The 72,089-nt window shown below is 36.8% G+C and overlaps 1 protein-coding gene across 1 annotated transcript; it reads right to left on the minus strand.

Annotated features, from left to right (window-relative positions):
• Positions 1–12,597: 12,597 nt before the first annotated feature.
• LOC143624299 (glucan endo-1,3-beta-glucosidase 11-like) lies at positions 12,598–27,664 on the minus strand. The gene is made up of 4 exons (XM_077095002.1): positions 27,418–27,664; positions 26,909–27,312; positions 24,552–25,253; positions 12,598–12,786 (listed from the first exon to the last, which is right to left on the minus strand). Exons 1-4 carry the CDS (start codon positions 27,461–27,463, stop codon positions 12,706–12,708), a joined length of 1,233 nt encoding a protein of 410 aa, XP_076951117.1. The 5' UTR covers positions 27,464–27,664; the 3' UTR covers positions 12,598–12,705.
• Positions 27,665–72,089: the final 44,425 nt, after the last annotated feature.

Here is a 72,089-nt window from a genome sequence, read left to right on the forward strand (position 1 = left end):
GTGTTGCCAAACAGTGATGAACTCCATATCGTGCTAAGACCTTGTCCATTAAAACGTTACAGAAGTGAGTCCTTCTGTCGATGATTAAGGCTTTTGGAGTACCGAATCGTGAAAATAACTTTTTCAAAAACCGTACAACTACTCGAGCATCATTAGTGGGAAGAGCTTGTGCTTCTACCCATTTAGATACGTAGTCGACTACTACAAGAATGTACTTGTTTTTGAATGAGTTAGGAAATGGGCCCATGAAATCTATTCCCCATACATCAAAGACTTCACAAATTTAAATGCCTTTTTGAGCCATCTCGTTTTTGGCTGAGATGTTTCCGGCTCTTTGACAAGCATCGTATGCTTGTATCAAAGCATGTGTGTCTTTATATATGGTGGGCCAGAAGAATCCTTCATCAAACACTTTCCTGACCGTAGTGGCGATACTGTGGTGTCCGCCAGTTAGTCCTTCATGGCAGTGTTTGAGAATGTTTAAGGCTTCTTTTCTAGAAACACACCTACAAACAACTTGATCGGCTCCTATTCTAAACAAGTATGGATCTTCCCAGAAATAGAACTTAAGGTCTAAAAAGAATTTCTTCCGATGTTGACGAGTAAGCCCTTTTCTTAACATTCTACAAGCTAAATAGTTTGCGAAATTGGCAAACCAAGGACTTTCATCTTCCTCTTGCATGACTGCTTGGATATGCATGAGAACTTTATGTAGAAAAGTATCATTGATAATTTCCGCATGATGTCCTTCTGAAGCTGGGTATTCTAAGCGAGAGAGATGGTCAGCAACTACATTTTCTGCTCCTTTCTTATCCTTGACTTCTATATTAAATTCTTGGAGAAGTAGAATCCATCGGATGAGTCTAGGTTTGGCATCTTGTTTGTTGAAGAGGTATCGAATGGCTGCATGATCGGTGTAAACTATGGTTTTGGAAAGAACGAGGTACGATCTAAATTTTACAAAGGCGAAAACTACTGCTAGTAACTCTTTTTCTGTTGTAGTGTAATTTTCCTGTGCATCATAGAGAGTTTTACTAGCATAGTATATTGGGTGAAAATGCTTTTCTTTGCGTTGTCCGAGTACGGCTCCAACTGCAAAGTCACTTGCATCGCATATGATCTCGAATGGAAGGGTCTAATCGGGTGTAGTCATGATTGGTGCGTTGACAAGCTTGTTTTTTAATTTATTGAATGATTCAACACATTCTTCAGAGAAGATGAATGGTGTGTCTTTCTCCAGAAGTTTGGTCATAGGTCTAGAAATTTTGGAAAAGTCTTTTATGAAGCGGCGGTAGATCCTGCGTGATCCAGAAAACTTCGAATTGCTTTGACTGAAGTTGATGTTGGAAGTTTAGAGATGGTTTCTATTTTTGCCCTATCAACTTCTAGTCCTTCTTGGGAGATCTTATGCCCGAGAAAAATGCCCTCTTTGACCATAAAGTGGCATATTTCTCAGTTAAGTACTAAATTCACTTCTTCACACCTAGTCAACATTTTGTCTAGGTTTTTCAGATAATGATCGAAGGAGTCTCCAAAGACTGAGAAGTCGTCCATGAAAACTTCCATAGAGTGTTCGATCATTTCATGAAAAATGGCCACCACGCAACATTGGAAGGTGGCTGGAGCATTACATAGCCCAAATGGCATTCTTCGGTAGGCGAAGGTTCCATATGGGCATGTAAAAGTGGTTTTCTCTTGATCTTCAGAAGCTATGGGAATTTGAAAGTATCTGGAGAATCCATCAAGAAAACAGTAGAACATTTTTCCAGATAGACGTTCAAGCATTTGATCGATAAAAGGGAGTGGAAAATGATCTTTTCTTGTGGCGTCATTAAGCTTCCGGTAGTCAATGCAAACTCTCCAGCCTGTGATGGTCCTCATTGGTATCAGCTCGTCCTTCTAGTTCATGACATCTGTCATTCCTCCTTTCTTGGGTACTACTTGAACTGGACTAACCCAAGGTGAATCCAAGATTGGGTATATTAATCCGGCATCAAGGAGTTTGATTACTTCTTTCTTCACTACATCTTGCCTGTTGGGATTGAGACGTCTTTGATGTTGGGACAAGGGCTTGTATTCTTCCTCCATTAGAATTTTTTGAGTACAAAAGGAAGGACTGATGCCCTTGATATCCATGATCTTCCATGCGATGGCCTTCTTATGGTTTTTGAGAACCTTAAGAAGTTCGTCTTTCTCTTCTTTAGAAAGGTGAGATGAAATAATTATTGGAAGTTAAGAGTCTTTTTCGAGGAAGGCATATTCGAGATGGTTTGGAAGTTCTTTAAACTCTAAGGCTGGTGGTTCTTCAATTGATGTTTTTGACTTTTCATTAATTTCAGTTATCTCATATACTACTTCTGATGTTTCTTGATTTTTGTCATTAGTATTGAGATTTTCATTTTTTAAAACGAGCTTGGTGTCTATGTCGGTTAAGATTTATGTATCTAGTGGGTTAGTGAGGGAGGAATCTCGCATATAGCAACTCACGATAGAATCGATGATGTCGACATAATATAATGTGTCATCGTGATGTTGCGGATATTGCGGAGATTTTCCTATATCAAAAGTAATTGCCTCATCATTGACCCTGAAAGTGAGTTTCTCGGTGCAAACATCAATAATAGCCTTTGTAGTGAATAATAGCCTTTGTTGTGGTTAAGAAGGGTCTTCCTAAAATTAGAGGTACACTTTTGTCTTCCTCCATGTCTAGAATTACTTAATCTACTGAAAAACAAATTTGTCAATTTTGACAAGCATGTTTTCAATAATGCCCCGAGGGTATTTAACGGATCGGTCAGCTAATTGAATGCTCATACGGGTGGGTTTTGGTTCTCATTTCCCTAGTTTTTCAAAAACCACATAAGGCATTAAATTTATACTAGCTCCTAGGTCGGCCAGGGCATTGCTAACAGACAAATTTCCTATGAGATGAGGAATTGTAAAGCTCTTTGGATCGGTCATGTTTGTTGGCAGCATGTTTTGGAGGACTGCTGAACATTCTTCACTCAGGGTGACATGTGATAGCTCCTCCAGCTTCCTCTTGTTTGTCAGCACTTCTTTGAGAAACTTGGCATATTTCGGCATTTGAGTGATGGCTTCGATAAAAGGGATGTTAATGTGAAGTTGTTTGAAGAGTTCTAAAAACTTCCCGTACTGAGCTTCCAATCTTTCCTGCTTCAACCGTCCAGGGTATGGAATAGGTGGAATATAAGTTCGGACTGGCTCCTTGGGTTGTACGGTGCCCGTTGGGACCAGTCTTTCCTGCGCTTTATCAAGGGATTCCTTTTCCGTAACTGGTTCTGAAGTTGGTGATGCAACAGTGGTTGTACCGCTTTTGAGTGTAACAGTATTGGTTGTCGCATTCGGGTTGGTGATTGTGTTGCTTGGAAGAGCGTCGGGTGGTCTTTCAGATAGTTGTCGGGAAATTTGTCCGATCTGAGTTTCTAGATTATGTAGTGATGTTTGCTGACTTTTTAGGTCAGCTTCATGTTTTAACAGTACTCCGCTGATATCAACAGCTCTTAAGTCGGCCTTCTTTTCTGCTTCATTTTTCTTGGTTATGATTTGAATTAGCATTTCTTCAATTTGTGAGTACCTTGGATTTTGATGGCTACTGGAACTTTGATCTTGAAATTGTGGTTTAGGCTGGAAGGGTTGATTCATCGGTCTTTTTTCGAATCCGGGTAGGGGTTGAGTGTTACCTCCGTCCTTCCAACTGAAGTTCGGCTGGTTTCGCCATCCTGGATTGTAGTTGTTACTGAAAGCGTTGTTCTGACCATGAAATTGAACTGAATTTTCCACCATAAGAATGGTGCTTGATTTGATTTCGAAATGTTCGGTGATATCGGGTGGAGCCACTCCATTGTCGTAGCCTTTGAGAGTTGGCTTAGCATATTGACTCATGTTCGGCTCATTGTTCTGGTCCACCATCATTTCTTCGGTTTGATTTTCTCCTAATGTGGTGGCATCTACTAACTCGTCTTTGATTGTTCGGCGGTTTCTGCAGTCTATTATGTGTTTGTCTACGAAAGAGTCGTTTCGGTTCAGAAATTGGAGAAACAAGCTCAGGTCCGAATGTAGATGACATCCATCAAATTTAAATTATTTAAATTAAACTAAAGGTTAGTTAAAGTTAAACTACGAGTTAGGCTAAACTATTCTAAACTAAACTAAGTTCTAAGTTACTTAAGCTAAAGTTAGGTAAACAAAGGTTAAAATTAGGCTAGCCATAAAATTATTAATTCTAATATAGTAATAAGTGAAAGAAAATAAAATAAAAGCTAAAAATTTGTACAATTATAAACAATGATTAAATTAAAACTTGGAACATTTTTAAAAACGTACCGTGTCCCCGGAAACGGCGCTAAAAACTTGATGTGTGTTGTGTGTGGTAGTAAATTTATAAGAGAATGGAAGATTTAGCTTTGCACAAAATCGTGTTTTAAATTATAAAAGTGATTTCTACTAAAACTAAACACACACAAAATAGGAAAGTGTACATATCGTATATGTAGAATAGTATTGGTAAGAACCAAGTATCGATCCGTGGACACAAATGTTTCTAATAATGAATCTTCGTTTTACTTTAATCAGAGATGATAATCATTCTGGGGTTAATTTTTGAACTTTTTATAAAATATAAATACGTATATATAATATATAGGTGACAAGAAGAGAAGTTCAAAACGAATAGTTCAATTATATGAAGGATACCATCTAAGATCAAGAATCCACTCCATTTATCCTTGATGATTATAAAGTAAACATGTGATAGACTTGTCGTAATAGTATATGATAGAATAGACCCTCATTTCTAAGTGTGCATATCCTATGACATAAAAAAAAGTAGCATGCTCATTTTAAAGTCAACCCTTTCCTAATGTTATGCTACCACGAGAATGTCAATTTAAGTTGGCAAGTAGTTTAGTAAAGTAGAAAGATTAGGATTGACTTCGATTTCTCAAATACCAATTCTAACAACTTTGGGTGGTTATAGTTTAGTCACACAACCTCCCCTTTGTTGATTTAAGTAGGTTATAATTACACATTCCGTTAGCATATGATTTCTTTAACTAGCATGATAACCTAAGCAATCATATTAACGATGTTATTTCAGAATTACCAAAACTAGATAAATAGATCATAACTTATATCTCATCGTTTCTAAGTGCAATATAAGGATCCATGTTTCGATAAATTATCAAAGTATTCTATCTTTCAAGAACATGAATCGATCATGAATGATTGTCAATCACCAACTTTGAATTGTTGAATTAAGATAGTGAAACATTTCTCATCAAAAGATAATTGCAAAATAACCATGTACTTTACTAAAATAAATCACATGTTTTATATAATCATCAAGTAAAACAAAGCTTCTTCATAGATTTTACATGGTAAAGGAGTTTAGCTCATAATGAGCATTGTTATGAACATAAAAAGAGATGATAATAACAAACACATGATTAAATAGAACAGTCTAACCAAATGTGGATGAATCTCCCTTCTTAATGATGATGATGGATTATGATTATGTTGATGATGATGGTAACCTCCAAGCCTTCAACTCCTCACAAGATCTTCAATATGAGTGTAATGTGGGTGTTTTTATAAAAGAAACCCGTTTAGAGATATTCTTCAAGCACACTTATCAAATGACACAAGAGCCTCTATTTATAGGCTGTCTGGAGGAAAAAGCACGGCCCTGTGCTTTATTAAGCACCGCCCCATGTCTACGTGTCCCAGTTGCATGTTGTCAGATCGTACATGATGACTCACCACAGGGGTGTGCTTTCAGAGGCACGCCCCCGTGCTTTTATTGGCATGTGCTTAAATTTTTTTTTTTCTCTTTATCTGGAGGTGGCCACGGGGCGAGGCACGGCCCCGTGCTTTTATCAACATGTGTTAAAATTCTTGTAGAATTTTGTCTGTTCTAATTTCCTGAAGCATGGGGGCGTGTTTCTTTTTTTTATTGTGTTTTATTCTGTTTTTCTTCGTCTTTTCGCTTGTTTCTTCGTTTGAGGCTTGGGTTTTCCTGAAATTACATTTTATTAAGATAAGTAGCCTTCTGTACTATGTTATTTGATAGAAGTTGCAGTTTCTAGAGATTATTTGATGCTTAAAAGATGTATAATTTTATATACATCAACCAACAACCCGGGTAATTTCCAACCTCATTTCAATAATGGCATTTTTAATAATATTATTGTCGGAAATGGAACAACCATTCTGGTCCATGGTCAAGGCAATCAAAACCTACCACCACCATACCCTCCCCTAAAATTAAACAATGTCTTGTATGCCCCTAAACTAATTAAAAACCTTATTTTTTTTCGCCGTTTTACCATTGATAATTGGGTCTCCATTGAATTTGATCCATTTGGTTTTCTTGTGAAGGATTTTAGACCCGGATCCCTATCCTTCGATGCAACAACAACGGTGATCTTTATCTACTACTTCCACTGGAGTCTACTCAGTTTACTTCACCTTCAACTTTTACTGCTATCTCCTATCAACTTTGGCATCAACGGCTCGGTCATCCCGGCCCGAATTTGTTATCGTCTTTAAAACATTCCAATGTTATCTCGTTTAATAAATTGAATAAAACGCTTTGTCAGTCTTGTGTTCATGGAAAAAGTGTAAAATTGCCATTTTATGCCTTCTAATACATGCACGTTTTTACCTTTTGATATAATTCATAACGACCTTTGGACATCTCATGTTGTAAGCACCGCGGGACACCGTTATTACATATTATTTTTGGATGACTTAACAAATTTCTTGTGGACCTATCCTCTTGCTAAAAAAATATCAAGTTTTCTCTATCTTTTCTACCTTTTCAAAACAAATGGAAACTCAATTCGAAAAAAAAGTAAAAACCTTTCAATGTGATAACGAAACCAAATATATCAATGAATCCTTCAAACAATTTTTCAACCAACATGGTATGATATTTCGTTTATCATGTCCCCATACATTATCTCAAAATGGAAATACGGAACATAAAATCCACTCCATTAATAATATCATACGAACCCTTCTTGCCTATGCTTCCCTTTCTCCCACCTTTTGGCATCATGCCTTCGAGATGGCCACATATTTGTTCAATATTTTACCTAGTAAACCACACAATTTTAAAACACCCACCGAGCTCCTCTAAAAATGGTATCCTACCTATGACCACCTCCGAGTCTTCGGCTCTCTTTGTTATCCGCTTCGCCCCTCAACTCTTACCCACAAACTAACTCCTCGCTCCAACCCATGTGTTTTTCTTGGATACCCCACTCACCACCGTGGGTACAAATGCCTAGACCTTATCTCACATCAAATAACGATCTCTCACCATGTCGTCTTTGACGAAACAATTTTTCCGTTGGCAAACTCTCCCCCACCTACATCATCATATACCTTCCTTGACACCCCACCTCACCCACACCTATGGTCCAATGTCGAATTGTACCTCCTTACCCCCACTCCCACAGCCCAACCCTTAATACCACCCTTGGCCCCATCTTCACAGACTCCTAGCATCACAACCTCCACAATCCAAACTCAATCTCCAACAAATACTATAAATAATACTTTCCCACAGCCCCCTATCTTAAATACTCCAACCCACACTCAACAATCACCACTGACTCTTCACTCCACATCCACTTTACCCACCTCATCAAACACCACATATCCTACACAACCTCAACAACCCCAACAACCACCTCTCCAACCATCTAATACTCGAACCATGCGAACTCGAGGCATGGACGGAATCCTTAAGCCCGAAAATATATTTAACCTTTTGGCTAACGCCATTATAAAAAATCCCGCCCTTGCCTTGTCCACACCGTAATGGCGGAATGCCATGACCGATGAATTTAATGCCCTAATTAATAATGAGACTTAGGAATTTGTTCCACGTCACCCCCAAATGAATATTGTGCGTAGTATGTGGTTTTTTAAGCATAAGTTTAAATCATATGGCACCCTAGAGCGGTATAAAGCTCGACTAGTTTGTGATGGTCGTTCCCAACAGGTTGGCATTAATTGCGTGGAAACATTTAGTCTGGTAGTTAAATCGTCAATGATACGTACAGTTTTATCTATAGCATTATCACGTTCTTGGCCCGTTCATCAATTAGACGTTACAAACGCATTTTTACATGGCAAGTTAAACGAAACCTTATACATGTACCACCCTATGGGATTTCGACACAAAGACTATCCGGATCACATTTGCTTACTTAAAAAATCGTTGTATAGGCTCAAACAAGCACCATGTGCTTGGTATCAACGATTCACGGATCATGTCCTACATTTGGGTTTCAAACAGATTCAGTGTGATAACTCTCTCTTCATATTAAATCACGGTCAAGACTCTGCATCCCTGCTACTATATGTTGACGACATCCTTCTCACCACCTCATCCATAGGTCTTCGCCAACACCTCAAGTCTTCTTTGGCAGTTGAATTCGCAATGAAAGATTTGGGGCCTCTAAGCTATTTTCTTAGTATTTCGCTCACTCGGACCGGTGATAGTCTGTTTCTTTCCCAACAAAATTACGCTCGTGATATTATTCATCGAGTCGGTATGGACTCTTGCAAACCCGCGACTACACCTGTTAACGCAAATGAGGAACTCGGCATATGTTCTGGCACGCCGTTTGCCGACCCAACACTTTACCGTAGCATGGCTGATTGCAATACTTGACATTCACCAAGCCAGATATCAGTTATGCGGTTCAACAAGTATGTATGTACATGCATGCTCCTATGACGGATCACTAGGACGCCCTTAAACGGATCATTCGATATATTAAAGGGACTATAAATCTTGGTCTCATGTTAGGCAGTCATGCAAACCCGGCTCTTCTCGATTACACTGATGCCGACTGGGCGGGTTATCCGGACACTCGTCGAAGCACATCCGGTTATTGTGTGTACTATGGCTCCAACTTAATTTCATGGTCATCTAAGCGCCAACCGACAATATCTTGTTCTAGTGCTGAGGCAGAATATCGTGGCGTTGTGAATGTTGTTGCTGAAATATGTTGGTTACGAAAACTTCTTTTAGAGCTTCATCGACCACTCATACGAGCCACTATTGTTTATTGTGACAAGTCAGTGCCATGTACTTATCTAGAAACCCGGTGCAGCATCAGCGGATGAAACATATCGAGCTCGACATTCACTTTGTTCATGAACAGGTTCAACGAGGCCAGGTCCGGGTCCTTCATGTTCCCTCCTCATATCAGATTGCAGACATCTTCACAAAGGGTCTTCCGCGTGCATTATTTGAAGATTTTCGGTCCAGTCTTAGTCTTCGTTCCCCTCCGGCTAAGACTAGGGGAGTAATAGAATATTATATTTAGTCAATATATACGCCATGTAATTAGCATTGATAGCAATATTATCTCTAAATTAGGAGATTTCCTTGTATTGACATATATGGGATATTGTGAATAATGAGATCATCGATCATTCTATACCAACTCTATCATCCTCCATGAGGCAGGACTTCTATTCTCGATGTCATTTTCTATCTTCAAATCGACTTTGTTATTTTGGTTCAGTTTGGCAAAATCAATGGCTATTGTTTAGTAGTTGTTCGTCCTGATCCGGTTGTGAAAAAGATGATGACCTACGTTTTCGCTGTGGTCTTTCCGGCTCTTCAACATAAACCCCTTGTCTTGGTTAGGGTATTGTGCATCCATTGAAGTTGCGTATGCTCTTGAGTTGGATGTCTTCGATATTTTTGTTCGGATGGCTACTCACATCCATTAGAGGTATGACATGCCATTTCAATTTGTCTTCAAGCGATAGTTGTATTTGTTGCATTGAGAAAGACTTGTTTATGAATGTTAAAATGGATGATGTAATGGTTTAATTTCAGTAAATGAACACTCATGGAGAACTTTAAATATATTGATTGTATGATATTTTGTTTGGGTATGACATGCCATTTCAATTTATATGACCCGACCTGAACGACCGAACGAACCGAAATTTTTTTATATATAAATGAGTAGCGATCCAAAAAATTTCCGACCACTGAGAAAAATTTTTGAGTCCGTCAATGGACACCTGCCCGTCTAAGAAAGAAAACATTGATCTAGTCAGAAGTTGTGTGATACAATGGTCTCTCACTTATGAAACATCGTGTATCATCAATAAAATGTATACTTTGTTGATGAACTTAATGCATACGTGAATCTGCATTGCGAATGCCTCATAATTTCCACGTGTCTGACACTATTTAATACATGAAGTTTAGACAAATTAGAAAACCCATTATTTAAGACACAACCTTTAGAGAGTCAATACGAACCAGTTGTATATTTTTTACTAATGACGATAATCCAATCTTATTGGAGCTCTGGGCAATCCTAAGGTCCGTCGACCACCCGGCCCTCCCTTATAGCCGGCCCTCTTTTGTTCTTACATAAAGTGAAAACATGTTTGCTTGCGCGAAGTATTGTATTGCCATTTCCAAAACTTATACACAAAGAAAATACTTGGCACGCGAATTTAATTCATGTATATATACTGAAAGTCAGCTAATTGTAACAAAATAGATCTTTGATAACGAGCGAGTCAAAAGACACTAATCATATGCGTGTGAAATTGTTTCACTTGCATTAATGTAGGCAATTTTATAAATAAGTTATACTATGCGAGTAAAAATAGATACATATCCTTGTAAGGTCACACTAATTATTTAATTAAATTGTCTAATTAAATTGTCATAGAAGTATGATATATTTAAGAAATATCTTATATGTTCATTTTCTTATATTATTGTACCATTAAATCTTAACATGGATGTCCCTTGGTGTTTTGTGGTGAGAGGTTGTGATGAAAAAAAGAATGACAGTGTTTTTGTTGATTTTAAGTTTACAAAGAATAAAAATATGGACATAGGAGAGGTGTAGTCTCTTCGGGGTGCTACTACCTAGATATTTGGTTAATCTTTTGTTTTATAATGTGTTCCTTAGACCTGTTTTGAACAACTGAAACTCGTTGATATTGTTCTTAATGTTAATACTTTTAAAACTTTTGTTGTCTATGATACTTGAACCTTATACCTCCCAAACTTTTTTAACATAGTGTATTTAAAGGATATGTCTTTGATCATGGACCTCTAACCCATTGGTTAAACCCGTTGACAGTGAGACACCATTTTTTATATGAGAATTGAAATGATAAAAAGATGTGAGAATTGAATTAAGTGGTTGCTCCACTATCATGGAAAGTCTTTTTCATACTTGAATAGGAGTAAATGGGCCTGCTACAGACGAATCCACTTGATTGCCACATAGATAATGGACAGCTCACGACATCTCAAATAATGTCCACCAGTGAATTGTCCTTGCTCTTTAGTATATAGGAGTTAAGGCCTATAATTGGATATTTGGATATATCAAACTATCAAAGTAGATCAATGAGTTGGGCCTAACTCAAGAACTTAGTATTTTATTTAACAATAAACATCTCATATGTTATTGTTAATTTAGACTAGGGCTTCTTGAATTTACAACGTAACTGTATGACATGAAAATACATCATTTTCTTTCTTAACGATTCTTATTAATATTAAATCCACTTAATACCTCATTGTAGGAATAGAACCCTTATTTCTTAGGATATATGGAAATTAATAATGTTACTCTTATTAATGCCTCATTGTGGGGATGGAACCCTCATTGAGGTTAGTTTAGATTTTTTTTAGAGGATTTATATTTGTGGTCAAGTAATATATGTATGGTGTTTGTCTGTTCAAAATTGAGGTAGTTAGTTTAAATCCTTGTAAGGACAAAGTTAAGGGTATTTTAGGTGGAAAAATTTGTTTAAAAAAGGGATTTAGTTTAATATTCTGTTAACATGGCAAGTTTGCCTTTTTCTTAATAAACTGTAAGGGTATTTTTATGTTAAATCTTAAAGGGCCGGGTTGAATTTTATATAAAAACTAAAAAAGAAAATAAACAACGGATATCGTATTTTGAGCATAGATTTTTGTATGCATTTGTGTTTTTTAAGGCTAAGTGTAATGGGCGAATTTGGGGAGAGAACCCCCCCCCCCCCCCGGCGATAAACTATTTGTAGCCCCTACACCCAAAAACAAATTCTCATCCCTTGCTGACTGGGCGTCACATTTCGCAATTTGCCCCAATTTGTAACCCCCCACTACGCATAGCCTAAGTGTATATTTAATATTTATAGCTTTTGAGTATAATAACAACTAAGTCAAACGGGAGGTGTACATATCAATACACGAGCATGCATGACTCGTGTTTGGATTCATATATCTGATATGATATTTGTATTTGATTCAATCTGTTAACTATGAACATGATCCGCAAAATAGTCGCAACCAACTAGTTTACTTAGAGAAAACAAAGGTTAATAATAAAACAATGTAAAAGCACAATGGTAGATTCTTGAAGTCATCTGCAAGGCATCATGTCCTTTTTATCTTTGTGTACAAGTTTGTAGTTGTATTGAAACTCCCAATAGAAAGCAATCAACATCGATGCTGCCTTTTAAACACATTGAACATGTTGATGCGCATATTATATCATACACAGATCTAATTAAAGAATTTCCAACCAAATTACAAGAACACCACCACATTTTCCTCAAATAGAATATGTCTATGTTCAATCTCTCTTCCTCTCAGTCTTATAATTCAGTTCATACCATAACTTACCCCCATCAAATATCAAAGGCAATTGCCATCAAGATTAACATCATACCCGTGCTCAATCTTCTCCGACTACTCCGAACTATTTCATCCTGAAAATAATACATTGATATTAGATTCACTCATACAACTCAAATTTAAACCCCATCATAGAGAGAGTTTGGTGGCAATACAGTTTTATTTGCTGTGGGTGGGAGTGGTCGAGAAATCCATCGTCTCATATGGAGATGGTGGAATGGGAACGCCTATTTAATACGTTAATTACGGTTGGGTGGAGTAACTCGAATGATTCTTGGAGGTGGTTAGGGGATCATTCAGGAGTTTATTCAGTCAAGTCGGTTAGAAAGAAATTAATGGAGGACAGGGCGGGTGTGGGGTGTAATGTGGTGAGATGGAGCAGATGGGCTCCTATCAAATGCAACATTTTCGCTTGGCGAGCGGTCTTAAATAGGATTCCTACCTTCGAGATGCTTATCAAAAGAAACATTAATGTAGAGTCTACTCTATGTTTGTTATGCGGTTCCAGAGAAGACACTATCGACCATATTTTATCAGGTTGTTTAGTTTCATCTTTAGTGTGGCAAAAAATAAGTGTGTGGCGTAGGATCCCCCAAATCTTTGCCTTCTCATCTAAAGATATTATGGAGATTCACTCTTCTATGGATTTGGGTAAGAGAGAAAAAGAGATTCTTCATGGCATTATTATTATCGGTCTTGGAGGATTTGGAAAGCTAGAAATCTTAAACTTTTTGAAGACATTGAGGTTAAGATTGAGGACATAATGCGAGATATTAAAGCTTTAAGTTTTCTTTGGTTAAAAAATAGATCAAAGATAGGGGATTTGCTTTGGGATAATTGGTGCAGGAATGCGTTAATGTAATTTTGATTTTTTAGGGCGCTGCAGTGCTTCTCCGTTTCTCTGTGGAGAGGCCTGTAGTCTGTTTCCCTTTTTGTTGTTCTTTGTTTTCGTTCAATGAAGTTTATCTTTCAAAAAAAAAAAAAAAAAAAAAAAAAAAAAAAAAAAAAACCTCAAATTTAAACACCCTTTTATGGCAATTACTCAATTTTAAGACAAAATGGCAAAACACGTCCTTTATGTTTGGATGTTTTTTCAATGGTAGTCCTTTAGCAAACTTAATGTCAGAGAACATACTTGATGTTTCAAATCCCTATCACGTTACGTCCTTTAGCACTAACCTCGTTAAATTTTCTCGTTAAATCTGGTAATATGCATTAAGGATGAGGCTAATTTTGTAAATTCACATATTAATTTAATAATTGAATAAAACAATTAATATATTTACAAATAAATACTCTCTCTCTCTCCGTTCTTTCTCTATCTCATAATCTCTTACTTTATTTCTTTATTGCAGTTCACCCACCACCATCACCAAACCTTGTTTTAGATCTGAATTTTGAATCGGGTCTAAATCATCACCGTTTTGTTTGAGATCCGGGCAAAGAGTTTGACCGAGATCTGAGTTTGACAAGCAGAACTAAACTTTGTTTGAGATCTTGTTTCAGATTTGTAAAGCTGAGAGTCTGCTAATGGTTTGGCCGGAATGTGGACGCGAAAGCCAACTCCGGGAAGCCGGAGAGCAGTGACACGTGACCCATCTTCACTGCATGTGACACCAGTCAAGTGATTACACACAGTGGTTGAGAGGGAATCCCAATTTAGAGACCTGGAGTGTGCAAGATTGTTTATTAAATCCGACAATGCCCTTTTGTCATCTTCAAGAACAACAGCTTTTACTCCAATCTAGAGTAAACCCATCAAGAAAATCTTGAAAATCATTATTTTTTATCATAATCAAGTTTTGATTTTTTTTTTTTTTTGAACTGAAGCTACAAATTACATTTTAAGATTCACAAATACAGCTTAAAAACAAAGACCCATATGATAAAAATTAGTTTTCCAATTTCTTCAATCAAGATTTTCCCGTTTGTGGTGATGATGGATAGAAGTTGACTGTGGATGATGGCAAAGAGCGTGAGAGTAAGAGAGAGAAAGAGAGAAAGGAGAGAGAGAGTATTTATTTGTAAATATATTAATTGTTTTATTCAATTATTAAATAAATATGTGAATTTACAAAATTAGCCTCATCCTTAATGCATATTACCAGATTTAACGAGAAAAGTTAATGGGGTTAGCGCCAAAGGACGTAATGTGATAGGGATTTGAAACATCAAGTATGTTCTCTGACATTAAGTTTGCTAAAGGATTACCATTGAAAAAACATTCAAACATAAATGACGTGTTTTACCATTTTGTCCAATTTTATTTATTATAACTGTTTAAAAATAGGGTTTACCTATGTGACATTTAAACAATTATATTATATTATAATTGCAATTTCAGGATTTTTGTCCAAGTTATTTTCTTTTTTTAGTTTTTATTAATTGTTTTCTTTTTCGATTTTGTTTACTTTTTTTCTTTGTGTTTTGTTTTTTTATTAGAATATTGGTTTTTAACACTCTCAAATTTTATAAGTTGGCTGATACTACTCTCAACTCTCAATTTGTTACCTCATCATTCCTAACTTTCACCTTATTTATTTCTAACACTCTCGAATCAAACGACCCTTACTCTGTTAGTTTTCTTGCTGACGTGCCATTTTTTTATTCTTTTCTTAATCCATTATACCGAACCCACTTTTCCTCTACCTCATCAACTCTCCCCCTCTACCACCCACCACTGTCATAATGTGATGACTTGCATCACCACAGCTTCCTCACAACCAATATCTCTTCTCAAGATGAAACTAGAATCATAATTTAATTCCCCTCTGGACACTGAAAAAATCTTTGCATCGAGAAACTCCCCCTCGACTTTGCAACCAGGGCTTCAATTAATAGCTGGAAGCAGAGGAGTTGATTTGCTTGTAGGTAATCGTAGATCTCGTTTTTCCGGAAACAGAGAAGTTGACTTCATCCATTGTATCTCTCTCGGTCGATATCTTTCCTTTGGTTGCAATTCATCGTATATCTCGTTTGTGCGGTGTTGAAAACCTAGATCTTGTGGAGACACTTGTGGTAGAAACCGATAGAAAGAGAAAATGCGCTAAGGTGAAGCCGCTGGAGATGATGTCGAGGTTCAGGTTGGGGTTCATAATGATCATCGGAACTACATATTGTTGGCGGTTCATGGAGTGGAGGCGGTGATTCCATGGTGGTGGTGAATGGTGATTTAAGTTGTGGATATATATATATATATATATATATATATATATATATATATATATATATATAGAGAGAGAGAGAGAGATTGGATAGAAAAGAGATTATATTTTGCATTTATTTTAAGTTTTTAAATTTTTAATAATGAAGTTGTGGTGTGAGGCCAAACTTTTATATAAAAATGTCACAAATGCATGCCACATTAACAAAAAATTGTCCTTAGCAAAAAAAACACTATCGAGGTGTAACATCCCCAAAATTTCGATCTAAATTTGACAACTTATGAAAGTTGAAGGATCAAAAATAATATATAGACAAGTCATGAGAAAATATAAAATAAGGAAATATAAGAAAAATAAGGAAATAAAATATTTCCTAAGTTAAAGTTTTCTACATAAAGAAAATAATAAAAGGAAACTCATCCCACATAGAAGGATGTAAGAAAGTGTAAGCACTTTACTTGGGTATAAACAAGGAAGATGGAATTCATCCCACATGGAAAGTGGTAAAGAATGGAAGCTCTTTATAATAGATAGAATTTCCATACTTATATTCTTTTATGCATAAAATGCACCAAGCGGTCCTAGCGGAGGGTGCGCAGCACGCGCACGCGCTCGGGCTTGGGCTCGGACGACGCCGAGGCCGATGGCGACGGCGACGGCGAAGGGCGTTGGGCGCAATGTGGCGCTTTGATGACGCACTTTTCGCATCGCCGCGAGCCTCTTGAGAGCCGCCTTAGTATTTTTGGATAACGAGAATTAGACCTAGACATGACAAGCTATAAAAGACCAAGAACCAAAAATGAAAAATGGTATTCAGGGACCCATCGCGATACGCGATGAGTCCAAGGACACGGTCATCGCGTATCGCGATGACCCGTGATGACTCAGGGACACGTGTCACAACCAGGTGACAAGTGGCAGCAGGACAGGACACGTGGCATGATCTCAGAAAGGTGGGCGGCGCGATACGCGACGACGTTGACAAAAGGGGCCCATCGCGTATCGCGATGGGACCAAAAATCAGCTATAAATAGGAGGAGCTACGGCTCATTTCCCTGACACACTCCCACTCTCTCTCTCTCTCTCTAAGTTACTTTCTCTCTCTAGCATTACACTTTCTCTCTCTCTACCACGTTTTACGTGACAAGCACCGTTTTGCGTGCCGCCGACCCGACAATCATCACCTCGTAATCCGTGTCAAACACCCGGTGTTTTCCTCAAAGTGCGTGACAACTAAAAGTAACCCGACATTCCGCCTCGAAGTACGTGCACGACCTGATGACACCAGAACATCGCCTCGATTTGCGTGCCAAGGATGGTTGATCAAGAACGCCTCGATAAACGTGCATTTAGAATTGAAGTGTTGCCCGTATAAACTTAGGAATATCTAACCCCGAATACTCGTGAAATGTAGGGGTTCTGCCTAAGTTATTATTTTATTATAAATGGCTTATACCATAGTCGGAGATATAGTTGAACTTTGATTACAGTTTAATATTCTATAACTTTTCTTAAGCAAAGGTTATAGTCAAAATATCGTTTCTTGTTGATTAAGAAACGTAAGCAAGTATATATAAAGAGTATAATTAAAATAGTATTTCTTTATTATTAAGAAATATAATATAGTTAATGTTTCTTCTTGAAGAAGAAACTCAGTATAGACGTTTCGTCCTGAAGAAGAAACATAGTATATGATTGGTAAATAAACAAGGGGACTAAATGTCCAAATGTTTTATAAAAACAAATGTTTTTATCAAGGTTAAAGCTATACAAAACGGACTAAAGGTCTGAAGCTAGATCGATGATCTAGTTATTTATACAAAAGGTTATTCTCGTACCATAGGTCCGAGGTAACAAGTCAAGAAGCAGAAAACAGGAATCAGTATCAGAAACTGATTATAAACAGAAAAGGTGAATACGCCCCAAACCTTTTACAAACTCTTTTAGAGTCAGAATGTTTGCATAAGATTTACGAATCCTTAAAACTTTGTGTTACCATAATAAGAAACGGACACTCTGATTAAGAGTATACATGTGTCTGGATCCATTCATACATGGTGACTCGCCATTTTCCCGAGGCCATGCAAATCATCAACATGTCTCCGGAAGCTTTATGAGAAATGATTTGTGTATATAATTAATTGTACAAGGTACTTAGGGTAATTTGAACCCAATATAGTTGGGTGCCTAATGAGTAGTCACAAAGGTATTATTGTTGATTTCACAAAGGTATTGAAAATATTTTAAGAGTCAGCGTCATTCAGCAGCTGTGTGCTGACGTATTTTCTAACCATTTTTACAGGAAAATAGAAAGGTTAGAACAGACAAACAAGAAGGAATAGAAGATTGGAGTTATAGTCATTATATGTTATCTGGTGGCTCGGATATTTTATTTTAAAATATTATAAAGAGTTATGTTTTCTAAAAGAAATATATTTGAAAATATCGAAAGGGTATTTAAACCCAAGTTTTCATTATAATAATATTTAAAAGATTTCCGCTGAAAAGAACGTTTTTCTCAAACATTCTTTGTTAAAATTAAATGGATATTTTAATCCAACATTTTATAAATGAATATTTTATATTAAAAGACTTCCGCTAAATCAAACCGCAACTCTGATATATTTACAAAACAGATACCAACTATTGGTCACACGTCTAGACCCTAAGTCGGGGTGTGACAGGTTGGTATCAGAGCCATCAATCTTAGCGAATTAGGTATTTAATTATACCTAGGCTTTGATTAAGGATAAGTTTTGGAAAACTTATATTACAAATATCGATTCAAATAAACTAGATAGTTGAAAAGTATCAATAAATCATTCAAAACTGATACGGATAAGAAATAAATAATACAAATAAGATAGAGCGTCTTCCTATCCCTAAATTTAACCTCGCGCAGATGTCTGATTGTCAATCTAGTCAAGTATCATGTTAGCCTCGATCTGGTAAAGGTAAAGGATTTATGGGAATGTCTTTTCTCCCAATTCCTATATCTAGCGATGAAAGTACATGCCAAACAAAAATGGAGGAAGATTCAGATTCATTCGATTCTAACATTCCGCTAGCTCAGATCATTCCAAATCGGAATACGTAGGGAGACGTATCAAGTAGATCTAAGAAACCAATGATGTCAAGGGAAAAAGAAGTAATGACTTATCCGGAAGAATATCCTCACAGACAGGAATATTTAAGTTTTCCGGCAACTCAAGATCCTTACTTTGCTCACACTCAAAATGAAGAAACAATGAAGGAAATGGAAGTGGAAGAAAAAGAAATGGAGGCTAGCAAAAACATCAAGAAAGATAGCAAGATTAAGAAATTTGTTATTCGTTGGAAGAAATAAAACCTTAGTAATTATAGAGAGTATAATTGTAACAAATAATATGCACTATTGTAACTATAATAAGATGAATAAAAGATATGTTTTGAATTCTTCGAATATTAGACTTATCTTTTAAAATTTTATTGTAGTATGTCAAGAGAGGAAAGTGCAAACTCTCACAACAGTCCTCCCAAGAAATCGGGAAATGAAGAAAACATTAAAGATAAAGATAATGAAATTCCCGCCCAATATATGGAAGGAATTCAAAAGATGATTAATGAAGCTATCAAAGACATTTCTATAAATCAAAGTCAACCAAAATCCAACAAGCAAAATAAAAGTAAATCTGTGCATTCAAGAAAGGAAGAGGCTCATGGCAGCTCTACATCTGATAATAATTCAAGGAATAAGAAACAAAAGAAACGTAAGATCCAAAAAGGATGCAACTTTAAGAACTTTAAAGTTTACAACCCTAAAGAATTTCATGGAGACTCAGATGATATAGCCGCTATGAGATGGCTAGAAGAGCAAAAATCAATCGTCACCATAAGCAAATGCACCGGTGAGGAAGCTATTCAGTATTCTTCACAAATGTTCAAGGGAGAAGCTCTTGAATGGTGGAATACCCTGATTCAAAACAAGGGTCGAGAAACAATGTATAACTTAAGTTGGGAAACATTCAAAGGTCTTATATTAAAGAAATTTTGCCCAACTCATGATATGGATCGAATTCAAACCAAGTTATGGAATCACAAGGTTATTGGCACAAATCTTAGGGAATATAACAATAAATTCCTAGAATATTGCCGATTGGTTCCACATTTGGTAACGCCAGAATATAATAAAGTAAATCGCTATATATATGGATTACAAGAGAAATAAGAAGACATGGTACGATCCAATATGCCAGAAACAGTTGATTCGGCTATGGAATTGGCCGGATACCTAATCAACTATGATAAGAAATCAAGAGGAGGAAAAGAAGAAAGATAAAGAAATTAAGAAAGCTAAAGATTTCGAGAAGTTAGAAAAAGAATAAAGTACTCCCAAGTCAACATGCAAGACTTGTGGAAAAAAACATACTGGAAAGTGTCGACTAGAAAATACAAACAATTATGCATACTGCAAGAGAACAGGACACATAATAGAAGAATGTCGAAAGAAGTTAGGAGTATGTTTTACATGTGGAGAAACGGGACACTTTAAGAACGAATGCCCAAAAAGAAAAGCTAATCAAGATTAAGGAATGACAAGATCATAACAAAGAAATGTTAGATAGTTTAGTTAATTTTTGGTACATTTAATGTAACTCGTTATCAAACGAGAAGTTTTGTAAATCAAAGAATGGTATTTAATTCCCTATGTTATAAATAAAATATTAGCATATAGATCGTGTTAATACACAAAAATGCTTATATTCATTACCTCTAAATGATAGTCAGAGGTTCAACCGTTGAGATAATGTATCATCTAGGAAGATGATTAAAAAGAAAGGATACGTCAAACATTAGAAAATGTTTAAATATACGAGGACAAGTATATTAAGGAATTTCCGATCAATCACAAGATATTCAAGGAATCCAACTGATAGATCTACCAACTAAGGTTGATCAAAAAGTAAAAAAAAACAGAATTCAAGAAATACAGTTGCTAAGAATAGCAAATGAAATTAAGTCAAAATACAAAAGTCCCGTTAGAATATACGGAACATCATTGATCAAGAACAAGGATAGAACGGATTCAATAGACTGAATCAAAACAACAATGTAGTTAACATCAGTAAATGTTTAGAATACAAACGGTAAGGTAAATAGTTAAACACAACTGATCACTGTGTTTATCAATTTATATTTACTAATGATATTCTGAACCATTGACTAGTTACATCAATCAAGGATGTAAGTTAACCACAAAACAGAAACCTCAACAACTCTATGTTCAGGTTATAACAACAAGAATCAGATTAGATAGAATCTAATCAACAATTGAAAAGTAAGAACCATTCACTCTTAAGACAATGAATCTCAAGGACGAGATTCATTTCAAGGTGGGGAGGATGTAACATCCCCAAAATTTTGATTCAAATTTGACAACTTATAAAAGTTGAAGGATCAAAAATAATATATAGACAAGTCATGAGAAAATATTAAATAAGGAAATATAAGAAAAATAAGGAAATAAAATATTTCATAAGTTAAAGTTTTCTACATAAAAAAAATAATAAAAGGAAACTCCATCCCACATGGAAGGATGTAATAAAGTGTAAGCACTTTACTTGGGTATAAATAAGGAAGATGGAATCCATCCCACATGGAAAGTGGTAAAAAATGGAAGCTCTTTATAAGAGATAGAATTTCCATAGTTATATTCTTTTATGCATAACATGCACCAAGTGGTCCTAGCAGAGGGTGCGCAGCACCCGACGCGCACGCGCTCGGACGAGGACGATGGCGATGGCGATGGCGACGGCGAAGAGCGCAATGTGGCGCACTTTGCACTTCGCACGCGCACGCGCTCGGGCTCGGGCTCGGGCGACGCCGAGGCCGATGGCGACGGCGACGGCGAACGGGCGTTGGGCGCAATGTGGCGCTTTGATGGCGCACTTTTCGCATCGCCGCGAGCCTCTTGAGAGCCGCCTTAGTATTTTTGATAACGAGAATTAGACCTAGACATGACAAGCTATCAAAGACCAAGGACCAAAAATGAAAAATGGTATTCAGGGACCCATCGCGATACGCAATGAGTCCAAGGACACGGCCATCGCGTATCGCTGACCCGTGATGACTCAGGGACACGTGTCACAACCAGGTGACACGTGGCAGCAGGACAGGACACGTGGCATGATCTCAGAAAGGTGGGCATCGCGATACGCGACGCCATTGAAAAAAGGGGCCCATCGCGTATCGCGACGGGACCAGAAATCAGCTATAAATAGGAGGGGCTACGGCTCATTTCCCTCACACACTCCCACTCTCTCTCTCTAAGTTACTTTCTCTCTCTCTAGCATTACACACTCTCTACCTCGTTTTACATGACAAGCACCGTTTTGCGTGCCACCGACCCGACAATCATCACCTCGTAATCTGTGTCAAATACCCGGTGTTTTCCTCGAAGTGCGTGACAACTAAAAGTAACCAGACATTCCGCCTCGAAGTACGTGCACGACCCCGGTGACACCAGAACATCGCCTAGATTTGCGTGCCAAGGAAGGTTGATCAAGAACGCCTCGATAAACGTGCATAAAGAGTAGAAGTGCTGCCCGTATAAACTTAGGAATCTCTAACTTTGAATACCCGTGCAAGGTAGGGGTTCTGCCTAAGTTATTATTTTATTATAAATGGCTTAGACCATAGTCGGAAATATAGCTGAACCTTGATTACAATTTAATATTGTATAATTTTTCATAAGCAAAGGTTATACTCAAAATATCGTTTCTTCTTGATTATGAAACGTAATCAAGTATATACAAAGAGTATAATTAAAATAGTATTTCTTTATTATTAAGAAATATAATATAGTTAATGTTTCTTCTTGAAGAAGAAACTCAGTATAGACGTTTCGTCCTGAAGAATAAACATAGTATATGATTGGTAAATAAACAAGGGGACTAAAGGTCCAAATGTTTTATACAAACAAATGTTTTTATCAAGGTTAAAGTTATACAAAACGAACTAAAGGTTTGAAGCTAGATCGATGATCTAGTTATTTATACAAAAGGTTATTCTCGTACTACAGGTCCGAGGTAACAAATCAAGAAGCAGAAAACAAAAAACAGGAATCAGTATCAGAAACTGATTATAAACAGAAAAGGTGAATACGCCTCAAACCTTTTACAAACTCTTTTAGAGTCAGAATGTTTGCATAGGATTTACGAATCCTTAAAACTTTGTGTTACAATAATAAGAAACGGACACTCTGATTAAGAGTATACATGTGTCTGGATCCATTCATACATGGTGACTCGGCATTTTCCCTAGGCCATGCAAATCATCAACACATCTCCGGAAGCTTTATGAGAAATGATTTGTGTATATAATTAATTGTACAAGGTACTTAGGGTAATTTGAACCCAATATAATTGGGTGCCTAATGAGTAGTCACAAAGGTATTATTGTTGATTTCACAAAGGTATTGAAAATATTTTAAGAGTCAGCGTCATTCACCAGCTGTGTGTTGACGTATTTTCTAACCATTTTTACAGGAAAACAGAAAGGTTAGAACAGACAAGCAAGAAGGAATAGAAGATTGGAGTTATAGTCATTAGATGTTATCTGGTGGCTCAGATATTTTATTTCAAAATATTATAAAGAGTTATGTTTTTTAAAAGAAATATATTTGAAAATATCGAAAGGGTATTTAAACCCGAGTTTTCATTATAATAATATTTAAAAGACTTCCGCTGAAAAGAACGTGTTTTCTCAAACATACTTTGTTAACATTAAATGGATATTTTAATCCAACATTTTATAAATGAATATTTTATATTAAAAGACTTCCGCTAAATCAAATCGCAACTCTGATATATTTACAAAACAGGTACCAACTATTAGTCACACGCCTAGGCCCTAAGTTGGGGTGTGACACGAGGTTAGGGTCTGTTATGTTCGAAAGTGGTTGAAGAAAATAAGTTGAATGTTCGAAGTGGTAGCAAATATTTCGTTAGATGGGAGTGCTCCGACCAACGAGTGAATGTTTGGAAATATTAAAAACTAATATCCCAGTTTTATTAGTTGTTTACTTTTCTGTTTTCTTTTATTACTCATACCAAAACATCTAACCAAACAAATATATATCAAGTGTCATGAAAGTTGGTCATCGCAGGTTCAAATCCGCACCCTACCCCCCACAAAACTAGTCGAGATTTTTTTTGATCCAATTATATGGTTGGTTTTTTAATTAAATTCAATTTCATTTTTTATATGCAACAAAATTTTAATTCTCAATTTCATTTTTTTATATGCAACAAAAGTATTTAAGTCACCAATTATTTCCATCTTTCATTTTTGAACATGGAATATACATTTTGGGTTTTCTTTTTGTCTTCAGCGAGTGCACCAACATAGAAGAATTAGTGAGTTTTAAGCAAATAAGCAACAATTTATATATTAAAAATGATAGTTAAAAAAGGTATTTTTATTTTTAATTATAATATAATGTTTTCACACTTATGTTAATTTAAAATAAAAATAATAAAAATAATGTAGAAATGAATGAAATGACGTAGTTTTCATCAAAGGGTCCCCCTTTTATGTCAATGTCTACGTGTCCAAATACCATTCATTCCCAGCCCATAAATGCACACATTAACAAAAACAAAACACCGATAATAAATGTAAAAAAGAACACTAACCGGCGATGATGAAATATCCAGGTACCCACTCGAAGAGTTCACCGGTGGCGACAAATATATCGACGGCCCATTCGTTCCTGTGCCGGTGGAATTACCGCCGGAGACCGAGACTCCGGTGAACCCCAAACCATACGCCGGAGTTCCATCCTGTTTAAACAACCCATAATTCCGTTCCGACGTGGGCCCAGGCTTCAAGTTCTCATTAAACATAGCAAACACGAATATGTTCAAGTCAACGTTTGGTCTCGCCGGAGTTCCTTTCTTCTGACTTATTATTATTTTCAACAAGTTTCCATTATATTTCTTAGCATTTTCCGCCGAAGCTCCGATCTCATTTTCATCACCCTTAGACGGCCAACCGGTTTCCGATATCTGAACCGGCATATTCTTGTAACCTAGCCGGTCTAAAGCGGCGTACACTGCATCGATTTGAGCGAATAACATGTTGTCGTAGTGTAGGTTATTAGCAGGATCAACGATGCCCGCATTGGGCTGAAATAGAACGAAATCTAGTGAAACGTGATTCGGGTTTGCCTTGTATGCGAAGAATGGATACGCGTTGATTAAGAATGGCGAACATGTTTTCGATAGGAAATCCAAAATCGGAGCGATGCGTCCTTTTAGATCTTGTCGGAAATCTCCGGATGATGGAGGGTACGAGGTTTGTAGTACCGCAACTGAGTGTGCAGTAGTAACTGTAACCTGATATCACAAATAATATACTATTAGTTAGCTAGTTAGTGTTTATTATTAACATAACTATATACTACTAAGAATAACCCTGGCTAACATATCATAATATTTGACCGTCTCATTTCATGTTTACAAGAGTGATCTAATAAAACACCAAACTTTATAAATAAAAAAAACAGTATGTAGTTATATAACAATAAACTTTAGCTAATATATTATTTGTAATGTCTGACCTGTCTAACCTCTAAGAATAAGCATTAGCTAATATACTTAACTGTATAATTTCATGTTTAAAAGAATAATTTGGTAATCATAGAAGAATAAACCTTAGCTAATGTATTATCTTTAATACCTAACAGTCAAATTTCATGTTTACAAAAGTGATGTATAACCATTTAATAATGGAGTATTGGTTTATAATACTCTCAACTTTGTCTCATTGGTAGATAACACTTTCAACTTTTACTTTGTCTCCCACTACTCTCAACTTTCAAACTATTTGTTTTTATCACTCCCCCGTTAAGTTAAGGCTAACGCCGTTAACTGAGACGCTGACGTGGCTTTGTTTATAATATTTTGTTATTTTACTCAGCTGATGTGTCATCTTACGTGACTTTCATGAGCCACCAACATGACCTAGCCGCCATTCCGGTGACGGTCGCCGGCAAACCGAATGCCGGAGTTCACTGCCGCCGGCCACATCGATCATACACAACACTTATGACGGTAATGTAAGTTTGTCCGCTGATTGAACCAAGGTGTCGGTCGGTGCTTGCTTTTCCCGGTCATTAATGTTTGGTGCTGAAGGCTTTAGGGTAACGACGGCGCACGGCGATGGTCACCGGAATTTGTTTTTCGGTGGCCGATAATAAAGTGAAAGATTAATGACGGAGGCTGGTGTGGTGTGTGGGTGGTAGCGGTGACTGTGTGTATGATGTTGGAGGGTGCTCCGTTGGTCGGAAGACGTTTTCCCGGCAGCCTTACCGGAGGTCGTTTTGCCGTGCGTTTTCAGGTTGCCGGAATCACGGTTGTGATGTGTAGGGTACCGACTCTGTGGTGAATAGGTATATGAAGATGGAGGTTGCCGATGACTTGGGTGAAGATGATCGATGTGGCCGGCGGCAGTGAACTCCGGCATGCGGTTTTCTGGCGGCCATCACCGGAATGGCGGCTAGGTCATGTTGGTGGCTCATGAAAGCCACGTAAGCTGACACATCAACTGAGTAAAATAATAAAATATTATAAACGAAGCCACGTCAGCGTTTCAGTTAACGGCGTTAGCCTTAACTTAACGGGGGAGTGATAAAAACAAATAGGTTGAAAGTTGAGAGTAGTGGGAGACAAAGTGAAAGTTGAGAGTGTTATCTACCAGCGAGAGAAAGTTGAGAATACTATAAACCAATAGACCTAGCTGAAATATTAAATTAAATTTATATTTCTTTTAGCAGCAACTCACGCACACTCTAGCACCACTGCTAATTACACCATTTTTATAACTTATATGGAACTTAAACCCACACCCACAGTTAACGCAATTTCTTATCCACAAGCTGACAAATTTAGCTTCACAAAAGTCATTTGTAATTATATAATAAAATAAACCTATCTAATTATATACCAATAAAGCTATCAAATATAGTATTGTTTATAATTATTTCTAATACCTGATTGTCTAATTTCAGGTTTACAAGAGCAATATGTACACTCTGCATCGCCGGAAGTAAGCAACCAGAAAGAGAGGTATCATTGAACGTCAACACTTCGTTACCGACAGCAATGGATATAATTTTAGTCGCCGGCAAGTAAGCTTCAACGTTGGATTTAACCCATGCTTGAGCGTTAGCCGGATCAGTCATCCTTGATAAATACTCGTTCCCAAGACTGACAATAAACTCAACTCCAGTGTTTGCAAAAGCTCTCAAAACTTTAGGGTCAGCATCATAGAGCTTAACCCTTGTGGCCCCGATGGAATTGACCAACGGGACAACGTGTTCTGGTGACGGTAGATTGTTGGCGATCTGACCGTAGTTGATCCCAACAGAAACCACTGTCGCCGGTAACACAAACCCTGGTGTTAAAAAAACAACTAGAAAGAATTAATAAATGTTAATAATTGATCACATCAATAAGAGAAAAACATGAATTTTGGGCGATGATATTATATTAAATTTACCGGTAATGAAGAGAAGAAACTTTGAAGTGAAATGGGAATCTTCCATTGATGATGTCGGTGGAGTTGAAGAAGATGACAACTAGCAACTAGTAATAAGAGTAGTAAAGGAATTGTTTTGATTATGGAGTATTGAGAAGGGTAGTTGAGCCACTTGGTTATAAGTCGTAAGTTATAACTATTGCACGGGCCTATTTTTAGTAAATTGTGTTAGGTTCCCATAGTTACTTTGTATTATTTGGTAATGTAACACTTTAATGGTTGATGGAAAATTCGTTTGTTTATCACATGTGTTGTTTGTTAATTCACGTTGATAATCGTTCATTCATTTACATTTGCATATTAATATTATTGTTTGTTTACTTGTACTCGGGAAATGAAAATCATTCGGTTAGGGTTGGTTTAAGTAATCCCAACCTCATACAAGATTATAAAAGTGTGTTTTATATCCGGCTCTAATCCGTTAGGTATATATCAGGTAATTATCTGGTGTGTATCGAGAATACCCAGGGATTTCGAGTATATTATAAACTAGATAGGGTATATCATATAAAGTATTCACTTAAATCAAGTTGGTAGAATCTAGGAATATAATCAAGTATATTGTATATACTTAAAATAAAATAGAAAAAATTATGCCAAGTATATAATCAGACAAACAAGTATATAATATCACGCAATCGAGTCAGGAATTAAGTTTGTCACAAAATCGCATACCTATTCCATGCCACGGAACCCTACCCCGATTATTGGGCTCTATACCCCCATTCCAAATATTTTGCGTTTCGCTTATATATATCAGGTTCAAAATCATTGTCATCCCTGATTGAAAGGAAAAATTAAGTTAGACACCCATTCAATTGGACAATTCTCACCACGTTTATTTAATCTCTTTTGTGTTCTTTTACACCTCAAAATCGAAAAAGGAATAAAAAAAAGAAAGAAAGAAATCTGTCTCAATCAGAGGTGCATAAAGCGGTTTAAAACTTAAAACCGGTTTGGGTTAAAACCGGTTCGGTTTGGTCAACAAAAGTCAAAACCGGTTTATACTCGGTTTCGGTTGAAACCGGTTTCTTACCATGTTACGATTGGTTTCGGTTTGAGTTTTGATCTGTTGCTGTTCGGGTTTTGACCGATTTTAGTCGGTTCCGGTTCGGTTAACCGGTTTAGAACCGGTTTTGCTAGAGAAAATAACAAACTGGTTCCAAACCTACGGTTTTAGTCGGTTCCAAACCGGTTTCTACATAAACGGTTTCAAACTGGTTCGGTTTCGGTTTGATTTTCGAGTCGGTTCAGTTCGGTTAACCGGTTTATATGCCCACCTCTACTCTCAACATCTATTACTATTTAATGCTCCGTATGTTGTAAGAATGCATAAAATATTTGATAATGTTAATAAATTACATAGCTTTCCTTTATTATCTATGTATTTATACTAGGATTATTTTTGTAATATTTGAGTGAATAATACAAGAGGAAGATGACGAAGTCCAATCCGTATTCGCACTTAATCCATCATCAGACAATCTTCACATGCCTAACATTTCCCTCCATCCATAATTCCAATAAATTATGCTTTTCAAAGAAATATCACATCACATTTACAAGTTATATTTGTCGTTTCTTAATCAATCAACCTAATTTTATCTGCCTAATAAATCTGGTGTAACCACAAATACTACCATTGAAGGTAAACAACAATTTGGAAAAACCTTTTGGAACCACTAATTCGTTTGGAAAGAGTTAAACATGAGGCCTTAATTGGGATTTCAAAAGAATTCCCATGATTAATTTAACTACAATTATATTTAAGAATAAATAATATTAAAAACTTTAGCAAAAGTGTTCAAAATTAACATTTTTGAAAGACAAAAGAGTTAAACCCTCACTTGGGGCTTCATGACTAGATGTAGGAACAATTACAAGTTTTACCAACTTCAGACCAATTAAAGTGAAATCAGCACTTTATCCAATCTAATTCGACTGGTCATACTGATCCAATTTTCAAAGTTTATTACAGGACACATATTACATGCATGACACGTTCGGTTTCAGTTAGGCTTCACTATCACACCACAGTTTCTTGAGGCACAACTTTGGTTGGATTTGCACAAATTATTTACCTAAATAACTACACAGAAGTTCAACTAAAAGCCTAACAATTTAAAACTATAGAGATATTTGTGGGACATGGGTCACATTTTATTAAAAAATTAAAATAAAAATAAACTCTAACGATACTCTCGTTAGTAATGGGAAATATTCTAGTACGATACCGTTTACAAAACTAAAAAAAAATACAAAATTTTATATTCAAAATTGATATGATCCAAAGTCTTTAGCGGGTAGTTTAACAGGTCTTCATGTAGTATCTTTGTCTTGTGTCTTCATCACATTTGATCTTCGACTAAGCACCTTGACTACAACAAAAAAACAAACAAAATGTTGACGGTTGAGGCTGAGACACGTGTTTAACACGCTTCCCTTAAAACAGATTCCGCTCCTCTACTTAGACAACACATCTGTTTCCCAGGGTACAACAGCCGAAGCAGTATGTACTGCCGGGGAAGGCTACGTGCCCGAGGCTACACCGGATACTTTAGTGTGCTTGAACTTGATAATAAAAAGATGAAGTTTAGAGAGTTTTTCATCTCTAATATTTCTTGAAAAGAATTATACAAAGCCTTCTTGATGATCATCATTTTTTGTTCTAAGTCTTCTCTCATTCACTTTAGGAAAACTTATACAAAAGACATGGATGAGTGAAAAGTCTCACTTAATTTGAGACATAAACTCTAATAAAACACATTAAGTGACATAAATAAAACTCTACTTAAGAGTTTATTTTTAATTCACCATATTAAGAGTTTTACTAATAATTTCACTAAAGTAATAAATAAATATCCATTCATCTTAAAATAAATTTCCAACAATCCCCCACATGAATGGAGATTGATCAAAGCACATAAAATATCCAGTGAAGCCTCGACGGTTAAGTATTGCAGGATACGTAGGTGTTAGCTTTGAATCTTCCTTTGTAAAGTATACTTAGTCTCCTAGGGGTTAGTAGACGCGATGTCCTTGAACAAACTTCACACAATACTCTCCCTAGCCGGGCACATCCCCTCATTGTCGTGTCCATTATGGTCCTGAAACACTAGCCTGGTTCTGTGAAAGCTCTAGGAACTACGCACCCCACAATTTCATTCAAAGCGATCCCACTTCTCTTTCAGATAGGTGATTATCCACAAATCATTAAAAGCATTAAGGTTATAATGATTTACCCAAATCATTAACCATATATTATGCTTAGCCTCACAACATGTCACTGTTGTTATAGGAATGGACTAGGAAGTAACTAGACTCCTTTTATAATTTATGAGGATGTATATATAATATATATGTATATATATATATATATCAGCTTACGTGTCAACTTATACATAAGCTACGCCCCCACAGTGACCACCCTTAGATATATAATTAGTGTAAGTCCCGAATCTGGATCACTACAATTATGATATCAATAGACAAGTATAGGTGCGGAAATCCAATACTTGGTGACTCAAGAACACACGGAAACACAAACACGAAACACGGAGATTGCTTCAAAACACACGTATGTATTATATGTCGGGTGCTTAAGCACTTACAATACTTGCACGTCTAGTAACTCGTAGACGACCAAAACACAAATGAACGAACAACCTAACCCTATACAATACATGCACTATATATAGGGAACCAAACACCTAAGCCCAAACGAACCAAAAGCCCACCGAGATCTCTTAAGAGATCTCGGCTTACACAATAAACCCGTGACCCAACCCACATACATGGTAAACCCAAAGATAATTAGACTAAGTACAAACCATACAAAACTAGGCCCAACAATCTCCCCCTTTGTTTGTAGCTTGGTCTTTAATCATGCTCCATGTAGTCAATATCAGCATCTTTCAATGCGCCCGCCCAAAACTTGCATCTGATAATGGAAGCGATCATACCAGTGAATTCTTTAGCAGCCGTTTCAAAGATTGGATCAGCGATTATCTTAAACGTACTGAGAGTCTTAATATCCATTTCTCCAAACTTCAACAAATCTCTTGGCTCACAAATCTATATTGCCCTTTACCATCTTGTAATTTGATGACCACGGTGGCAGTTACATTGTCATACATCCAGAACTTCATGTTGTCTAAGGTGCCATCTGGAATTGCATCAGGTACAGGAATGTGAGTGGCCTTGTTAGTAGCAGGCCACATAACGTTTACCATCGTCTTCCCTGTCTTTGGATCCTTGACCCCCTTGGCTTTCTTCAAAAAGGATTCAGCAGTTGTCATATTAGGAAAGCCTCTATCAACTTGACTTCTCAAAAAGTTCCAAAAATCTGTACCACGCTTATCATTGGTTGGATTGGTAAAAGGAGAATTTATCAAGTCACTTAGAACTACTTTAGTACAGGAATCGAAATCTTTCATCTTCTTGTAAAACTCGGTGGTCCCGGTCTTCCTCTTAACCCACCACATGTTCTTTTCAGCATTGAAACCCCATGACACAACTCCCGAATGATCACCATATTTGTCTAAGAACCCTGTTGGGAAAGTGACAATGAATCTGTCTGGATGATCTGATGATCGGACATTTTGATTTGAGTTCTTCATCACCAGCAACCTTTTCTGAATTCTATCGGACTTTTCTTTGGAGATTGGTAGCGCATCCATATATTGTTTCAGTGTCTCAGACTCATCAATGTTCTCTACACGGCGAGTAGTAGAGCTGCCACCTTGATCAACGTTGGGCGTTTTAGAGGCCACGTCATCACTGCCTTTAAACTCATCTCCAAATTTTTGAAACAGTTTTTGTTGGAGGTCAAGATACAAAGCCGTTAATTCTCCCATGTTGGTCTGTAGTTCTTTAATCTTGATATCTTTATCAGAATTGTCTGCTTCCAGCTCTTGAATACGGACGTCTTTAACAACTGAATCTTGTTCGGGCTCAAAAACTCGAAATTGGAGAGCTTGCACGTCAACCGGAGAATCTTCTAACACAACGCCCTTTCCCTTGCCCTTGTTCTGCATAAATTTTTCTTGCATGGCAAGAATCTCAGCAACCTTATCAGTAACATTCGAACTTGACTAACCTTGATTTTCTGGGCCTGATGAGCTGGAGGGAGCAGTATTAAATGACATGTTGGCCTCATCAGTGTGTGGAATATCTGATTCGAAATCAAAATCACGAGCAAAGTCATCAAAAGCCTGATCTTGAATCAGTTGCTCGGAAGTGGGTGCACTTGGTTCATCTTAAGTTTCTGGAGCATGTGTCTCGGGTTGTTGAGTTTGTTGTATTGGACTATTGGTTGCATCTGTGGTTGGTGTTGTGGTTGTTTCATGTTCACTGACCAGCACGCCAGGCCTCGGGTATTTCTTTCTTCGTTTGCGTGGACCGAGGTCGGCGGCTGGATCTTCAATCATATCTTCTTCAATGGACAGCAGCTGTCTGAGGAAGCTTCAGAGCAGTTGACTGAAGTTTCTCTTTAAATCTTTAAAAATATTCTAACTGTTAGGCACTCGGAGCAGTCTCCAAGTTACGATGTTCCGTTTCTTAATTTTCATCATCAGAGATCTCAAAGGTCGCAACACGTGGTTGAGCTGGTGCCACATGCTCATCAGCAACCTGAGCTACAATTGGTTCAACCTCTGTTTCAACAAATCGTCCAAATTTCACCAGAGCATTTAGACTCTGATACACAATCTTGGATCCTTTTCTGGACTGTTTCATTAACCCAAAGGTATTGGGTCCCATTGACTTCATATCCAAAGTATCAACAGACTTGACAAGATCAGTGTAGTCAGAATCGAAGATCATCTGCAAGAATCTTGGATACCTAAGGAATATCTCCTTCTTCTTCCCTTTCAGATTGCTCATAATTTCATTAAAAACGAACTTGGAATAATTGTAATTCCAATCCATGATCAGAGCAATGACAGCAGACATCTGGATATAACTTATCTCATCAGAGCCCCCTTTCCTACCCGACACGCAAGTGAAAAACGTGTGAATTAAGAATCTCCAGTACGGGTGAAATAACTTCTTGATTGCCGGAGGATAAGTCCCCTCGTAACCCATTCTGGTGAGGATCTTAGTAACATCAGCAGTGGTATACTCAGTCGGGTAATCAGGTTGATCACCAAACAGCAACACCTCTCTGATGATAGCCTCGGTGATACTAACTGGCTACTTCTGAACTTTGGAGTCTATAGACATGACTCCATCTTGCCCTCGTTGGTTTATTGAGGCATTGTTCCAAAACTCCGTGATCATCTTCTTGCATATAACAGGATATTCACGTAGTGCGTGAGAAATCCTGCACGTGTTGAGGCCGACAATCATAGACTTGAATTCCTTGTGAATCAGTGGAGGATCATATAAGTGTCCAGCAATGTTGTGTGTATCCACAAACTTTAATGGAGTCTGATCAGCCATTACTGCACCAAGAGAATCAAGTTAGTAAAGATAAAATCATTAGTTGATTTGGGTGTCACACCCAAAACACGGCCTAGGAGTGTGACGACAATGTTGGTACCATATTTGTGAATAAATTAGAGTTACGTTCGATTAGTGGAAGTCTTATAAACATGTGGATTAAAGTTGTAAATATCTACAATATATAAGTCGGGATTTTAAAAGATTCCCGATCAAGTTCAAAAGATTATATGTTTTATGCTTACAAAACCACCATTTAATGTTCTATGTTTATACAAAACAAATCTGAGCCATCGGATATATAAATAGCACTTTGACATTCCAAGCGCTAATCTTGTTCACCTGCAAAATGTAAATAAAATACGTCAGCAACGAATGCTGGTGAACACGCTGACGCTAAAACATTTTCATTTACTTTATTACCCCTCGAGACTACGCCTACCTCGGCCCATCGTGGCTTAGGAATAACAAAGTTAAATAACACGTTTATAAATTCAAGTCTCTACTCTAGGTCACTCCAGCAAACACCGCAACGTTCGACTTAGTTAAGTGCCCGTAAGTATACACAATGATCGTACTTCCCGCGGGAAAGCGTCCTACAATCAGGGTGGTGCGATGTGCCCATCGCGTACTACCATATATGTAAGGATCCAGACACACGTATACCACAGCCTGAGAGCTAGCTTTATACTTTCATTTATAATGGTTTTAGGAAACGTAGTCCCTTGTAATCATTTTCATATAACATGTTTGACTCATTTGAAAACAAATTTAAAAGTTTGGGGGCTTATTCACCTTATCGCTTTGGGATCGACTTCAAAACCGTCTGAGGGTCTTTCCCTTGCTATCTCGCACCTATAGTACGAGTATAACCATTTGTTAGTCGGATATACAATCCGGCTTAAGACCTTTAGTCTTATTTTACAACTCTACCTCGATGAACCTTTAGTTCATAAATCTCTTTTACTTGAAACCCTTTAGTTTAAAAGTAATTATAAACCTTTAGTTTATTTATAAAAACCCGACGTTTCTTCTTCTCTAAGAAACGTATTCTTTTATTTTATGTTTTAAGAATACTCATTATTACATAAATAATATTTTCATAATAAAGAATATATACTTACACACACATATATATATCAATACTCGTATTCTTATCTTTTGTTACTTTCTTTGTTATGTTTCTTTTTCTTTTATCGAGGTGTCGAGTATAACCTCGACTTAAGGTTTAAGCCTTTATAATATTTTATTATATTATTCATTGGCGTTTAAACCTTACCTGGCTTAAGAAAACCCTAACGATTTGAGCAGCACTCCAAGGCCACTTGGTTTCCTTTGTCGTCTTGATCAATACTTCATTTCTCGTCGCCAAACGATGACACTAATCTTCAACACTCGTTGGCACACTTTTCGAGACTCGTCACCATGATAACAAACGCCTTCTTGGTTGTCTGTGGGTGGAGGGTGAAACAAACTTCGAGGAAACGTCGGTACACAAAATGAGGGAATCGGGGCACATTTATCGAGGAAATAAGGCACGAACTTCGAGGTATGATAATATGGCTAGAGAGATGTTAGAGAGAGAGAGAGAGAGGAAGACTGATATTGGTGTGAGTTGAAATGAATCCCGTGGCCTTCTATTTATAGCCAAAATTTGGATCCCGTCGCGGTACACGATGGCCTCCTAGGCACCCGTCGTGTATCGCGATGTAGGCATGCGCAGTCACAACGTAGGTCTGCCACGTGTCGCCATGTGGCGGACGATGTGCCATGTGTGGCCACGTATCTGGACACGTGGCGGACGATGTGCCACATGTGGCCACGTGTCGGGACACGTGGCGGACGGTGTGCCACGTGTGGACACGTGGCGGAACTGGTGCCAGTCGTGTCAGGCCACGTCATTGCGTATCGCGATGACGTAAGTTAACAGCGATCGCGTATCGCTATTGACTTCTTCTAGAAGCGTTGACCAAGCCCCATCGCGATACGTGATTGGCTTGTCTTTTTCCCTGTCGCGTAGCGCGATAGGACAAGAAAACAGATTTTTCATTTTAAACCATAAGGTTTGGAATTTTGGCATTTTTGGTCCTTTGACTTTGGAAAGTTGACATTTTGAATCTCGGAATTTTCATAATGTTACATCCTACCCACCTTGAAATAAATCTCGTCCTCGAGATTTCTTTACAAAAACAAGTGGGGGTATTTCTTTCTCATTTCCGATTCAAGTTCCCATGTATATTCGGGCCCTCTATGCGAGTCCCATTTAACTTTCACAATTTTCAATGTTCTTCTCTTTAATTTCTTTGTTTTTGAATCTTCTATTTTAATTGGACGTTCTACAAATTTTAATTTTTCATTTATTTCGACGTTTTTTAACGGCATAGCTAAAGATTCATCGGTTAGACATTTACGCAGATTCGAAACATGGAATACATCATGTATCCCTTGCATTTCCTCGGGCAGTCGCAAACGATATGCAACAGTGCCGATTCGTTCAAGTACCTCAAAGGGTCCAACGAATCGAGGACTTAATTTTCCTTTCTTACCGAAGCGCACGATGCCTCTCCAAGGTGAAACTTTCAATAACACTTTGTCACCAACATTGAACTCCAACGGCTTACGTCGGACATCGGCGTAACTCTTTTGGCGATCACGTGCCGTCTTAAGCCGTTCTCATATTTAAAGGATTTTTTCGGTGGTTTCTTGGACTATCTCGGGTCCAGATATTTGATTTTCTCCGGTTTCAGACCAACAAACAGGCGTTCTACACTTTCGACCATACAACGCATCGAATGGTGCGGCTTGAATACTTGTGTGATAGCTATTATTATACGAGAATTCCATTAGGGGTAAGTGGTCATCCCAACTTACACCTAAATCAATCACACAAGCCCGAAGCATGTCTTCCAACGTTTGAATGGTCCTTTCGCTTTGCCCATCAGTTTGTGGATGATAGGCAGTGCTAAGGTTGAGTTTTGTGCCTAACACTTGTTGGAAGCTCTTCCCGAAATGAGACCTAAAATGACTGTCTCGATTAGAGATTATAGACAGTGGTACTCCATGCAAAGCAACGATGGTGTTTACATAGATACGCGCTAATCTATCCATAGAGTATGATTCATTGATGGGTATAAAATGTGCGGACCTTGTCAATCGGTCCACGATAACCCAAATTGCGTTGTGTTATCGAGCTGTTTTAGGGAGTTTGGTAATGAAATCCATGGTTATTAACTCCCACTTCCATACGGGAAGTTCGGGTTGCTGAACAATCCCGAAGGCTTTTGGTTTTCAGCCTTGACTTTTAAACATGTTAAACATTTCGCCACATGCAAAGCGACATCCCTTTTCATTCCATTCCACCAATAGTTTGATTTGAGGTTACGGTACATTTTGTCGCTCCCGGGATGCATCATATACTTGGATTTGTGAGCCTCATTCAAAATTTTCTCACGCAAGTCCCCAATGATTGGTACCCAAATTCTATTGCCGAATCTAAGGATACCATCGTCACCCTTGACTAGCGAGTCAATGGCGCCGTTACGCTTTTCGTCAGAGATTTGGTTTTCATTGATCGCTTGAGTTTGGGCAGATTTGATTTGTTCGAGGAGATCAACTTGGAGTTCTAGCCTCAATGCTCGGCTTTTTGGCTTTTTCATGTTCCTTGCGACTTAAGGTGTTAGCCACGACGTTGGCTTTGCCTTCATGGTAAACAATCTCACAATCATAGTCATTGAGTGTTTCCATCCATCGCCGTTGGCGCATGTTAAGCTCTTTTTGATCGAATATGTGTTTTAGACTTTTGTGATCGGTGTACACGATAAATCTTACTCCGTAGAGATAGTGCCTCCATATCTTTAATGCAAAGATTATGGCGCCTAACTCTAGATCGTGAGTTGTGTAATTCTTTTCGTGTACTTTGAGTTGACGAGAGGCGTAGGTGATTACTTTCTTGCGTTGCATTAGTACGCATCCCAAGCCGGATTGAGACGCATCACTAAATACCACAAAATCCTCAGTACCTTCTGGCAAAGCCAGTATTGGTGCTTGAGTGAGCTTTTTTTTTAGTATATCGAACGCCTTTTGTTGCTTTGTTCCCCATTCATATTTGATGTTCTTGCGAGTTAAGAAGGTTGGGGGAATGGCGATTCATGAAAAGTTTTCAATGAACCTACGGTAATAGCCGGCCAAACCTAAGAAACTTCTGACCTCGGTTGGCGATTTTGGGATCTCCCACTTAGACATAGCTTCAATCTTAGCGGGATCGACTTGAATACTGTTGACGTTGATGATGTGACCAAGAAATTGTACCTCTTGTAACCAGAATTCGCATTTTAAAAATTTAGCATACAATTTTTCGGTTCTAAGAATTTTGAGCAGAGTTCGGAGATGGACTTCATGATCATCCTTAGACTTAGAATAAATTAATACGTCGGCGATGAATACGATCACAAATTTATCCAAGTAAGGCTTACAAATTCGGTTCATCATGTCCATGAATGCGGCTGGCGCATTAGTAAGTCCGAATGGCATAACGGTGAACTCATAATGGTCATACCTTGTTCGGAAAGCAGTTTTAGGAATATCCTCGGATTGGACCTTGAGTTGGTGATAGCCGGAACGAAGATCGATTTTGAAAAGAAGCTAGCACCTTGAAGTTGGTCAAAAAGATCATCGATTCGAGGGAGTGGATATCGGTTTTTGATTGTGACTTTGTTCAACGCACGATAATCGATAGACATACGCATGGATCCATCCTTCTTCTTGACAAATAGGATTGGCGCTCCCCATGGTGACGAACTCGGTCGAATGAAACCTTTCTCCAGTAGCTCATCGAGTTGTTTCTTTAACTCCTTCATCTCGGTCGGCGCTAAGCGATATGGAGCTTTGGTGATCGGAGCGGTACCGGGAATAAGATCAATCCTTGTAACATCCCAAAATTTCAAGTAATAATATTTTATATTATAAATCGAGTTTTCTTGATTTGGCAAGGATTAATAAAATATTAAAAGGAAGATAAGTAAGTTAATTAGATGGATTAATTATGGACTAAAAAGGAAAGATTGGCCTTAGGTCCATGGGCTTAAGGGAGTATGAATACCCCCTTAAACCCTAAATCTTTCCATTTCCATCCAACTTATCCATCTTGTTCTCTCTATACCCTAAAACACACACCCAACCTTTCCAATTTCGGTCGCAAGCTAGAGCAAGAAAACCGAGATCAAAAATCAAACCTTTTATTGATAGATCTTTGGATACAAGCTTGATACCAGATCAATACTTCATAACAAGCTAGCCGTGAACTAATAACCATATAAAGGTATGTTCTTTACGTTTAAAGGTTACATTTTTATGAACGTGTTGCCATGAAACTTAACCCTAGAGTAGATCGGGTCTAGATACATCTTAAAAATGCAAACTTGATGATTAAAATGGACGAATTTTACTCATGGGTATAAACGATTCTAAAAGGAAACCCTAAATATAGCCTAGAACGTTTTAAAACCATAAAGGTCTAAGCTTTATGCCTAAAACGGGATAGATCTTGAAGCCGTGGTAGTAATGAGTGTAAAACGGTTATGAATAATGTTAATAAGGGGTTAAAGGTTCATGATTTGAACCCTAGAATAAGCTACTGGGCAAGGTGGAAACGTAAGATAGGAAGATTAGCTGAACTGGGGGTTCTCAGCTAAATCTAAGGGTTTTCGGCCAACAGGCAGGCAACACGAGAGTTCTCGGTAACCCTGCGTTCTCGGTCAAAAACATGGGTTTTCGGTCAAAAAGGATTTCGGTCAACATATGTTCTCTGCCAAAAGTTCTCGGCTGACCCAGTTCATGTTGGGCCTGGCCTAACTAGATCCACAAACCTTAAGCTCATAACCCATCTAAGCAACAAGCCCAACTTTGAAAATAATTTAAAATGTTAATGGATAATGTGTCAGGACAGCTTAACCCCAGCCAGGGGCTCTGCCCCTTGGACCCCGCTAGGGGCTGCCGCCCCTAGAACCCCGCTGCCAGGGGCGCTGCCCCCGGACCCCCGTTCATTGTGGGTTATATAAAGATAGAAACACGATATGAGTAGCAATAGTTAATTGATACATGTAAATATTATATAGTTAGCCGTGCACAGCTCAAGAAGGGAATAACTATTAACGGTGAACGTAACCGCATCCAGGTGAGTTTCTAGCCCCATTTCCTTGTTATTTTTCCGAGGCTGTGTGCATACTTGATGTGATAGTTAATACACTTAGCTTAAATGTTAAGTGTATGCCATGTATGATTTATGTGATAGATATTATGTTATGTATGTGAACGAAAGCTTGTCGGTACGTGACCGATCTTCGGATATTGCACATATTGAAAAGGGAGGTATGGATATGAAAAATGAATGTGTAAGATATATATATATATATATATATATATATATGAACAACACATGAGTATGAAATAATAATTAAAGAAAGTATATGTATGTTATGGGTATGAAAAGTCAGTATGTACGAAGATGAAGAAGTAAGGGATCAGACCCTAATAATATCTAAGATAGAGAAGAAGAAAGGGATCAGACCCTAATAATATCTGAGATAGACAAGAAATGGATCAGACCCTAATAATATCTGAGATAGACAAAGGAAAGAGGGATCAGACCCTAATAATATCTGAGATAGAAAAGGAAGGGATCAGACCCTAATTGTATCAGAGATAGAATGGATAGTAAATATAAAGTATGAAAGTAATAAAGTATGTACGTATGTATGGAAGTATGAAATGAAGGTAAATTAGTGAAATAATTACTATGTATCTTCGGATGCATGACTGAAGGTAAGTGTATGTATTGTATGATTAACTAGAACTCACTCAGCGTAGCTGACTTTTAGTATGCACGCAGGTGAGTAGGATGCGACAGCTGGCGTGAGCAGGACACATGGCAGAAGATTAAAAGCCTGACATCTGAAGACCTGCTATGTTTTATAAGTTATGTTTTGACTTTGGGATGACAAAGTGAATGTTTTAAGACATGTTATGAATTTATTATGCAACGTTTATAAAAATTTTATATTCCGCGTATGTTTTTATTAACTCTAATAAATAGAACTATGTTGATGAGTAAATCCAACGTACAAATGTGAGGCACCGGTAACGGGGCCTTACAATCCTAAACTCTACTCCCCGGTCGGGAGGGATTCCGGGAAGTTCATCAGGAAAGACATCAGAAAAGTCGGAGACTATAGGCACATATTTTATTTCCTTTGGCTTTGACTCTTCAGTGACGTAGGCCATGAATGCTAAGCATCCTTGATTTAAACATTTGTTAGCCCTAATCATGGAAATTATGCAAACTTGGCCAGCGTCTTTGTCCCCTTCAATTCGAATCGTTCGTTTATCGAGGGCTTGAAGTTCCACGGTTTTGCTATTGCAGATGATACGTGCATGGTTATTGGATAACCAATCCATACCAAGTACAATATCAAAACCAGCAAGAGCCATAGGTAAGAGTTGGATAGGCAGGATATAACAAGCTAAATGAATTTTTCCGTTTTCAAGGGCTTTGGAGATTTTAACGATTTCACCACTAGCAGTCTCGGCGCTTAGAGTTTTATCTAACTTTGTTATAGGTTCGTTTAATAAACTACAAAAACTATAATCTATAAAACTTAAATTGGCACCCGAATCAAATAAAACTCTAGCATAGGTGTCGTTGACTAAAAATGTACCGGTAATGGTTTCCGGCATGTCAGCGGCCTTCTTTGTGTCGAGTACGAAGACTCGCGCGTTTCCCTTCTTGTTCTGGCCACTTCCACCCGCACCACCAGTCGCGGGTTTGTTCTTTGGGCATTCGAAACTTAAATGCCCCATTTCCTTACAATTATAGCACGTCATCTTCTTTTTCCAGCAATCAGCAGCCGCATGACCCGTATGGTTACATGATTCACAGACTTTAGGAGGCGGCGCGAAGTTGCATCGACCTTTGTGATACCTCCTACATGTCTTGCATGGCGTAGCATTTGGATTGAATCGATTTTGGTGTTGGTTTACGCCCTTGACATTGAAGTTGGTGCTTCCTCCAGTTCTCCCTTGAGCAGCTGTTGTTGTAACCTTCTTATCTTCTTCTTTGTTGTGGATCATTCCGCCCATCAGATAACCAGCTAACTCTATAGAAGAGTCAGCGGTTTGAGGTAAGTGAGACCTCACCATATCGCGAATTTCCCGCGGCAGTCCCCAAATGTATCGGGTAACTTTGCTGGATTCAGGATTCACCAGCTAGGGAACCAGGCGACAATACTCGTGAAACTAGGTGTTGTATTCACGAAGGTTCGTCCCCACGACCTTAAGATTTAGAAATTTAGTTTGGATTTGGTCGGTTTCATGCATGGGACAAAACTGTCCCATCAACATAGCCTTGAACTCATCCCAAGATAGATTATACATCACCTCTCTCCCTTTACTCATTATCATGGTATTCCACCACTCAAGTGCTTCACCCTTGAACATAAGGGCAGAATATTGAATCTTTTCTTCGTTCGTACACTTTCTTGTGATTACAATTGTTTCCATCTCCTCAAGCCACCTCACGGTTGTGATGGCTCCTTTATCACCGTGGAATTCTTTCGGTCCGTAGTATTTGAAATCCTTAAACGAACACCCACTAATCTTCATTTTCTTAAATTTTTGCCTAACTTCTCCATCAGCGTCAGACTCATGATACCTCACTTCGACACGAGATGGATTCGAACGGGATCTTTCGGATTTTCGGGAAGGATTAACGGAACCAGAATGTTTTGAGTTTTTCGATTGAGACCTAGCCATGGACTCTTCTCTAACCGCATCCCTAATCATCTTTTGGATTTGACTTTTATATTTATCGGGGATAGGTTCATCTTCTTTCTCGGGGCCTTTCCCCTTTTCTTTTATTTCTTTTTCTTTTTGAATTTTCTCGATGTTGTTACTTTGTTCAGACATTATCTTTTAATATCTTTTTATATCTGAAATTTAAACAACGTTTCTCTTTTATTAAACATGTAATTTTACTATACATTCATATATATATATATATCTCAAGGATATATATATTTATTTCACAATACATACACATATATATATATATATCGTTCCAACAATATATATATATATATGATCATCCTATCTTTATTTTAAGAACGTTTCAACGTTCTTGTTACACACATAATTCACATAACATACAAGATTATATTATACATCCTTCACATTCTTCATCCATACTGCTTTAATCCTTCAAAAACTTTCTCACTACTTTTGTCAACTTGATGCATTTGTGAAGAAGCTTCTCTCCCATCTTCTTCTTTTTCTTTCCTTCATCGGCCACCTTCTTCCTCCAATCATCTGTTTCGTGCAGAGCGCGGTCCAAGTGCTCTTCATATGACTGTGGAACCTTGTTGGGGTATCCATATTGCGGAGGTGGGTAGCGGTAACCCAACATCACCATTTCGTAGTGATTCCTTGGTTCTGGATACGGAACATCGATCATGTCGGAAGAAAGGTAGAAGAAAGCTTTAGCGGCTATGTTTTGTTCTCGGATCTCATCAGCTTGCTCTTGAATTAATGGAATCTCCCCTTGGAATGGTGGGAAGCTTGATGAAGCTTGGTTCTGGAGAGCTTCGAGATATTGAACATATGGATCGACAGAACCGTAGCTTGGGTTTTGGAAAATGAGTGATCCATCCATTGATGTTGATATCTCATTGGGATTATCGGGATGCTTTTCTTTCGGTTCCTTTTCAGACTCTTCCTCACGGTCTTCCACTTCTTCGGGGTCCTCTTCTTCTTCTTCTGGCTCCTCTTCTTCTTCTTCTGGCTCCTCTTCCTCTAGTTCCTCCTCTTCCATGGGTTGAGTAGTCTCATTCACCGTTGATGGTATTCAGAAGCTTTCATAGGGCATCATCACCCTCATTCTTGGTTTGCGGGATGTCTCTTCATTATTGGTGGGTTGAGAATTGACTTCGTTCATGGTGGAGCATCCGGTATGCCACCTTCGTGGATCTGAGTGGCATTGCATCTAGTCGGAGGATGGGAATCTTGGTTCTTCTTTTATTGGTCGATTTGAGAGGAAGGTATAGGACGGGTGTGGATTTGGTAGGTATCCGGTTGGGTAGTACTGCGGCACTTGTGATGGTTGGTATGTGGGGATTTTCGAGGGTGGTATGTCGGTACTTCTGAGGGGCGGTACATGGGTATTGTTGGTGGATGGTAGCTTGAGTGCCTTGGTGGTTCAATTCTTTGTTTCGGTGGACCATCGGGTACGTCTATTGGATGGTGTCTGCTTCCGGGATAGTATACCGGCTTGGTCAAGTCATGTTCTACATCTTAATCGAAGTACGCTTCATAGTAACCATGACTCATGTTGTCTTCGGGGAATGGCTCAACGATTCCAGCCTCTTTTGCTTTTCGTACATAGTTCTCCATCCAACTTTTGAATGACATCTAATCATTTGGGTGGTTTGGAATGTAGAGCGAAAGAAAAGGTTACCAGTATATCTTATCCTTAAGACAAATAATCAATAAATTTCTATACTTGGATCGAAGGTTGGGTATTGTTTTATGATACCCAATTCGCTAAGATCGATGGCTCTGATACCAACGCTTGTCACACCCCAAAACACGGCCTAGGAGTGTGACGACTATGTTGGTACCATATTTGTGAATAAATCAGAGTTACGTTCGATTAGCGGAAGTCTTATAAACATGTGGATTAAAGTTGTAAATATTTACATATATATAAGTCGGGATTTTAAAATATTCCCGGTCAAGTTCAAAAGATTATTTGTTTTATGCTTACAAAACCACCATTTAATGTTCTATATTTATACAAAACAAATCCGAGCCATCGGATATATAAATAGCACTTTGACATTCCAAGCGCTAATCTTGTTCACCTACAAAATGTAAATAAAATACGTTAGCAACGAATGCTTGTGAACACGCTGACGCTAAAACATTTTCTTTTACTTTATTACCCCTCGATACTATGCCTGCCTAGGCCCATCGTGGCTTAGGAATAACAAAGTTAAATAACACATTTATAAATTCAAGTCTCTACTCTAGGTCACCTCAGCAAACACCGCAGCGTTCGACTTAGTTAAGTACCCGTAAGTATACACAATGATCGTACTTCCCGTGGGAAAGCGTCCTACGATCAGGATGGTGCGATGTGCCCATCGTGTACTACCACATATGTAAGGAACCAGACACACGTATACCACAACCTGAGAGATAGGTTTATACTTTCATTTATAATGGTTTTAGGGACACGTAGTCACTAGTAATCATTTTCATATAACATGTTTGACTTTAAAAACAAGTTTAAAAGTTTGGGGGCGTATTCACCTTATCGCTTTGGGATCGGCTTCAACACCGTCCGAGGGTCTTTCTCTTGCTATCTCGCACCTATAGTACGAGTATAACCATTTGTTTGTCGGACATACATTCCGGCTTAAGACCTTTAGTCTTATTTTATAACTCTACCTCGATGAACCTTTAGTTCATAAATATTTTTTACTTGAAAACATTTAGTTTAAAAGTAATTATAAACCTTTAGTTTATTTATAAAAACCCGACGTTTCTTCTTCTTTAAGAAACGTATTCTTTTCTTTGATTATTTAAGAATACTCATTATTACTTAAATAATATTTTCATAACAAAGAATATATACTTACACACATATATATCAATACTCGTATTCTTATCTTTTGTTACTTTCTTTGTTATGTTTCTTTTTCTTTTATCGAGGTATCGAGTATAACCTCGACTTAAGGTTTAAGCCTTTATAATATTTTATTATTATATTCATTGGCGTTTAAACCTTACCTTAACGGCTTAAGAAAACCCAAACGATTTGAGCAGCACTCCAAGGCCACTTGGTTTCCTTTGTCGTCTTGATCAATACTCCATTTCTCGTCGCCAAACGAAAACACTAATCTTCAACACTCGTTGGCACGCTTTTCGAGACTCGTCACCATGATAACAAACTCCTTCTTGGTTGTATATGGGTGGAGGGTGGAACGAACTTCGAGGAAACGTTGGTACACAAAATGAGGGAATCGGGGCACGTTTATCGAGGAAATAAGGCACGAACTTCGAGGTATGATAATATGGCTAGAGAGATGTTAAAGAGAGAGAGGAAGATTGATATTGGTGTAAGTTGAAATTAATCCCATGGCCTTCTATTTATAGCCAAAATTTGTATCCTGTCGTGGTACGCGACGGCCTCCTGGGCACCCGTCGCGTATCGCGATGTAGGCATGCGCAGTCACAACGTAGGTCTGCCACGTGTCGCCACGTGGTAGACGATGTGCCATGTGTTGGCACGTGGCGGACGATGTGCCACGTGTTGCCACGTCTCCACGTGTGGACACGTGGCAGACGGTGTGCCACGTGTGGACACGTGGCGGAACTGGTGCCAGTCGTGTCAGGCCACGTCATCGCGTATCGCGATGACGTAAGTTAACAACGATCGCGTATCGCTGTTGACTTCTTCTAGAAGCGTTGACCAAGCCCCATCGCCATTCGCGATGGGCTTGTCTTTTGCCCTGTCGCGTGGCGCGATAGGACAAGAAAACAGATTTTTCATTTTAAACTCTAAGGTTTGGAATTTTGGCATTTTTGGTCCTTTGACTTTGGAAAGTTGACATTTTGAATCTCTGAATTTTCATAATGTTACATTGGGCTTTAACATTTAAGAGTTAGCCTAAAATTCAACATATGGCCCATTAAAAATAATAACAAAATTGGTCAAGCCCAATCAGTGAGCTTTAGGCCCATTAGGAGAGATCTCGGTCAACGGGATGAGTTCTAGGTCAACAGTCAACGAAAGTCAACCGAGAACAGGAGTTCTCGATCAATATTTAACCTAAAATAGGAGTTCTCGGTCAAGTCTCGGTGATCTCGGTTAACGAAAGTCAACCGAGAACACATTGACAGCTGTTGACAGAAAACCCTTTGGTTTGCTTCTTGAAAATTGTGCAGTCTTCTTCAACCCACCAAGATCTCCATTAAACCTCCATTAAAACCTGCAACAAAAACACTAATCTCCGACATAATACTCTAAACAACCAATTTAGATTCTTAATCGTTTATACTAAAGATCTACGACCCTTTACAGTCCTCAAAATCTGGTCACAATTATCAATGCCTTCAAGAACCCACCGAAACACCAAATATCTTGAGCCTCTTTTGCTCATTTATCTGTGAGATAATCGATTAGTATCAACGAGCGAACTAGATCAATCAAAGTATGCAAGAATGCTTTCGGTTTAACAGAGAGAATTGAGAGATGAAAGGTTTTGTTAGTTTATAAAAGATGATAATGGATTAGGAGTAATATTTATACCCTAACCATCAAGGGCCGAAACCCCTTAATGGGCTCAAACAATCTGTCCAAACATAATAAGACCCAAAAAGAACAACGTCCCAAAAACTTTCAAAACCCATATGAAACTAAGCTCAGTTTAAACAAACAATTCGAGGAGAGTAGATTCGAGATAAAATAAACAAAAAAAATAAAATAAAATGTCGTACCAAATGAATTAAATAACATGAATATACATATTAACGTACAAAAGAACTCCCTTGAATTTTATAAGATCGGGATCAAATTTTAGTTTCTGTAAAAACGCCGCCCTTTTAAGAAAAAAAATCCGAACATGGAATCATATCATTTAAGAGGCTGTCACTAGGATTCATGTTCAGCGTTATTATGACATAGAGAAGCAGGTTGATAGCAGATATAACAAACTTAGCATGATTTTCATTGTATCAGTGATATGAGTTAGGTTCAGTTCGGCATAAAGCTTAGATGGACATCACTCATGGACCTGTGATGCCTCCTATCTCATCTCAAAGCGTATTTGGCTTTCCCCATATCACCCCAATTTGACTCCAACCCCCCTAGTGCTTGATCAAAAGATTTTTATTTTTAAGCTATAAGGTTGAACGTTGGACTTACAAGCCATCCGGACTTACAGGCCTTTCATTCGAGACATGACAGGACTTACTTGTGTGCCCCCATCTCTATAGTTCTAGTTTGACCCTTTAAGCTTTTAAAAACAATTTTAATATGATAAAATAAACTCAATTTGTTTTTTGGTAATAATAACTTAGCAATACAATATTTTTAGTGATCAAGACACTAACGGGCTCGTGTATGATTGGGTAATTGCTTTTCTGCCTATCCTTCGGGGAGATGTATATGAAGACATGCACATTTCTTCAAAATGACTCTCCACAGTAAGTTTAGCAAGTTTAGTTTATATCACTTCAACTTTTACGAATCATGGAAAACTACCATACAAATCAATAACTGTTCTAGAGCCTTTTAAGCTTAATAACTTCACCCGTTAGGCACACAAAAACAATTTATCTATCACTTTCCAAAGGTTGAATCAAATCTCATTTGAAAATATTTTGAAGCTTCTAAAAAGCTGTTAACTGAATAATAATATCACTTCCCAGGGAGTTACATAAAACACACATGTTAAGAATTCAGTCACCCCGGTCACTATTAAGCTTTCAGGTAAATGGTTGTCCTGTAAGACCACAAGTGGTTAACCGGACCAAACATGTATGAAAATACATGTCCTTCCAGCTCAGAGTTACCGACATAGTTTTAAGTGAAGGAATACAAAACACAAAACACATCATAATCACCCCGGGTGCTTTCAGCATTTAGGTAAATGGCTATCCTGTAACTATACGAGTAGAACACCGGACCAACCATATAAAAGTATATGTCCTTCAAACTTGAGCAACCGACATAATTTTAAGCGAGAATGAATCTTGAAAAGCAAAACTTTTTTTTATTTTTTTATTTTAAAAAAAATTACAACGCACACACACTCTTTTGACTTATTAATTTTTCTTAAATAATAAAAACAACGGACACACTATTTTTGACTTTTTGATTTTTCTCCCCCTAAATTTGTGCAAAGATAAACAAATATGTACAAATTTATACCCAAAAAGACTCAATCCTTGAAACGAAGCATTTTAAGAAAACCCACACGCACATTAAATTTTGTTGTTCCGACCGGTTTTGTAAATAAGTCCGCCACATTGTTGTCAGTGTGGACTTATTCAAGATGAATCAATTTTCGATCGAAACAGTCACCAATAAAATGAATTTTAATATCGATGTGCTTGATTTTAGAGTGTTGAACAGGGTTTTTCACAATTGCAATGGCCGCATCATTATCACAAAAAATAGGAGTGTCAAGAAATTCCAAACCGTAATCCAGCAATTGGTTTTGCATCCAGATAACCTGAGAGCAGCAAGCAGATGCAGCAACGTACTACGCTTCGGCGGTCGAGGTAGACACCGTCTGTTGTTTCTTACACTGCCATGAAATGAGACGGTCTCCTAAGAACTGGCAACCAGCTGACGTGGATTTCCTGTCAATGTCATCTCCACCATAATTGCTATCAGCAAAAGCATAAAGATCAAATTCTGATTGTTTGGGATACCAGAGACCTAACTTTGGTTGTCCCTCCATATATCAAAAGATACGTTTAACAGCAATTAAATGAGAGAGTTTAGGATTAGCCTAAAAAGGAGCACACTGGCACACTGCAAACATGATGTCAGGACGACTGGCTGTGAGATACATCGGAGACCCAATCATCGATCGATAGTATGTTTGATCTACAGGACTCCCTTCAGGATCAGATGATAGTAGTGGCCTTTCTGCCATGGGAGTGTTGGCACTCTTGGAATCTTGAAGTTCAAACTTTGCTAGCATATCCTCAACATACTTCCCTTGATGCAGCAAAATTCCTACCGAGCTTTGGCAAACCTGTAGCCCCAGAAACGTTGTCATTTCACCCATCGAACTCATCTCAAATCTCTTCTTCATCACACCTTCAAATTCTGTGCACAACTCAGCGCTGGTGGAACCAAAAATGATATCATCGACATAGATCTAGACGAGAATCAAATCTTTTCCAATAGTTTTCCGGAACAAGGTTTGGTCTATGGTTCCACACTTATAGCCATGATCAAGAAGATGCGGTCAATGTAGCATACCACGCTCGAGGAGCCTGATGTAACCTGTATAATGCTTTGTCTAGCTTGTAGACATGATTTGGTTTCTTAGGGTCAACAAAACCCGGTGGCTGATCAACATAAATCTCTTCCTTGACTTCACCATACAGAAATGATGTCGTAACATCCATCTGATACACTGTGAACCCCATGTATGATGCATAGGTCAGAAAAATTCTAATGGCGTCAAGTCTGGCCACTGGGGCAAAGACTTCAGTGTAATCTAATCCCTCAACCTGACGAAAACTACGAACTACCAATCGTGCCTTATTTCGAACAATAACCCCTGTGTCATCTTGCTTGTTTCGGAAAACCCATCTTGTGTCAAGAGCTTTTTTTCCATCCGGTAACTTAACCAATCTCCAAACCTTCAACTTAACAAACTGATTTAATTCTTCGTGCATAGCATCAACCCAACTAGGTTCTTGAAGAGCCATTTCTACTGTCTTTGGTTCAATTTGAGAAATGAAGCAGGAAAACATACAGCTGTTAATGTGTCCTGTCTGACTTCTGGTGGACACTCCCGCTTCAATGGGACCTATGACATTCTCAATTGGATGATTTTTCTGAATTCTTGATGGAATTAACAGATCAGAAACATCACCAATAGATTGTAAATTTGAGAGGTTCTCAATATCATCAACAAGAGGATTCTTCCAACCAGATGTCGCCGTACTGTGAGAGTACGAGGTGTTGGCGGCATATTCATTTAGAATGTCATCGGGAAACAGTGTGCTCCCGAAGATCTAACGAATAGAACTCTCCCCCTCAACATTAGCAGCGTCTTCAGACGTGTTTGGCGAACAATCGGTTTCTCAGGTTTCCTTGAGCTGAGTGCCGGTTGCAGGTGAATCATTACTTAACTCAGCGACATCATCATCCAGTAGTGGAGAAATGTGAGACACTGCCTGTGAATTATCTTTTGCAGCCTCCACTTTAGGACCACATAAAGGTTCTGTTTTGATGACTGGAAACACGTTGAATGGTTTGAAAAGTTCATTGCAGTCAAATAACAATCGGGACCAACACGAGCGTCAGTCTCATTTTCTTCTAACCAATGAACTTCATAGGACTCTAGAATCTGCTTGGTTGACTTGTTGTAGACCTTGTAAGCTGTATTTCCCGTATACCCAACAAAGTAACACTCATCGGCTGCGGCCCCAAATTTTGTAGTAGTTTCGAGATTCAGTAAAGTGCATGGACACCCAAAAGCTCTGAAATGCGCAACAGTGGGTTTATGACCACAAACAATCTCATACGGGGTTTTCATCTTGGATTTGTTGATTATCACCCGATTTTGAACATAACAGGCCGTATTAATAGCTTCCGCCCAGAAAAACAGTGGCAGTTTAGAGTCACACAACATTGTTCTTGCTGCTTCGATAAGAGTTCTGTTTCTTCTTTCAGCTACACCATTTTGTTGAGGCGTCCGTGGGGCGTTGTACTGACGAAGTACCACTTTTTCTGAACAGAAATGATTCAATGTTGCATTCTTGAATTCCGTTCCATTATCACAATGGATTCCCTTCAGCTTTAGGTTCAGTTGATTCTCCATGAGCACAACAAACTTCTGGATTAGATCTGCAGTTTCACTCTTATTTGACAAGAAGAACACCCATGTAAAACGTGAGTAATCATTAGTAATAACAAGACAGTAAGAGCTACGAGAAAGACTCAAAACATGAACTGGTCCAAGAAGGTCCATATGAAGCAATTGAAAAACTGATGATATGGTATTAATCAACTTTGGCTTGTGAGATTTTCGATGATGTTTACCCAAAGCAAAAGCCACACATTTTTCAATAGTCACAAAATCCTTGATTGGTAAACCACGTACCAAATTATTTTTAGCAAGACGATTCAGATTTTTAGTATTAACATGACCAAGCTGACGATGCCAAAGCATTGCATTATGTTCTTACACTTTAGAAAAAAAACAGGTTATTTCGTCAGGAACATTTTTGTTCATGTTGATCACATAAGCATTATCTTTTCGTCGTGATCGAACAAGAATCCAGTCTTCTGGTATATTGATACACGGTTTTAGAATCAAACACCCCTTTTTAGTAAAATGAGTTGAGAAATCTTTGTCACAAATTTGTGACACACTCAAAAGACTGTGCTTCAATTCTGGAACAAAATTAACATTTTCAAACTTTAGAACACCGTTACTTACAGTACCCTTTTGAGTGATCTTTCTTTTCTCTCCTCCCGCAAAAGACACATACCCACCGTTAAATGTTTGAATGTCGTGTAGCTGGGTAATGTCTCCTGTCATGTTCCTGGAACAGCCACTATCAAAATACCAAGGTTTGATGATATTCCTCCATAGTTGTCCCTGCACAAAGCGCGGGATTAGTTAGACTTTGGTACCCAGTCCATAGTTACACTGGGTGACCCTGACTCATTTACAGTTGTCACGGATTGCCATGACATGTCCTTTTGATTGTCAAACATAGATTTTGTAGATGCTTTTTCCGGAGATTTAGGCAACCATTTATGTCTGTATGACTTGGCATTATAAGTACGAATGATTGTCGTAACCTCCGATGTTATGTATTTGGAAGAAGACTAATTTTTCCTTTCCTCCTGTTTTGGTTTAGACCTTGTGTATATATTTGAATTTGAAACACCTTTTCTAACCCTTTCACGAAACATGTAAGATTTGGTCTGATGAGGACTAAACCTGCCAGATTTGTTTCGATTCCAATCATTGTCAGAGGGACTTGCCTCATTGTACCTGTATCTCTGCCTGTACGAGTTATGAGACATAAATGACATGTTCCTCTAATAAAATCCATAATAAGGGACATATGGACGATGTGGACAATTTCTGGCAATATGACCAGGAGTGCCACAGTTAAAACAAGTTTGACGTTTTATGTAAAAATCATTTTGGGTAACTCCTCGTCTGGACTGGTTGTGCGGACCAGTTTTCTTAGAACTGTGAGACCCCTTTTTGGCTTCATTAAGCTTATCTCCTTGTTTGTCATTAGAGCATCCCTCTTTGACAAATTTAGGTGCAACGTATTTTTTGAAATTTTTTGAATTTTTAGTTTTATTAGAAATCACATTATTAGAGTTCAAAGTTTCAACCGAATCAACCACACAAGAATCCTCGCTCTTTAAAACAGAGCCCACACAAATAGTCGGAATAACAGAATTTAAAACAGGAAGTTTTAAAGAAACATCAGAACAATGTCATTATCAAATTCAAAGCAAGGGTTGTCATCCTCATCAGTCCATTCCTTCATAATTACTTTTTATGCACATGAAGTAGACATATTAGAATCGTTCATATCTGAAGAAGACGGACCAGCATTCACAGAATTGGTTCCATCACCTTTGTCTTGTTACCGTATTTCATGTCCTTTATCTTTTCCTCCTGTTATTTGGTAACAGGGGTAGGGATATAATTGTGGTTGTAGGGTGGGGGAACTTGACTGAATCTTATTCCCTCACCTTCATTCTCTTTCCACCACAATTGATTTTCAATCATTGAGTTGACAACTTTACTGGAGCCATCGATTTTTTTTTTAAATCTAGTTCATCCCTTTCAAATTTACTAGTTAGATTTAAAATTTCTAACTTGGAGGCTTCCAGTTTAGCAGTCAATTCAACGATTTCCTGTTTGGCATCAAGATGATGACAAGACTTTACACTAAAATCAGACTTAAGCTTAGAAATATCCTTATTCTGAGCTTCTATTTTATCTAGAAAACCTTTTTCATTTTTCTTAAGTTTGAAATTTTCTAATTTTATTCTCTCCATATCTCTAATTAGGTTATCGTTATGAAGCTTAAACAATTATATTTTTTCAACACAGATTAAAGAACATGGTTGAAACCTTACCTTAGATGAATTTGGAGAAGTGAGCGCCATATACGCAAATTGAAGCTCCTTGACCTTCCTTTCAGTAGCATTTTCTTCTCTAGTGTCTTCAACAATAGCGAAGTTTACAGTCTGAATTCCAATGTTGAGCGCAACCATCTGACCTTCCCAAGAGAACTGTTGAGCAACCATACTTCTTTCACCATTACCAGAACTACCTCCAGCCTCACCTCTGGAATTCCCAACTGGAACCAAAGCCCTTTCCATATTTCTATCCTTTGCTGGGTTAGTACATTCACGAGCAAAATGACCCGGCTCATGACAGTTGTAGCACCTAAGAGTGTCTTTGTTAAAACCCACCTTTTTATTATTAGGCATGTTCCAATAATTTCTACCCGTCCTCTTAGTGAACTTCTTCGCACGAAATACTGCCATGGAAATTTGCCACGAGATGTCCATTTCTTCAACATCATCGGGATGAATCTGATCTAGTTCAGCAGCAACCACAGGTTGAAGCAAGTCTCCAGCCAAAAATGCATTATAACAATTCATGAATCCCGCCATTAGAGCTATATTATCTTGAGTCTCTTTTGATATGGTAGGGATCTGACTGAAGTTCTGACTGGAAGTGTGAGTAGTTTTTCCAGTATCATTTGAAGGCTGTTCAGACTTGGTGAAGAATACTGGAGCTGGTTGGGGTGGAATGGATGATGACGATTGACCTCGAGTGGATGAGGACATCTGGAAGTTACTCTGAGGTGGTTGTTGAGTAGCCTTGAACAGTGAGAAATTATCTTGAGAAATAAGAGCACTGTTGGAGGAAACATTGTATCCAGCCGCACTGTAAGAGCTCGCGTGATTTATGGCACGTTGCTTATCATCCATATCTCATGCTTTAATAGTTGCTATCATTTCACTCATACCCATTCTGTTGAGATCCTTAGTCTTTTGATAACCGCAACATTCATGTCCCAACTCTTTGGCAATGAGTTCACCAGCATGTTGTTTATTTATGAGGTTTGCAGATAAATCCCTGCTGATCTCATTTCAGTCACAAGTGATATGAATCTTTGAAGTTGGGATTCCAACGTTTCTCCCAAAACATGATTAAACATATTGAACTTTTGTCGCAGCAGATCTTGGCGACTTCTCTTCATATCTTCATTCCCCTCATATACTTTGATCAGTGCCTCCCATAACTCTTTAGCGGACTGAAGTTCTCTAAATTGAAGAGCAATCTTGGGTGAGAGTGCCATTGTTAGAGTGGAAAGAGCTTTCTCATCTTCCTCTACTTTAGCAAAATCATCATCGTCATATTGTGCAACTGGTTTCACAAGGACTTCATCAGAGTTATCCTTTTTATAGGTGATTCTTTGAGGTCCCTTAACAATGTTTTTTGAAATTTTGGAATCTTTCATCTTGGCATAATGTTCAAAACGAAATTTCCATTCACTAAACCCCTAATGAGACAAGAGACTGGGTATACGAGTGGCAGTCCCCATGATGGATTCAAGTTCTTGATGGAGTGAAGTGTTGTTGTTTGATCCATTACTAATTGCTAACTGGTCCATCTTAGTTGAATTAAATGATTTATTTTAGGTCCAAAAATTACTTAAGTCCAAATCAAACAAGCCCAAACAGTTAACTGGGCTTTGAGCAGATTCACACTGGTTGACTAAGTTTGACCGAAAACTCAATGTATGATTGAGTTTGACCGAGAACTACCAAGTTGACCAAACTTTGACCGAGAACCCAATGTTTGACCAATCTTTGACCGAGAACCCAAATGTTGACCAATCTTTGACCGAGAACCAGAACGTTGACCAATCTTTGATCGAGAACCCAAATGTTGACCAATCTTTGACCGAGAACCCAAACGTTGACTAAGAACTACCTTGGCCGATAACTACTAGTGGCCAAGAACTGTTCTTGGCCGAGAACAAACAGTAGCCGAAAACAGGGTGTTTTGGCCGAGAATATAGATTGTCAACAAACTCGTAACAAACTCCCAAGAAAAATGTGATTTTGATTTGTTTCCAAACCAATATCAAATCTTCCCCAAAAATCATCTTCTTCTTCTCCGGTTACAGTATCGCCGGAAAACAACAACACCACCAAGGAACACATTTCTTGAATCTTTGATATCACAATAACAAGCCTGAATAAGGTCTAAGGCTCTGATACCAATTGTAAGTCCCGAATCTGGATCACTTCAATTATGATATCAATAGACAAGTATAGGTGCGGAAATCCAATACCTGGTGACTCAAGAACACACGGAAACACAAACATGTAACACGGAGATTGCTTCAAAACACACGTATGTATTATACGTCGGGTGCTTAAGCACTTACAATACTTACACGTCTAGTAACTCGTAAACGGCCAAAACACAAATGAACGAACAACCTAACCCTATACAATACATGCACTATATATAGGGAACCAAACACCTAAGCCCAAACGAACCAAAAGCCCACCGAAATCTCTTAAGAGATCTCGACTTACACAATAAACCCGTGACCCAAGCCCACATACATTCTAAACCCAAAGATAATAGACTAAGTACAAACCATACAAAACTAGGCCCAACAATTAGGTTGTCCTATTGAACTTAGATCTTGGGATCTCCAGTCAACTAAGTTAGGTTTCCTTTATATACCCTTTTTTATGGGCTTTAGTCTCATTCCACAACTTGATCTCTACTAAACCCTCAGGTTGTTGGATCCATAACATTATCTTTGACTCTGTCTAGTCAGTACAGATAACTTGCATAGTTGAGATCAGTTGTCGTGATGTGTTCTTAACTTATAAGTTAGTTTTGCCTACTTTCAACTTTCCAAGACTATAATCTCAGTGGCCACCTGAATCTGGTTATAATATTTGTCTTGTAAGATACACTTATCATTAAGACAAACACATCTCCATTATGCACTACGACCTTTTTGTCCTCCACTAAGTCGTGTGTTTGCAATGTTAGATTGGATTACAATAATCCTCTTTGCTAAACCTTCCAAGTTCAAATGAAAAACACCTCCACATTTAAGTGTTATTGGATAACATAATGGGGTAAAGAAAGGTTATTCCTTTCTACACAAGTTTGATAAATCATATCATTTACCATTTCTACACACTTTTAAATAGTAGTTTCTTAAATGACTTCCCCCCACATTTCTTGCATTTTGATAGTTCGATTTCAAACCTAAATCGAGTAAGGGGTGTTTGATACCTTATGTGAAGAAGATCCTTTGGGTTCAGCAACAACTTAGATTGATCAATCTGCTTAATCTCTATTCCATCTGTGTGGTAAAAGAAATGGAGCAGTGAAGTAATCGGCACCGCGGTCGTTTGGGATGAACCTAGGGTTAAGATTATGATGAAACAAAAACAAACATTTTTATAAAATATAGATCTAAATAATGTTATTTTGGGTGAGGTAATGACCCACACGGATCCAAATAACAAAACGAGTTTAAAAAATGTGAGGAGAGCTGAGAAAGTGACAAGTGGCATAAAATAGTATTCTTTTATTATAGTAGTAGATTTGAATTACTTTTTCATAAAATCTGATATTATTAAAAAAATCCTTATTAAAAGGTCTTACAACGTAAGTTATGAAAATTGTGCAGTTATTTTTTTTTGATATACGAAAGTTTTGGGCTGAGAGAGTGACAAGTGGCATAAAATAGTATTCTTTTATTATAGTAGTAGATTTGAATTACTTTTTCATAAAATCTGATATTATTAAAAAAATCCTTATTAAAAGGTCTTACAACGTAAGTTATGAAAATTGTGCTGTTATCTTTTTGATATACGAAAATTTTCGTATAGCATCATATTTTTTATAATATGAAAAAAAAATCTTAAAGGATTTGAATTTGAAAAACTAGGAGGCGCCTAGATTAATCTAGTAGTCGCCTAGAAAAACCACCTGGTGCCTAGAAAATCCACCCGGCGCTGATAACATTTTTGTCAGGCGGTCAAAAAGAGGCGGCCGAAGGGAAACATTCTTGACATGTAGCGCTCAGTCATTGGGTAGAATAACTAGGCGGCCATGTTGGTTTTGATCCGGACATAATGAAACCGGTAGGATTTGAATGGACATTTTGAGAATTATGATGGTTAGTCATTTCCATTCATCCATGCCCTTCCAAACTTCTTCTAAAGTATAACATCTACCAAACAAGTGAGCCACAGATTCGATTTCCTTTAAGCATATCCCACAAAGAGCATAATTAACTGATAGGCATTCATAATTTACTGAAATGCTACTTACATGTGAGAGGTTTTTAAAGTGAGAAATAAAATTAGAAAATAGAAGACTATTTTCTTTTATTTCCTAACTAAAGCTCCTGCACGGTTTTACTAATTATCAGAATATTAATGGGGCCACTGTGGCGGGTTCTCACGGTCTAGTCAGTGCTGGCTCTAGCCCTATTTTCTTTTATGTCCTAACTAAAGCGGTGTATTTAGGCCTTCAACTTTAGAATGCCTATTTTTTTAAAAAAATTTATACATGGCCTTGACCGATGGCATCTTCTGAAACACGATTGTGTAAGGAACTTTGGGCATAAAGGGCAAAGGAACTGAGGCATATGGGCAGAGAGGATATCAATTAAGTGATTAACAATGGCTATGTGTGTGCTTTGCATCTTATACTCTCGATTCATTCACTGCTTTTCAGCCTTCGACTCTTCCTTGATATAGAATTTATTTTTTTAACGAATATTGATATAGTGTATTGATTTTTTCTTTTGTTTTTTTATGATTTTTATTGAGTTGTTACTTCTTATTTATTGTTTCAGGTTGAGAGCATCTTTTTGTTAACAATTTTGTCTTTCATTAGCAAAGCCAACCCTTTAAGTAGGGATGAAGATTACATGGAATGTAAATCAAATACAATCATACATAAATGATATATTATACTCCAAAATATATTTCATACTTATCACAACAAACTCTTGTCGGTTAATACTCCCCCTCAGTTTGAGCGGTGGTTTTACGAACGCTTAAACTGTCATGAAAGGACTCTAATAGCTCCCAGGATAAACCCTCCGTAAAGATATCGGCATATTAGAAAGCAGCAGGGACATGGAGCACTCGTACATGTCCAAGACGGACTTTTTCTCGAACAAAGTGTATATCAATCTGTACAAGTTTCGTCCGTTGATGTTGAACAAGATTCTGAGACAAATATACGGCCGGAACATTATCACAATAAACGATAGTATCTTTAGATAATGGAGCATGTAGTTCAATAAGAAGATTCCGCAACCACGTTGTTTCTGAAACTGCGTTAGCCACCCCCCGCCCCCCCCCCCCCCCGGTATTCAGCCTCTGCACTCGATCTAGATATAGTTGGTTGTCGTTTTGAAGATCATGAGATCAAATTATCACCAAGAAACACACAATAACCCGAGGTGGAATGTCGGGAATCCGGACAACTATCCCAGTCTGCATCAGAGTAGGCCTTCAAGTCCCCAACCCTTGATGGAGATATGCGAATTCCATATTCAATCGTGCCACTAATATATCGAATAATTCTCTTCATAAATAATAAATGTTTGTCACGAGGAGCATGCATAAAAAGGCACACCTGTTGAACCGCGTATGTGATATCGGGCCTAATAAACGTACGATGCTATAAAGCACCCGCGAGAGCCCGATAAGCCGAGCCATCAGGTAACAAGTCGCCATCCGTGGCGCTTAGCTTTGCTCCAGTATCAATCGGTGTGGCACACGGTATACACCGTGTCAATCCGGCACGCTAAGCGATATCCTTTGCATATATAGACTGAGATAAAAAGAGACCGGAGTTTTTATGTGTGACATTAATGCCCAAGAAATGATGCAGTGTACCAAGGTCACTCATAGCAAATTCCTGGGCAAGTGTATTAATAATCGTACGTAGCAATTTCGGATCCGAAGCCGTGAGAACAATGTCATCCACATAAAGTAGTAGATAGGCTAATTTACCCCCGTGAGCGTAAACGAACAATGAGTTGTCACACGTACTACTTTGAAACCTGTGTGCCACAATATAAGATGAAAACATGTTATATCATGCCCGAGGTGCCTATTTTAAACCATAAAGAGGCCGTTTGAGCCGGCAAACATGAGTCGGAGAATTTTTATCAACAGATCCTGAGGGTTGATGCATTTAAATGGTTTCTTGTAAATTTCCGTGCAAAAAGGCATTCTTAACGTCAAGCTGAGGAATAGGGCATTTTCGTAAAACGGCTAAGCTAAGAACAATACGAATGGTAGCCGGTTTAACAACCGGACTAAAAGTCTCATTACAATCGAGCCCCACTATTTGAGATTTCCCATTCACAACTAGTCGGGCTTTATACCCGTCTAACGTACCATCAGCTCGATATTTGTAGCGAAAAAGCCACATGCACCTGATAACGGGTTTATCATGCGGACGCTGTACCAATTCCCACGTGTCATTTTTCTGTAAAGAATTAAATTCATCATCCATGGTACCGCGCTAATTTGGATCCGACCGGGAAACAGCATATGTTTTTGGGATAGGTGAGATGGTGGGGTTGGTAGTGGTATATAGTCGGTTTAACTTTACTTATAAAGACAACTTTACACTCATGATTTGAACAAGACCATGTCTTTGTATCAATGAGTTCATCATTGCTTACTAATAAAGTAACACTTGTTAAAAGTTTGTTATCAAACCTCACCAACTTAGAAGGATTCTAAATCACTCTCTAAGGCAACCCTAGAAAGTTGAGGTATTCTCAAGATTCTCATAAGTTACATTGTTACCTTATATTAAATGAAAATTTCTTTAAATTTGTCTATACACAATTCTTGTGTTGTTGATGCTTTAAATTTTCGTGTTAATTAGTCTACATAAAGCACCATAATTAATAAGTATTAGTCTAGCATGCTTTAGACTACAATACTTTAGCATGTGAACAGAAGATGCATCATTCTGGTCCTTCACAGCCATTACAATATCACTTTGAAACACTCAACCCTTTGTTTAGACATAATTATGAGATCTATTCACAATCCCCAAACTTTAATATTCAAGAAAGTCTCACAAGTTATTGTATATAGAACATAAATAATTTTTTTCATTCATTTAAGGAACATAAATCTTTTGGCTTTGATATTCAAGGCTTCACCATTGACTTATAAGTCTTAATCCGAATCATTTGAATACATTTATTACCAATAAGATGAACGCTACTCGTCTACAATCACTATTATGTTGAGATAAAGTCAACTACATTAACACTCAAAACTCTTGGATCTCACACTAGCATAAAGTGATTTATACATTTCGTTGTTGTCTCTTGAAATTATTTATTGAGATACTATCTCAAAATAAAAGACAAACTTTCACATAGTTCAAACAAAATGGATGAGAGTAGAAACATATATTCATCTCTATTGTAAGCATATCATAATAAATCTCTTAAGATTTACTTAACTTTAATTACAATAATAACATAATAGATCTCTTATGATTCACACTCGGTGAATTTTCAAAGATGAATATCCAATGATATAAATATCTCATTAACGTATATTATGTTACAGTTCACATTTAGTGAATCTCCAAGGCGTTAAATACGCCATCAACATATATTAATGCATATGTTATAATTCATACTTATTGAACTTCCAAGAAGTTTAATTTCTTGTTAACATATATTAGTTCATATGTTATAATTCACACTTAGCGAATTTCCAAGAAGTTTAATTTCTCATTAACATATATTAGTTCATATGTTATAATTCACACTTAGTGAATTTCAAGGATTTAAATATGATAATCTTGTGTATTTCATCGATATACACTCATCACGTTATTTCATGACCCTCTCATGATGTGGTTATACATTTGATGTGCCGTCATAGACTTTAGTAAACGTAACAACTCACAAGTTGTTTCTTATGCAAAATTCTTTCTGAACTATCAATTTAAAATAATCTTTTTTTTAAATCCGTTTGAAAAAAAAATCCTATAAAATAATTTTATATGTCACAATAAATATTGTTGTATTTGGTTGTAAAACTGCACGTGTTATCCGAAGATATTGAACACAAAATAATAATACAACCGAAACTACAACATAAAGTGTAAACCATCATTTAAAAATTCAATCAATGGATACACATACGACATTTAGACATCAAATAGTATTGTTAACTTCAACACTTTCATCATCTAATCGAAATCATCTCAATGATATCATTTTATGTTATGTATTGAGGTACTCCCTCAAATAGAACTTCATGCAAACATATTCTCATTCTAATATTGAAACTATACTCTTGAACAAATATGTTCAAAAACAACCTCAAGTTGCTACAATTACACTTAAGTAACGAAACTTGAACAATCAAATTTGTTCAAACAACACGAAGTTGTTCTCCACTATAGAGTATCCTTGAGAACGTTATCTTAGTTTAACATGTACTACTTTTAACATGAGTAGCGAACCATTTTGAATTATCTAAAATATGAAAAACTTTGTTTAAAAATCGTTCTAAACATTTCTTTAGTTTTGCAATATATTATATTAATAATATCAATAAGGGTTTATAAAATCAAAACCTAAAAAATCAAATGGTTTTATACGTTTTAGATTTAATAACCATGTACTAAAACGGTTTGTAGCACTAACATGTTATAACATGCACGTTAGAAAACTAAATGTTTAGATGTGACGTTTTCCAAGGATATAGTTTATAAAATAAACTATTTCTAAATTTTTCTAACGCAACCGCTAGAAAATTGAATGTTTACATTAAACATTTCCGGTGAGTATGGTTTATAAAATGAACAATTTCTAACAAACATGTTAGAATAAAAACAATCCAATATGCACATTATAGGAAAGATTATTCATACATGAAGCATTAAATGTTGAGATAAAACCTTTAAATTGTAGGTTTTTCTAATGTATATCCCAAAAGTCTCTCCATTAACACCGAGTTAATGTTTGATTTAATGGTAACTTAATTGAGGAATACGAATGGACACTCGAGAAAGTTTTTGTGCACTAATTCATCAAATTACACATGGATGTCTCACACATTATTTTCTAACATGGCCGTTAGAAATTGACGTTTACATAAAACGTTTTAACCACATATATTAATATATATAATAAATCGTATCTAACACGCATGTTAGATATTTAAACATATGTTGTATACCAATACATCCGGTCTAACCCACAAGTTAGAAAAATAACCAATTACAAAATTGATTTTAAACGGATGTTTTTTTTATGCACCGTTTCTAACAAGACTTTTAGAAAACAGCCGATTACAAAAATCATTTTAAAATTAATGGTTTGTACAAAACTATTTCTAACACAATTGTTAGACATAAACAATTTCAAAAATCTTTTAAAATAAATAAGTAAAACCTTAACGGTTATCCAAAAACTGTTTCTAACATTGTTGTTAGAATACAAACGATTACAAAAACCGTTTGAAAACCAAATGGTTGAATCAAACATTTCTTTTTGTAACACGGTATTCAAAGATATAAGATTGTACTCCAGTATTTTAAAATATCCAAAAATGATGTCATACTACATATGATAATAATTCCTAAATTTATTTCTAAAAGTTTCATGAAAAAAAATCAAATACATTTGTTATCAATTCTTTCGTTAACCCAAAATCCTTATAAATAAGGTTTTATGATTATTGCAACAATCTCACGAAATCTGTTTTAAGATTGTAAGACATGGGTCACATTTTATTTAAAAAATAAAATAAAATAAAAATAAACTCAAACGATACTCTCGTTAGTAATGGGAAATATTCTAGTACGATACCGTTTACAAAACTAATGAAAATACAAAATTTTATATTCAAAATTGATTTGATCCAAAGTCTTTAACAGGTCTTCATGTAGTATCTTTTTCTTGTGTTTATCACATTTGGTCTTCGACTAAGCACCTTGACTACAACAAAAAAAAAACAAAATGTTGACGGTTGAGGCTGAGGCACGTATTTAACACGTTTCCCTTAAAACAGATTCCGCGCCTCTACTTAGACAACACATCTGTTTCCCAGGGTACAACAGCCGAAGTCGGGGAAGGCTACGTGCCCGAGGCTACACCGGATACTTTAGTGTGCTTGAACTTGATAATATAAAGATGAAGTTTAGAGAGTTTTTCATCTCTAATATCTCTTGAAAAGAATTATACAAAGCCTTCTTGATGATCATCAATTTTTTGTTCCAAGTCTTCTCTCATTCACTTTAGGAAAACTTATACAAGAGACATAGATGAGTGAAAAGTCTCACTTAATTTGAGACATAAACTCTAATAAAACACATTAAGTGACATAAATAAAACTCTACTCAAGAGTTTATTTTTAATTCACCATCTTAAGAGTTTTATTAATAATTTCACTAAAATAATAAATAAATATCCATTCATCTTAAAATAGATTTCCAACAATATTTAAATCATTACTAAAATAAATCAACTTTCAAAATTTTCTGAAATAACTATGCTATGAATAATTGACGCCTCTAGGCTCTAACCCTACCCGTACATCTTTGCTATTAATTACCAAAGGTTACATAATCTTCTGAAAAGCCAAAAATATAACAAGCTAAAAATAGTCAACTTATCCGGGTAAAAAATATTTAAGCATTTCAAAAACCATTTCTTTCATAAACATGTCAAATACATTAACTAAACACTTTGACGGGTTATTAAAAACTTTGTTAGAGCAAGAACCCAACTGCTTTCAGTTGACTTGCGTAAAATCTGGATTTTTCTAAATGTTTAGAATAGAATATAACAAATACATTGTTGCCGAAACAATAAATCAGGATGATGGGCTAACTTTGTTTTTTCTGGACAGGATTGGGCCGGTGGGTGATCAAAGATTCATAATACCGAAAGAAGAGTAGAATTGAGTATGAAAGAGAAAATGTAAAATAAAAGAACCATATACTGCATTATTTTTTTAGTTATAGTATTGAATATTACAGGAATGTCTTCTCTTATTGGATTCAAGGATAATGGGTTTTTTCCCGATTAAGAATGTGTTAAAGGTGAATCAGACAAAGTTATTAAGCACAAGAAAATTTTTTTAAAGAATCAACACATGTTTATTCCTTTTTGTTTTTGAAACATTTGTTTTTCCCTAACACTGGAGACTGGATTTCTTGAACAAAGTTAGAGGCCAAAACTTTGGTTTTCGTATCATCGGCTTTGATATCCAAAAGAACATTGTGGTGCAACTTGTTGCCCCTTTACTTGTCACTTTATTATAATATTTTAATAAACCAATAGGTTGTGATTTGCAAGAGATCTATGATTACATATCAATTAATCTAATTCAACACGAAAATTTTGAAATTCAATTTAAACCGTGTTCGAATTTAGGTATTGCCTTATGTCTATGTCTTAACTGAATTTCAAATTTGGTTTATAAATCAAATTCAAATCTATGAATTTCCAACCAAACCAACCTGATTATACAAATTCAAAGTATATTTCTTGTTTATTATATCTAGCAGATATGCCGGCGCTTCGCGACGGGTGTGCAACTTTTATACTTAAACGCATCGGGGTGGCTCATTAATTCGAATAATCCCTTGTCTAGATAAGTAAACGACAAAGTACACCAATTCGATCACGTCTTTTCGACCACTTCTTTATAATTTAGGCTAACAACTTATAGCTCGAACTTAAAAATTAACAAATAATTACATCAGTTTAACTCCAAATCAAAACAATTGCATCAACACATTAACGAAAACAATAGCTAAATGGTTGTAAATACAATTAAAAGAAATGTATCTAGGCATTTGAGCAACAACTGTGAATGAAATTCTTACAATTGCTGACTTCCCGACTTGTTGTGTTCTTGTTGCCAATATGTTAGCAAAGTCTTAAATGGAATTATAATATAAAGCATTATTGAAGCATAGTCCACAAATTAATAACGCGTACTTGAGTTTGGTATATTTTGTAAGAAAGGACATCAATGTTTACTTGAGGTTTCATCCCAACTTACAATGACTTGGAGACAATCATGGTTCTCTCTATCACATAGATTATCAAAGAATTCATCTGTAACGAGTACCACTATGTGACTGATCAAACTCTAGTTCAATCATGTATTCCCGGGATCAATTGTTAATAAGTTGATAAAGAATCTTTGAGGTTACCATTCATGAACATATTAACTAACATATCTTCATAAGTTTGCAAGGAGTCGTCAACTTTCAATGCAAAATGGAACTCATGAAGCAACAGAGAATATTTTTGTATACACGGCACCATGACAGGTTATAAAAAATCATGTGTCTCCAATATTAGCACATTAAAAGCGTGTTGAAAATTATGAACTTGAAGCCTGTTGAAAATTATGAACATGAAATTATAATAGCAAGATACGTACGTGTTCATCAAAACTCTATTTCGGATAAAAATCCCAACAGCAAATAAACCACATGTTAGAGTGTATTTTACAAGTTGAACTACAAGCATACTAATGTGTGAAAACCTATTAGTATTATTCTTATTATTGTTATTATTATTATTAACACAAACCTGACCATTGAAGTCGGCAATCCAAACATCGAAGAAACCTAAGGATTTTGTTTGACGCCTCAACAAAGAAGTTCAACAAGGTTAAGGATTAAAACCATGTTGGTATCCAGCAAAACATCTTCACAAGTTCGCATTAGCTTTTGGGCATAAACTCTACAGATGGCTGTAATTAAAATGGAAAATAATAATAACCGAGTTTGATTATTTCCAAATTAAACCAATAATTAATCTTATTTATAATTTATCCACTTTCAAATGACCAGTGGCTAACCCAATTAACTACCCTGACCAATTGTTGTTACCCGCAAAACAACCATCATTTTCACCTGTCGATGCCTGAAATTAGGGTTGTCATAACATGTTGGACACGACATGATAAGACACGATGACATGTTGTACTAAACACGAACACGACACGATAACTAATCGTGTAATTTTTTCAAAACACGAACACAAACCTGTTTAGTTACTGGTTAACCTGTTAAGGGACCTGTTTAAGCAAATTAATACATGTGTAATAAAACAAAAATTTTCAAAACAAAAATAAAAGTACATTACATATTGAAACAAAAAACCACAATTCTTAACATATATGAAACAAAAAACCACAAATTCATAGCACACTTATACAAAAAACCATAGAAGCAAATCATCATCCACTAAAAATATAGTAGCGGGTTCTAATGGACATACGTGAGATGTCATATATAAATATGTCTTTAGCTTTAGGACTTTAGGAGAGTATGTTTATTTATTTTTTTTAAATTAAAAATATACACAGGTTAACAGGTTTTTAACTCGTTAGGACATGAATTTTAACATGTCTTAAACTACTCACCCCGTTTAAGACATGAAACATGTTAAGCTCAAACCCAAACCTGTTAAAACCCGAGTTGTATTAACAGGTCCGTGTCATAAATTGGCAAACCTACCTGAAATCAATATGACTAACTCGCGCAATTAACACTTTCACCAAAAGCTAAAAAACAAGAAAACGTACTTTAGCATTTGAGTTAAGTAATCAATATACCACCTTTTACTACGTAACTTCATTCCTTTTAGGCAAAAAATAAACAAATTATATGATAATGCCATCATCTAACAAAGGTTTAGATGTAAGATCGCAGATATATAAACGCTAACGGGGTGTTTGGTACAGAGAATGGAAAAGGAGAGAAAATAGAAATGGAAATGGAATTGTAGAGAAAGAGAATTGGTATGGAGAATGAGAATCATTTCTCTTGTTTGGTACACGAGAAAATAAACAGAGAACTCTTTCATACCCAACCCCACCTCCACCCAACCTGACACCACTCACCACCGCAGCCCCACCACCACCAGCACCACCACCACAGCACCACCACCACAGCCCCACCACCACCACCAGCCCCACCACCACAGCCCCACACCACCAGCACCACCACCACAGCCCTTTCTTCAACCACAGCCCACCACCACCGGCTGCCGCCACCAAATCCCCTTCTTCAACCACAGTACACAAGAAATTAAAAAGATTCAAATTTTTGGAACATAAGATATAGAAAAAGGAGGCTCAGATCTGTCATCACTGCCTCTTTGGAGATTTTGTGGTGGTGGTTGTGGTGGCGATGATGATGATGATAATCAGAAGCCACCTGCGACCACCGCCGATTTCCACCACCACTGTCACCCACCTGCGACCACAATCACCCGACCATCTGAAAACCCTAACCTACCACGAACCACCACTTGAAACCCTAATCTCCGTTCACCCGTACCACCTGCAACCTACAACCGGTTACCATCTCTGTGTTCACCACTGCGAACGGCGGAGACGGGGTGGTGGTTGCAGACTTGGAGACGAGGTGGCGGTTGCAGACTTGGAGACGAGGTGGCGGTTGCAGACTTGGAGACGAGGTGGCGGCCGGAGACGAGGTGGTGGCCGGAGACGGGGTGGTGGCCGGAGACGAGGTGGTGACATGCTATGAGGAGGCTGCTGAGAAATGGATTTCTCTTTGTTTTAAAGAGAAATGGAATTCTCTAGTTTTAAAGAAATAGAAATGAAAAGTGGAAAACAAACAAAAGAAATATTTCTAATTCCATTTCTCCCCAATCAAATCCCTCTACCAAACACCCCCTAAAAGTGGTTCAACCTAACATGACATGACTAGTAACTCATTTTGACCCGAGCTAAGAATCTGTACTCTTCACATCCTACCAGAGCAACTCATTTTGTCACATCTTGTTAGAGAAAAGAAGAATAATTGTGTGTACATGTATTTTATATGTGCAATTTAACCAAACAAAAATGAAGTACAAAAATCAAGAATTATGCATACAAATTCGAAGCCGCATAATAACCCAACATTAAGTTGAACCCACTACCAATATGATCTTGCAGCAAGAGCAAACATTTAGTAAGATGCAAACAAAATGTTTGACTCGAAATAAAAACCCTTCAGTACACTTTATAGAAAATTTAGCTATATCAACATAATTAGCATAGATAAATAAAAAATTAATTATTAGAAAAGTTAGTGGATTGGAAACAGACACTGAATTGTAACAAAGTCTCTATGTATCATGGAATTAAAATACAATAAACAAGAACTAATAATTATAAAAGCATTGGAAATTCATACATTGAATTTAGAGGAATGGGGTTCATATTTTGATATTTCAAGTACGATGTTAATACATTATGAAGGAAATCAACAAGCCAAAGATTGGAAATATGTACGCCGACGGCAGAGATTGTTCCAATGGTCAAAATCGAAATCACCCGTTAAGAGAGGTTTATCAATGAAGCGAAAATAATACGATTAGGATTACGATTTTTGAAATAGATGAAATTGATCTTGATCTACATGATTGGGAGATTTCTAATCTCTCTTTATACGAATTTGGTAATTGAACCAATCCGTTTCGCATTCATTTCCATCAATTCGATAGGAAATCTAAAAGACTGTGACATTGAAGGATGGTTTTGGTAGGGTAATCTAAAGGTCATTCATATTGAATAACATTAAAAAGAGAAAAATACATAAACTTTTGCATGCCTAAAAGGATTAAATAGCAATTGTTAAAGTTTTTGAAGCTTCAAGAACTTGTACAATATGCTTTGGACAACGAAATGAGATCATGCCAAATTACTTGTTATGCCAATTGTGAAATGTCGTTTATGTCTCGTCTTTTAATTGTGAAATTACTATTCCGTCCATCACTCGTGCTTAATAATCTATAATATATATAAACGAAAACATAAAAATCCTATGTGTCGCGATGTGGTCGCCCCCTCTTTTTTTGGAGTCACCAGATTTGCTTGATTTTTAATGGAGGCTTCTCATGCATTTGACCCGAATTCATGGGTATGAGTCTTACCAAACCCAGATATTCCTTAAACGGGTTATAACATCTCATTAAATAAAAAATTATTCTCACCAAATTATATATGTAAAAATCCTATAAAATAGAATATACTAAATATTAATATCTTATTTATTTTAAAAAAGATATATATATATTATTTAAATTAAAAAACCAATTTATAGTAAAAAAATAAACGGGTCTTGGGTCTCATCAAAACCATATAGCTTTTAAACCGAGTTATAGCATCTCATTTATTTGTGAAACAATTTATTATCAAACCATAAGTATATTATTAATATTCATACAATAAAAAAATATAAATTAAAAAAAATAAATATTAGAACAAACTATAAAACAACGTCTGATCAAACCATAAGTATATTATTAGCTATCATAAATATTATTTATAATTAAAAAAACCAATTTTATAGTAAAAAAAATAAACGGGTCTTGGGTTTCATCAAAAACATATAGTTTTTAAACCGGGTTATAACATCTCATTTATTTGTGAAACAATTTATCATCAAACCATAAGTATATTATTAACTTTCGTACAATAAAAAAAATATAAATTTAAAAAATAAATAAATATTATAACAAACAATATAAAACACCCCGTAATACGGGGGATAAAAACTAGTATAATAATATAGATATAGATTATTATAAGTATTCAATATTTACTTTTCTCATAACTTGGTTATATGTATCAAACTGAATTCATATTTTCGTTTTACAATGGATTTCAACTTTGAAATTCGAAACGATTCAAAGCCGAATTCAGTTTTAAATTATATATTTGAAAAACACAAAATCGAGTGGATAAACACTAATATGTTCAATCAGGAGTCCAGGTAGGCTCTAGTTTAAGTGGGTCAGCTTTTACACGGGCCTACCCCATTTGTAAATCAGCCCAAGTAGCATTAATTGTACTTTTTCCCGTTCACAAAGTAATCCGACTACATTAATTGTAATAAAGTTGTCTATTTATAGAAGTTTAAAATAAAAAATTCAAGTTATGAGAATCATTTGTATAAGTATTTTTTTTAATTACATTATAAAAACAAAAACAATTATGTAAACAAAGTAACATAGCAAACAAATAAATCAATAAGTTTACAGAGCAAGAAAAAGAAAAACAAAAACAAATCAGAAGAAAAAAAGGTTGTAAACGTATGAAGAAATAAAAGATCAGAGATGACATATAGTTGATGTAATAGTGCTTGTTAACCATGTCTTCAATGTTACAAAACATAAATTCAAACCTATGCAAATATTTCAAAGTCAAGATAATGTCTCAGTTGTCACTTGACAGGGTAAAGCAAGTTCTCATTAACATGGGCAATTTAAGACCACTACCATTGCCAAACTACCCCTAGTTTGTAACACTATTTAAGATTTAAAAAAAAAGAAAAATCAATCAAAATGAGGTGAACGGCTCGTGGTGGCAACCTTTATGGCAAATAAGTTCACCTCCACATGTCATTCATTCTATGGTTCTCTTTTTTTATTTTTTTTTCTTTTTTGTTTTTTCTTTCAAAACTAATTTATTTTAACATCAATATTGTTTTTTTCTAATAACTTTTATTAATTAAGTTTTTTAAAAATTATAAAAACACATTCTTGTTCGGTTTTTTTAACACATCGATATAAATTTTTTGAAGTTTGTAAAAGATTTATTTTTAATCATTACCGATTTATATTATCCGCCACTTGTCAACTTTATATTGGTTTATTTTTATATTAAATATATATTGTTTTTTTTAAATAAATAATTTATTTTTTATAGTTTTAAACATTTTTAATTAAAAAACACAACAATTATTATTAAAAACAATTATTAATTATATTTATTTAATAAAAAATAATAAAGTTTGGTTTACTAATGAGGATAGAAAGTTTGGTTTGGTTGGATTGGGTTGGTGGAAGAGAGAGAAATTAATTTTATAAATGAAGATTGATTTGGGTTGGTTTGTGAATGAGGATGGTTTAAAAGAGTATTAGTTTGGTTTGGGTCAAAAAAATAAAAAGTTGACATCAACAAAATTTATACGTTTTTTTATTAAATGACCCGTTTTAACCAAAGCTCATTTTTCTCATAAATTATGACCCGTTGACTAAATTTAAGATGACCCAAATATACCCAAAAAACTTGCTAAATGACTCAAAATTAACAAACCCGATATAACATGTGACTGGAAATTAACATTTAACAATAATAGCACACTAGTGCACCGACATTCTGCAGAATATTAATTTCATATTATAAACCACATATATATAACAACGTTTTGTTTGTATCTTTAATTTGGGAAACAAAGAGTAAATTCATATTTTTGAAATTAAGTGGTAAATGACTGCTTCACATATAGTCAAGTACT

Source organism: Bidens hawaiensis, unplaced genomic scaffold, assembly GCF_021521415.1.
Source record: "Bidens hawaiensis isolate Kalapana, Puna unplaced genomic scaffold, B.hawaiensis_p1.1 tig00000369_1, whole genome shotgun sequence".
In the NCBI taxonomy this organism is placed as follows: domain Eukaryota; kingdom Viridiplantae; phylum Streptophyta; class Magnoliopsida; order Asterales; family Asteraceae; genus Bidens; species Bidens hawaiensis.

Coding starts and splice junctions, on each gene's coding strand:
- LOC143624299 (XM_077095002.1), bottom strand. CDS start 27,463: ATGGAAGATTCCCATTTCACTTCAAAGTTTCTTCTCTTCATTACCG. Junction 27,313..27,417: donor GTTTCTTCTCTTCATTACCG/GTAAATTTAATA, acceptor TTTTAACACCAG/GGTTTGTGTTACCGGCGACA. Junction 12,787..24,551: donor TGGATATTTCATCATCGCCG/GTTAGTGTTCTT, acceptor TATTATTTTCAG/GATGAAATAGTTCGGAGTAG.